The sequence below is a fragment of the Lonchura striata genome, chromosome 1 (assembly GCF_050655825.1).
Source record: "Lonchura striata isolate lonStrDom1 chromosome 1, ASM5065582v1, whole genome shotgun sequence".
Taxonomy (NCBI): domain Eukaryota; kingdom Metazoa; phylum Chordata; class Aves; order Passeriformes; family Estrildidae; genus Lonchura; species Lonchura striata.
The window spans coordinates 95,953,886-96,025,974 of record NC_140703.1 but is presented as its reverse complement, the minus strand read 5'-3'; the positions used below and the strand labels follow the sequence as shown (position 1 = coordinate 96,025,974).

The 72,089-nt window shown below is 36.5% G+C and overlaps 1 long non-coding RNA gene across 1 annotated transcript; it reads left to right on the top strand.

Moving 5' to 3' along the window:
• Positions 1-28,984: 28,984 nt before the first annotated feature.
• On the top strand, positions 28,985-55,428 carry LOC146768781 (uncharacterized). Its single transcript, XR_014956407.1, has 3 exons — positions 28,985-29,443; positions 36,724-36,847; positions 37,763-55,428. It is a non-coding gene; the product is annotated as an uncharacterized LOC146768781 (long non-coding RNA).
• The last annotated feature ends 16,661 nt before the right edge of the window (positions 55,429-72,089 follow it).

Here is a 72,089-nt window from a genome sequence, read left to right as displayed (position 1 = left end):
GTGTCAGGATGCTCAATAGCATTTTTTTCATAACTCTAAAGCCACCCAAAACTTTTAAACTTCTCCCTACACCCCTTCCTACTTCTGTCACTTTGTGTTATAAGCCATTAGAGAAACCATGGTCCTATGCATGGTGCATTACTAAGCATTACCAATATCTATTATTTAAACCCCTTAGCCAGTAGCTGCCAGAATTACAGCTTCATGCGCATCCATGATTGCAGAGGACCTGTGCAGTCCTACTGTTAGAAAAGGGAATGAAATAGGAGAGGATGCACTTCAGAATGTTCACAGGGACTCAGGGACTGAATTCTTCCTGTAACTCTACTGCCAAAGTTAGCCTTTCAACCTCTCTACATTTATTCTCAATTTCTAGTTTGTCTTCAAGGATTAAAGAGCAAAGCTTTCTGGTACAACCTTTATAATGTCTGCACATATAACTTCCTTAAACATATTTAACAATCATATAACTGATATCAAATTAGATTTTTAAATTATTATTTGTACTAGTAGTATTGTTCCATGTTCTAACCATTAAAGCTATGAACTCCAAATATAACTGCTAAAAATGCATTCTGTAAATATTTGCAATGTGTTGCCTTTCTGGAATGCTAAATTTTCACTGACAGGATCAGCCTAATCAAATACATATTTAGGGACAAAAGTAGCCTTGTTTTCAAAACAAAACTTAAAAATCTTTTATCAAAGACTACAGAATGCTCAACTGAAATAAATGTATAAGACAGTGAAAACAGAGATTGCTGGAAAGATTAAAGATATGCTAAAAGGTATCAGTATATCAGATTGTGTCTATAGGAGGCTGCTGAAAACTTCAATAAAAGAAATGACATATCAAGCTTTCATACATAAATGACTTAAGGTTTTCATTTACTCCCTTTCAAGTCATTCCACAATTGGATATTTTTTGTTTGCTTGTGTTTCTGTTCCTGATTATTCTGTTCCTGATTATTATTGTACACAGCACTCAGCCTTTTCAGGCCTAGTGTGCTGCTTAGATGAGTCTGCATAGACATATATTCTAGGTCTGACACTTAGAGGTTCCTTCTCTAAGATATTCATCATGTAATCATTTTCCTCCTCAAGAAGAAAAATAATTTTTTTCATTTAAGTTTTTAGAAATATATATCTGTATTACTTCATTACAAATGTCTCTGGCATGAACACAAATTATTTTAAATGATAATTTCTGTGGGTATAGATACTTGGACTAAAACACAGTGCTTCTTAGCTCCATCCATATCCATGGTTCAGATGAAACTCATAATGATAAGATTGTAACTTCTAATCATAAATAAGAATTCAGGCACCATTGTCAATCTAATATCATGGATTCAAAAATTCCTGGAGATATCAATTTTGTCCTACCTATGAAACTGTCCCCTCTGTCCCACAGAATACAGAGTTCTGTTCTCAAATATTTCTGTGTTCTAGATTGTCTCTCTCTAGTAAAGAAAAAAATAATTCTGTGATATGTTTTTTATGGTATTTTTACATAGGTAAAAGTGCATTTTTCAGCTTCTGTATTATTTTGACTAGAATTCAGCTGGGAATAACATTGAGAAATTAATAACAGAAATTTTCTAGTTTTAGTCTCTAGAATTCTGCTACTTTCTATCTAATTTGCTCCACTAATCCAATGCTGTACTATATAGAATATTTTCTGATCTCATACATATCAGAGGTCATGTCCCCTTCTCTTCATCACACAGAAATATGTTTAAGAGATGCTGGGACAGAAATGATTTCTGAAATTAGGAATTACTTTCTGTTTTTGAAATTGCTTTCCATTTCTCATTCTTACTCTTCCTTTCCCCTTTAAATAATTTCTCTTTGCTATTTATATCCCTCCATGATTTTAAATTGCTACATGTCCTTCTAGCAGTTATCACTTAGACAGATTTGACAAAATTTGGGACTCCTCTCTTGATGACCTCAAATTATTAAACTGTTTTTCCTAGTTTGTTAGTAACCTTGTCTCTCAAAGAATTGTATGTACTCTCAAAGGAAACTCCCTTAAGAGCTGTCTTCATTATTTTATCATGGTAGCTTTCAAAAAGGAATATGTACTCATAAGGCAAATGTTCTAATTTTGTAAGGTATCAAATATGAAGCCTTGAAGAAATTATTTACAAATTTAGTCTTTTTAGGAAAAAAAAATTACTTAGCAATCTTTATTAATTGACAAATCAATTAGTTATCTACCTGGGTTTCTTCCAAGAGAAGACAGCTTTTACTGTTTTCTATTTTGTTTTCCTGAAAATGTTTGAATGTTAACAGTGGTAGAAATTGAAACTACCTAAGCTTTCACAGTCCAGTGTCAAGATTTTAGAAATATTTCTAAATATTTTAGAAATATTTCACTACTAAAATGGCGAACCCCTTTTCTTTTATGGTCAGATAATTTTTCCGTATCAAAATTCCTAAATAGACCATATCTCTAGTGTGTCTACGATTCTAGTATAAAAACTGTTTCTAGTATATTACTTTTTAATTTATGTCAGGTTCCTCATTTTACCATAATATCACTGTTTTTATTTATTGCATACTTAGATAATCTTCAAGCTGTTCTCCTTAGTTTTCACGGCAGTATATCTAGTCTGAACAGAAGTTGATGTTACGCAAGCTTCAGATACATTTGAAATCTTAAATTCTAAATAATTGCTCAAGTAACATTATTTTCATCTTCAGTGATTTTTAGCATTTGATTCCCCAAACTCAAAATTTTAATTTTGAAGATATAACTTTTACAAGTGCATTTGCTCTCACAGTGTTATAATTTAACCCCAAACTTCATACAGACTCTCCACTCACTCTGTAGTGGTGAGATGCAGACAGAGGAAGAAGAGCAGAAGTGAGAAAATCTATGGGTTGAGATAAAGAGAATTTAATAGTGACTTTAAAGTGGAAGTCATGCCCACAAATAAAGCAAAACCAGGAATTCACTTGAGACTTTTGACTGGCAGGCAGGTGTTCAGCCATCCCCAGGAAAGATGCATCCTATCACGCGGAATGTTGATTTGGGAAGACATTGCTCTGAGCATCCCTCTCTTCCTCTTTGCAGCTTTATGTGCCGTGCATGATGCCATAAGGTGTTGGATACCTCTGGAGTCAGTTGGGACCAGCTGTCCCAGCTATGTCCTCTCCCAGCTCCTTGTGCACCCCCAGCCTGTTCGCTGGTGGGGTGGGGTGAGAGGCAGAAGACCTTGGCTGTGAGTAAGCCCTGCTGAGCAACAGGCAAAAAAACATCCCTCTGTTATCAACACTGTTTACAGCACAAATTCAAAACAGCTGTACTAGCTACTGTGAAGTAAATTGACTCTTCCAAGGAAATCAGAATATTTAGGCAAGGGCTATCAGTTTCTGTATTATAAAAAAGCTTCATTTTATCTGCTTAACCTTTTCAAAGGGATAATTATTTCCCCACTTTTTAACTGTTAATTTTGCATAATATCTGTTCTGTTGTAGATGAAAAATTATCTGACTCTCATTTCTTTCCCATCAATTATGTTATTTGTTTTCTGTATTTTTCTTTCCATCTCCTTTCTTCTTCCCATTCTCACATTGTGAATTCAACACTTAGAGTCAGTTTTAGTACCACTTTTTTTCCCCCATGGTGGATTTCGTTGCATACAAATCTGAAAGACTATTATATGTTTCAGCAGATTAAATATAAATACTTTGACTTTCAGAATTCCTTTGTATGCTTCTGGGAAGGACCCAGGGTCATGCTGTATAACCATCATGTGAGACTGTAATTGATCAGGGCAGAATGTTCTACTAATGTTGTATTTTTTACGTTACCTATGTTATAAATTATACTACATATTGGACCAAATATTCTCATCACTTTTCTTCTGTCCATACTGGTTTTCAATCATAATGATTGTAAATTCTCATCAACTCCAACAAGGTTTTAATGTTTTAATCTCCTTGAGGTTAAGACAGGTTAGACAATAGTTATGTCACTACTTTTTGATGACTGTAAAATAAGTTAAGACCAGATCAGGCTGTGGAAACCTCAGACAAGTGGTAAGACCCTCAGCAGTGAGTTCAACAGAAACTCTGTGGCCTTTCTTAGTAATGACAAAAGCTTATTTACTGGTCCAAATGCTCCTAATACAGGCACTGGTCCAGAACTAGAAATACTTTAGTGCTGGCAAAACATTTTATATACCTAGTTCTCAACCTGAGCATCCAAAAATTTAGCTTTATAAACACAAGAAAATTATTCATGAATATGTATAGGAAGTTCTAGAAAACAATTATATTAACTAAATACCGTTATTACATTTACATACCTATATTAACTAAATACCTTGCTTTTTGCAAATATTAGAATTGGCGCTTTTGTTGTAGTTTTGGTATTAAGAAGTAATAATTCACTATAATGTAGAAGTGGATGTAGTGTGGAGATAAATTACTTTTATTTTAGCCTACAGTAGGCGTTTCTCAGAAAGGCTAATATTGGTTAAATGTCTACTGAGCAGGTTAATGGGTGAATTTAAAAGAGAATGTGTGTGGAAAAGCAGAAGAGGTGAATCCCTGGGGGCAACATGGCTGAGAAAACTAATTGTCATACAGAGTCTATGGTATTAAGTTTTACAATATATATTACATAAAAATTACTACTTCAGCTAGTGAACCAACTAGCTAAAAGAAACTGCCAATATATATTTTGAAATCTGTTAAGCAAGACTTAGCTATTTGGTCACTACAATAAAGATGTAGTTTTGCACATGGCCTTCTTCTGTCAAAATTAATTGGTTTGGTTTTTAATGACAAAATCAATTGAAAAAGAGCTGTTCATAAGCCAACAGCAGCTAAGTAATCTTCACTATTATCTTCCAAATAAGAATTCCAGATGCCTAAAATTACATCCCTAAAACTATCACTATTTAAGTGATCTGATTTATAAAAACACTTCATCAACCCTCAATATCAGTAGAGTTCAAAGAACTAAGAGAACTATATTAACTAAAAACAGGATTCTGCCTTTTCATACATAACTTTAATTGTACTCCTTGCAGCAAATACAAATTTTCATTATTCTGTGCTGTATACTGGAAATATTTTGTGATCTTAGATCCAACAGTGCCAGTGGCTGCCATTCTAATGATATTTTTCATCCCAGTAGTGCCTCATAGTGTGGGATTGGTTTGGTTTGGTCTCTAATATAGCTGCCATGATCCTTTTGCTTGCTCGTGTGTAGGTACCAAATAACATCTTTCCTTTCATTTGCATGGATCTACCAGATGTAATAAATCAGCTCAGGCATTTTAGAATATAATGAAGCACACTAGATTAATTATGAAGAAATTTTCTTGTCGTCTATTGCCAAGTTTTGGTCGATAGGATTGACACTAAGAAGAGTAACATTGCTGCAGGGAGTCTTCAAGGCTAAAACACCCTCCTTCATGTTCATTAAGGTTCCGAGTTGTTTTTCCCTTTTCCTTCATGATAATTATATCTACATACCACAGAAACCCTTTTTGGAGTGTGTTTGCTCTCCCTGATTGGATTCAAATGAAAAGCTGTCTTTCTCTGTGGGCTGATTTCTTTTTCCTGTCTAATCGGAAGCATGGCCTGAATCCTAATTACAAGTTAGGGACTTAATGAATGAACTTTGAGAATATTAATTTAATGCTTGAAACACCAGCAAATAGAGTGAATGTTTTATTTAGGACTTGCTTCATGAAATCTTCTTTTAGCAGCATTAGAATTTAAAGTTTAAAATGAGAATGTGTTGAAAAACAACATCTATTCCTCAATGAGAGGAAATTAGTAAAGACATAAAAATGAGGAGGTGAATTAAAGGAGGAGAAACAAGAAAGGTAGCTGTAATTAAACATAGATTTTAAAATTAATGATCTCTCACATTTTAAGTCATTTTTACTTACAACAGTAAAATCAAAGGCACAAGAATATGTATTACTGTTGATTTTGCAGTCAGAATTCATTACTCAAGTGCATCTGAGTTTATGTTTGTTAAACAGTCCACTTATACCTGCAGTCTCAATTTCTGGTGAAAATTTTGTTTCCTCTTAGGGTATTGAATTACCTGAAAAATATGGTGCTTTGAACACTTTCTGAAGAAAATTCTATGTGTTCCTCTAGACTGGGTGTAAACCTTGAGTGAATACTCCCTCTAAGGCTTTCAAAATCTTTAATTGGGCTAAGGGTTTTCAATGGCCATATTGAGAGCTGAGATACTAAGGAGCAGTGGTTTTCTTAGCACTTCGGACAAAAGGCTTAATCTCCAGAGTTTCTTTCCTAACAAGAATTTCCCTATGCTGACATTCAACACCAAGTCTGTAAGCACAGGCCTTTTACTCTAATTTACTGCCCTTCTCACTGCATTGTTTTTGTTTTGGTTCTTTAATAGGATTCCAAAGAAAAGCCTTAGTTTACCTAAGTAAACAAAGTTTAAAATATTTTGATATAGCTCCTTTATCATTCTGCCCATTCTTTTAAACATTGTTTAGGAGCTTCTTTAGCCTTTTGTTTTTTTCATTGGATTTTTAAAGAGCAAGGTAAGAAAACAAAATTTCTTTTAAGGTGGTAGATTAAAAAGCACAAATAAATGAAATATGGTGCATTGGGACTTGGCTACCACCACCTTTAGAGTCTGAGCAGACACCAATTGGATTATCTGCTAGAGATTAGACAGAAGTTTTATAAATGCTCTTCATTAAGCATCCTCAGCAATTAGACCTGTTTTTAATCTTGGTCACCATGCTGTTTTCTCTTTTTTTTTAATTGTTGGTATCTTATGTTTTCTGGTTTGTTTTTGTTTGGTTGTTTGTTCTTTTTTTTTAAGGAAGAGTATAATAATGTGGCACATAGTAGAGAGATAAGATGGTTTCTTCGTACCTAGTCAAGGCACAAGCACCAAGAGAGGTCTATGTGGAATGATTAAAAAAGTTGAACTATATGAAAGTTCACCCTTGGAAAAGTAAGGAAAGGAAATATGTTTATTACTATAGAACTCAAACTCATTCATCAGTCAGTGGGTGTTAAGATAGACCAAAATTGCAGTTCTTTTCTACACAGAAACCTCAGTGCCCTGTGTTCCATTTAATTAATGGTGATCCATCTTTGCTATAAAAGAATAGGCAGGATTTTTATTTTTCTTTAATGGCTTTACTTGTAAATTTTATTCTACGGGCAAAAGGAAGAAAATAAGAAGAACTGTCAACTATTGTTCAAATATACGAAGACAAGCATTCCTCCAGCTATGCCCTTGAAATCCCATTGTGGAGTTTCACCCTTGAGTGGCTTAATTAAAACCATTGAGTTAGACTTCTATTGAAGTTTTTTCATACATTTCTGTCTTCTCTCCAATAAAATTATCCCATCCCTCTGAACACATTTAAACCCTTCATAGTGTTTTCTGTGACAAAGATGCCTTTGACCTTCTAACCAAATCAGGCAATTATTTCAAAATACAATGAATGCTTCCCTTCAACTTGAGTCCATAAATTTATAGGACTTACTGCAGATGGCACTTTAAATACAACTATAACTGAATTTGTTTTACCTGTATCCATCTGTATTTAATATGTCCCACTGTCTTGAGCCATCATGTATATCACCTTTCAGACAACACCAAATTTTTTTCTGGTTTTTTTTCTGTTTTTTTTTTCTCATTCTGCTTATCTAAGAAGAGCTTTTTGTTTTTGTATCCTCACTAAAAAATAATATACATTCTCTAGAGTCAATGTACCCTCCAAAATTGTTTTGTATTACACAAAATTGAAAATATTCTTTTATTACAATTTATTTAAATTGGAACACAATTCATGGTTATGCAAGTTAGGGAAATGAAAATAAAAGTTGAGTTAACAAAAAACTAATATGGCCCTTTTGAAGGGTGTTATGACTTGAAGTATCCACAAGTTCTTCTATAAAGCAGCTGTTGAGAAAACTAACCATAAAACTATCAGTGTTTACAAGAATTTTATTATACAAACCTAATGGTTCCCATGGTTTTAATGCACTGCAAAATAGTCATCCCTCTTCCTTATGAACACAAAGCACATCTCCCTAAAGGGACTTCTCTTCCTACAAGCTATCAATGCAATCAAAACTAGCGATGCATTTTATTACATTACTGCCTCTTGAAGAAACATGTTTTTATTGTAATATTTCATAAAGATTTCCTGCAGGCAATGTAAAAAATAACTATCTAATAAAATTTAGTAGTGTGTTCTTGCAAACCCGATTAAAAAATGTATAGTTGGCTAGCAAATATATATATACTTTAAACTCACCACTAAGAATTAATATCTTAGCCTCTACTAGTGAGCTTCTACCATCCTGCTTTTACCATGTGTCTCTCACATTCTCATTCGAAAAATATGTGCATTAATTTCTTGATGAAAGTCATAAAAAAAGCTTCAAAATCTAAAATAAGCTTGGCAAGTCTGCTGTAATGCATATATAAAATGTCTAAGCATAAAAATGTAATTTAACAATGTATTAATGTATAATTCACAACATTACAAAATTTGGTGATGAAAATCTCTATGAAGAGATAAAACTTTCTAAAACATAGAAGGTAATTTTTAATAATAAAAAACAATGGGAATATGAAGATGTTTATTTTAGCCTACTAAGATTTATCTCCCTTTGTGGTATCTAATCACAATAGAATAAAAGATTACTCCACAAGAAAATTAAAAACAGGAAACCAGTGCATCTAATGCTGTGTATACACTGGCAAATAGCAACGCTATTCAGTCCTACAAGTACAAGGAGATTTGTGCAGCAAAGAAATTGGTGCTGAGGACCTGGTATTCAAAATATGCAAATTTATATAGTTTTTTATTTCACAATATCTCTAGCCTAGCCTTGAGTTTGATTGTCTCTTAGTAGTTGGAGGGTATTAAGCACAATTCTGCAGTTCATCTTTCAATTTAGTTTAATCTGAAACACATCCAGTCTGCATGTTCTCAGGGTGCTTCACAAAGTCCTACAAGGGGGGAAAATTAGAACAGTAATTTCAAAAGTAACCTCTTAATTATTATGAAAACACTGATGCAGATGCATTCTGAATTTCTTAAAAGTGGAATTTTGGCTAAAGGGCTAGTTTAATAACATAACATGTAAGATAGTCTATTGGGTTTGCTTGGCAAAGACTTGGTAGTGGTGGGACCACAGGGGCAGGTTTTGTGAGAAGCTGCCAGAAGCTTCCCTCCTGTCTGACAGAGCCAATGCCAGCCAGCTCCAGGACAGATCTGCTGCTGGCTGAGGCAGAGCCCAGCCATGACAGGGGTAGCACCTCTGGGATAACAGATTTGAGAAGAGAACAGGAAAAAAATCAACTTTCTGTGGAATGGCTGTGGAAGGGGTATGAGTATGTGAGAGAAACAGCCCTGTAGCTAGTGAGATAGTGAAGGAAGAGGAAGAAGGTGCTCATCAGAGGAGAGATCCCCTAAAGCTCCTGGAGAACCCCAAGACAGAGCAGGTGGATGACCAAAGGAGGCCGTGACCTCTTGGGAAGCCTGTGCTTGGAACAGGCTCCTGAACCTGTGGCCCTATGGAGAGAGGATCCCACACTGGAGCAGGTTTGCTGACAACATCTATGATTCTTATGGGGAACCCAGTCTGTTCTGGAAGGAATGCACCCCATGGAAGGACCCATGCTGGAGCAGTTCATGAAGAACTGCTGCCTGTGGGGAGGACTCATGTTGGACAAGTTTGTGGAGGGCTATCTCCTGTGAAAGTGACCCCACTCTGCAGAGGGGAAGAGTGTGAGTAGGGATTCCTTCCCAACTTGATTGATAAGAAATTAAATTATTTCCTGCCAAGCTGAGTATGTTTTGCCCTTGACAGTAACTGGTGAGTGATCTCCTCTTGCCCTTATATCAACACACAGGCCTTTTTTTTAAATTTTCCCTTCCATGCCCAGTTGAGGTGAGTGATGCAGTAGCCTCGGTAGGCACCTGCTGTCCAGCCAACATCAACCCACCCTAGAAGAATAACTAGTTGTTTTAGTTTCTGTGAGTGTTTTACTGTTTGCATTTTTTCATTTTGTGTTTTAAAAAAAATGGGTTTTGTGATTACTTGAAGAAACTTTTTTCAAGGGAAGAGCATTTATCCAGCACAATAGCCTGGAATCTGTTCTTAAATACAAACTGGTTCCAATTGGCTCTGGACACTAAGTTTCCCAGCTGTCCTCCTAAGGATAATTGGGCAATTAGCCTTTGTCTCTCACACTAATTACCAGCTCACCCTACCTGGCTGATTCTCAAAGAAACCAGACAACTACAAGCAGAGAAAATAGGAAAATACAGCCTTTCATGAGCACCATATACTCACACACCATTTACTAATCTACCCTCTCCCAAACTATTTGTAATGAAGGCACAGACCAGAGGTCTTGACCAGAGGAGATAACTGGGCAGTCAACAATGACTACCTAATTAGATGTGACTTTCTGCCATATGAAAATACTAGTAGTTCCTGATCCTGCTCCAAGTCTGGGCAGGAGAAAATTCTGGTGGCATTGCCTGTGAGTGTGTGTTTAGTGGCAGTGATTCAAGAATACTAGAATATGAATCTGAAAACAGAAAATAAAATAGATGGGCGGAAAAAGCATAGTACATTGCATTTCGATATTTATCTACATCATTCCTAGTTAAGCTAAGAAAAGATGCTATAATGGCTGAGGAGTTAAAAAAAAAATAAAAACTAAGATCCTTTTTTCTCCTTGACTCCCTGCACTCACCCACTGAAGACATGGTTTGTGAATCCTTATAAACTGGTTACAACAACAAAAAAAGTCTGTCAGAAGTGCAGGTCCTTAGTAAAGATTTCTGACTTTAGTCCTTTTAATTCTTCAGTCCTAGAAAATGTTAACTATATTTTACTTAATGTCACTTGCTTTTAAAATATGGTTCCTGTAGCTCAACTGCATAGATAGCCTTTGTAATATCGCAATAAAACTTAGTTAATATTACAGAGATGTGCATGGGGACATTGCTCACAGCAGATACAAAGAAATATTGATAAATAGGTTGGCTAACCTTTGTTCTTTAGAAAAATTGAGTTCCTTCATGCTTTTCTTCCCATGGGGCTTTTATTGTATGCCTGCATTCCACAAGTGCCATGAAGAGTAAGTCAATTCACCTTAATTTTTTCTAATCTTCCAGAACCAAGAGACTTTTTATTTGTGCTTATTTTAAGGCTGTATTTTAGATCTTCAAAATGTTCCACTACATAACAGTGGTTCAATAGCATCATAAACCCCTGCTGAGTAAGGTTTGTTGCATGCTTCAACAAGTAGGACAGAGGAGAGGAACCCGCATGTAGAGTACCACAGAATTCATCAAGTGGCTACAGACAGAGTTCAGCTACCCTTGTGCTCCTTGAGGAATGCATTGCAGAAGTTGATGAGCTTTTCTATAAATTTTATAGACTGCTGAGGCAAGAGCGGAGAGAAGGGGTCAGCTTTTCTAATGTTCTTCATGCTGTTTTGCCACTGAGATTGCACTCAATTACTTGGTTTGCTCATTGTAAACCAGTGGGCTGAAACATGGGTGAGGTCACGGTTTGTAATAGTGTATGGATCAATGCTTGCCATTTAGAAACTAGGCAAATTGGGTTAAAAGACACTACAAAGTATGTGTCTGAAGAAAACAGATATTTTCTCTTTTTTCCTCTAATATCAATCGAGTGGATGGGTATTTTGGTTGGTTCTTGGGGTTTTTTTGGAAGCAACCAAAAAGAAATGGATTTGAGTAATATATATAATACTTCTGTTTAGCATAGATACAATTAATGTACCTGTGATACTGGATAATGGAGCTGTATGACTGAAATAACAGAACTTCTTTCAGCTGACATAATAGACTGCATAATAGACTGCTCTGGGTTTTATTTTGCTAGTTAAGTTTAGCCTTTACTTATTCAGAGAGATGTTCATATCTGAGTTGTCATTTTATACCCAAATGGAATTGCCATGTTTGTCAGTCCAGTGGGATCAGTATAGGTGGAGTTCATAGGTCTGTAAAAAGAGAATGAGGTTTAATGCTTAAAGGCATATTTTTTTGGGTGTGGATCCTCTGTATCCAAAAGCTTGGATGTTGCCACTGAGTTTGCAGCTGTTGGAGTTGAATCCTATAGGCTGCACTTGCAATTTTTTGGTACAAATATTATTGGTACAAATTCCAAAGCAGTGGACTATCTTGTGCATGAGACACACAGATTAAGACAAAATTAAGCAAGCACTGTACACATTTCTGTGCCTAAGTTTTAGCGCAGTTTTTGGCTACTTTGATAAGAGCTGAAATTATGTTTTCTACACAAATTGGACTGTTTATCAATCCCATGTCTTACTTTCTCAACTTTTAAGACTTTCTGGCTCAACTCATATCTTTAACTTCCTTTATTATTGTATCTACATTAATGTATATTTTCTTCACTTCCTCTCCCACTGAACTGTATTGTCTTCTCTTTCCTTTTTCAGCCCCAAAATTTACCACATTGTCTTCCATGACAAATATGATTCTCTCATGCTCTGAATATCTTTTTTCTGTACATAGTAACTTCCATTTTTAAAACCTATTTAATGGAAACAAATAAGAGAAAAAAGTATTCTGTAGGGCTATCCTAAACAGAACAAACACTAATTTTGCAACACTAGTGTCTAGATCCCAATCAGAAATTCTGATTTTCTACTCATATCAAAGTATTAAAGCAAAGCAAAACAAAACATACAAACAAAAACCCCACCTCTCGTATACATTAATTTTATTATGAGAATAGAATAGAATAGAATAGAATAGAAGAATAGAATACGTTTTAAAGGACCGAAGATTATCCAATACAATTCCTGGAAGTAAATAGATAACTTTTATGCTTTATATTTGAGCATTACAAACCACATTTGCTATGCTATTCTTCATGCTTTAGCCTTCCTATTTTCCATATTGAAAAGGGTTTCAGAATTTTCATAGTTTCTGTGATTCTGTATATTTCCCTTTTTAATCCCCTTTCATGTTTTGGTCTATCTTCTTAAAGATCACACACAGCATTAAAGGAAATATTATACTGTGCATTTATACCAGAGCAGTATGATATTTTCTATTTCTCTATTCCTTTTTTTACAACTCCTCATAATCTATTTCCATTTTGATTGCCATACAACAGTGAGCTGACATTTTCAGAGATCTGAGAACAGCATAATAACTGAGAACATACAGATTTACTCAGAATACATTTATTCAAGTGCACTTCTTAACAATGAGTTTTGTCTGCTCATTTTGCCACTCAGTATGAGATAATCTTCAGTTCACTTTAGACTTGACTATCCTAAATAATACTGTATCCTTTGTAAGAGATATGTTTTATTCACTCCTTCCAAGTAATTTGTCAGCATATTGAACTGAGCAGGCTTGTGTGCAGATTCCTCAAACCCCTATAAGGGGTAGTTGGCACAATGTTGTGTTCTTTGTGTTTCCCTTATGAGAAGGGAGCTACATCTGAAGATTAAAATCTGTGATAGAAAGGCTTGTTTATTATTATTCACATAAACTTCTCATCTACTGCTGCAATGTCATTCAGAGATGTTGTTAGCAACATGGACCTCCACAGAAATGAGATAATTAGAACTGTGCATAGGCAAGTTTCAATCTGTATGTTGAGAATATCCTATACCCCATGTGATTATTGTAAACCTGTGAGAAGATTCTATGCTAAGAAATGTCTTGAGTTGTGGAAAGCTGGCTGTTAATCTCTCCAAACCTACCCTGAAATTTCTGCCAATTTAATTATTCTAATCACCTATTTCTACATCAGGTAAAGTAAGATGAAAATCAGCCATTTTGTTTCTTCCTATAACTGATTATATAATATTTCATGCCTAAATGCTGCTCCCAAAATATAATGACAGAGATGGACAAATATTCATAATTATTTATGCAATTGCATCTTGCTTTGAAGCTTCTCAGAGAGCTTCTCCAACAGGTGATTTTTTTAAGTTTTGTTTTGCTATTTTGCTTTCATCAGTTTGCTTTAATCATTGGCTTTAATACAGTGAAAATGAAGCACTGTTCCAATATATCAAAGTAGCATTAGACTCAAAATTAACTGGTTTGCTTCTGGAACATTCCATAAATGCAAAGATCTGTGTTTTGGATATTTTCCAGGGTGAGGTGGGTAAGTATCAGTTCCCATTATATTTTGCCAAAAATTTCAACACCTCTAGGGTATATCTGGAGTATTGTGTTCAATTCTGGTCTCCTCAGCATAAGAAAAACAAGTTGCTACAGGAGTGGGTCCAGCAAAGGGTCATAGAGGTGACCAGGGGACCGGAGCACCTCTCTTGTGAGGAGAGACTGCAGGAGCTGGGCCTGTTAAGTCTAGAGGAGAGAAGACTGAGAGGGGATGTCATCAATACATATAAATACCAAGAAGATGGGTGTCAAGAGGATGGTGCCAGGCTCTTTTCAGCTGTGCCTAGTGACAGGACAAGGAGCAGTGGCCTTTAACTAAAACATAAGAAATTTCACCTCAATGTGAGGAAGAACTTCTTTTCATTGAGACTGGCAGAGGAACAGGCTGCCCAGGGGACTCATGGAGTTGCCCTCCTGGAGACATTCAAAACCCACCTGGACATGTACTGATGTCACCTGCTGTAGGTGACCCTGCCCTTATAGCAGTTTGGACTGGCTGATCTCCAGAGATCCCTTCCAACTCTTATGATTCCATGATTCTGTGATTCTGTGATTCTGTATTCAAAAGTTAGATTCAACATGCCTCACAATTTTTAAGCAAAGCATATCAGCAGCTCTAAAATTTGTCTTCTTTTTACTCATTTCAAACAAATCATTAAGTTCAACCAATATTCATAACTGTCTGAACTTAAAAATACTTTTTAAGGTAATAAGTTCTTTAATTGCATAAATTATTCTAATGCCTATTTCAGAGTTTATATACTCACAGGAGAAACATACTTTCTGGCAATTTATGTGTAGAAGCATACTTTTCAAATTACAAAATTGCACAGAATGACAGTTACTCATATTTCTCTCATTTCATCTACCAAACTGGTGAAAATCAAGGCCTGAGCCACTGGAATCAGTGAAGCTAGATTAGACTGCTATGATATCTTGTTAAATGAAAAAAAGAGTGAAGTTTTCCTTTTCATACTGCCTCAGATTTAGTTTTAGGTTAAAGTATTGCAACCCCTTTAGTCATAATAGGATGGTACAAGGCGTATTCATAGCAGAAACTTATCCAGCGAATCAATCAATGATCTGTTAAGGATAAATACTTTTTTAAATGCTGATAGCTTTGTGCAGATGTCCCCTTAGAAACACAGTGATGTGTGGCACTATTTTCCTCCTTCAAAGTTAATATTTTATCATTTTTCACATTTAGAGCAGTACATTATATCTTTGCAAACATTAATCCCTTTCCCTTACATCTGGCAGAACCAGCCCTCTCCAGTGAGCGTGGTATTGGTAGCATGCCACACTACAATATTCTGTGACTGTTCTACATGAGAGCAAAAGTGTGCAAACCTTGAATTTCACTTTTTCAGAACAGTTGAGAAAGATGAATGGAAATTATCTGAAAACCTGAGAATAAAAATAATGCATCAATGTTTGCTTTGCGCTGCTTCCTTTACTCTGACTTGTTTTTATCATCCTTTTGTTAGTTCAGAACAAAATGTGGTGTTTCCTTCAGGGTACTTTGATTACAGGAGAAATCAAGCATGAAAAAATGATTACAGTCTGATAAAATTATTGTTAAATGGGGGGGCGGGGGGGTCACTTAAATCATAACCCACTATTTCTTGGCACTTGAACTTTCTCATCCTGAAATGACATCTTGGCAGCAATACCTATTCTTAAGACCATCAAGATTGATACTAAAAACAATGGTCCTTGATTTCTGATATTGACATTTTGGAGTATTATTAAGAACACAGTGGAAAAATTACCTGAAATGGTAATTTCTGTTTCTAGTCCTGGTAAGACTATGGATGGATATTTCAAATGGGAAGAAAAAAAAGTAATCTAAAAATGAAGTGGGAAGAAAAACTACATGCTGAACAAGAGAAGGCATTTATAGGCCAAGAAACCTATGTATCATAATAAAAAAGGAAAGCTAATAGCCTTTCTAATCTGAAGAGCCATCAAAACTGAAAGGATTAAACCCCACAGATTACTTAATATCTGAGAAAAAAGCAACAAAAATGAAGTTTGGAAACATTACAGAAAAACAATTATTAAATGCTATATTTTCTCAGAATTTTATCACAGAAAATGTTACTTATAATGGGCCATTTACTGTGCTGATTATTTGCTATGGTATTAATTTCAAGATTACTTTATGGAATATTCTCATGTGGAAAATATGCTAATAATTTGTTCTTTGGAAATTTATAGGCCACATCATTAATCCACATTTTAAATTTCAGTCACTTTTGTTTGGAATTCTGTGTTCTATGGCAGCAATAGCCTGGCCTGAATATGTTGTTAAAGTGGCTAAAAGTGTGTCTTATAGGCAATATTGCATAGACTTTGGTTTAAATTGAATACTGCTCTTATCAAGTTTACATCACTCAGACTATGATTATTTATACTCAGTTTCTACATTTCAGGTAAAATATTATAAATGTTGTTCAGGAGAGGGATTTGAGAGCAGTACAAATATTATTGTCCATATTCAGTAATACACTAAACTGTTGATGGTCTTACCCTGTCATATTCTTTCACTTTCTTTGGGCTTTGGAAAGTGGAAGAGAAATTATTTTTGTTAGGTATGTTTTTTCCTAAATTTGACTGGCCTAACTATTTAAAATATGGGGTTGGCACATTTCTTCCAGAGGTTTAGCTATTTACCGCTATAGTACTTATTTTATATGTGGTAGATGATAATACATATAAGGAATTCATCTTTATTCATCTTTAGCTATTGATTAATTGAGATTATTGAGATGAACAGGTATCTTGAAGCCTCCATTGCCTTTTTTGTTTATGTTTAAAGCTGTCCAAGGTTATAAAGATTGCTTAGATGGGTCATTTTGCAGCACTCATCTTTCCTTCAATTCCACTGCTATGGAATTTTGTCTGAGGGACAGCCACATTTGTAAACTGTCTAGATGAATGCAATATGATACAGTATCAGATCATATCACTATATTTTTTTATTCTTGGGGTAAACACTTTTGTTTATCACAAAAGTAGCTGTTCTATTCACACCTCTTATTCATCTTTTTATTATTGCATTGTAATTTTTAGGTCTTAAAATGGAGGAACAACATTTCAATCAAAATATGATACTTTGCCATTCATTTATACTTTCCAAATGAGGCTTTTTGGGTTTTGTTTTGTTTTGTTTTTTGGGAATGCTAGCTCCACTTTTAAAACAAGCCTGTACATGTAAATAAGTAAATCTATTGGAAATCATAATGGTAGAGGACTTCACTGCTAGAGTTTTCGCTCTAATTTATATATCCCAGAAGCAGACTCAGACTATACAGAAAATATTAAACAGTTATTACCTCTGTTTTCACTTTAAAATATATATGTCTTATTAATATTTTAGATGTATATCATCTTACTGCATTCAAGTTTCTTCAAGACTTTGACCAAGTCTGCAAAGTTATACTTCCCAGTATATATTTGCATTTTACAAGCAGACACTAATAAAGGCGAAATATACACATTTAATTCTCAAATCATCTTATAATGATTTCTGTTTGGTGCATTAAAATGGAAAATGTGGATAGAATAAGGAAACGTAGTCTCCATTTATTGAAATTGTAAGTACAAAGAGTAAGTTATTGTTGTTGAAACAGGAGCATAAGATTTGAGAACTCTTTCATAAGCCTCATGCAGTTTTCCCCCCACATATTTTCTTTGTAGCACCAATTTAACATACAGAGTCATGCAGTCTATTTTGTCTGTTGTAATGAATCAAAATAGTCTGTTTTGTGTACCTGCAACACCTCAGTGTCCCAGGACCATATCTGGCATACATTATTAGTAATCTAGTAATTCTGTGAAATGGAGAATGAGCAAAAAACAAAAAGAAAAACCTTGATTCTTGAAAGTTGCCTGTGGTTGAGCATGGATGAGAGCAACAAAATATTACTTGTATCACAGAATCACAGAATCACAGAATGGTTGGGGTTGAAAGGGACTTTTGGAGATCATATAGTCCAACCCCCTTGCCCTCACTCTCAGAAGTCAATACATAGTGGCTCAACTATAAAGTAACCTTGTTACTGTAAACGTTTATTTTCAGTCAGCTGTCACATGACACATAAAAATCAATGGATCTGATGGATCACCAGGGGGAGTTTAAGAAGAATTAGATGACCAAGCAGAATAGGCTTATTTTTATTATATAAGGATATATAAATCAATAAATCACTAAAAGGTGCCATAACATATTTTACTCTCTGCCTACTTCCAAATTATTTTCTTACCTGGAACAATGCAATTAGGAAAAAAAAAAAAATCCAAACATTTTATACACACATTAGGAGAAAAAAATATACCAGTTTTACTGGCATTTCAGAAAAGCCTCTTAGAAAGAATGACAATATAGCACTTGTAGCAGCACATACAATTAGAATTGCTGAGCAGAATGACTTCATACTAATTTGAAAAATAAATTGATTTTTCTCTCTATGCTATTGTTCCAGCTGCTTTGAACAATTTTGTGATAATGGATTATTAATTACATTGATCTTGTATGTCAGTTGACATGAGGGGAATATTTGCATTTCTGAACAATTTATGTACAAAAGTGGTTACACAAAACTCACTTCTTCAGTACTGGAGAGACCACGAGCCTAATGCACAGAATAAAATAGAGAACTAGAGATAGGCAGCTCTTTAATATCATGTAGACTGCAGTTTACCCTAGGAAATAATATAAATCAACAACCTCTTCTCACACTGAAGGAAAGTTTTTTTTCTGTGTTAGCTTAAGTATTTCTTTCACCCAGGGGACTGTTCCATTAACCTATTATTTTGATTTTAGAGCAAACTGAACCACAAAACAAAATGAGATTCTATTTCATGTTCTCACAGAGCACTGATTGCTTCTTCAATAATCCACCATCTGTATCCAAAGTCCTATCTAATAGAACAAAACAAATTATATTCAAATATGTGTCAGATGTGTCTTTCTATGTATTCTGTATTTCACACCTGAAGGAGACTTATTTTTTATTGACCAAACTTTTTGGAGTGTCAGGGAGGAGAAATAAAAGCTTGATAAAAGGCAGAATATATTAACATGAGTGGCAAGTTTAACCAAAAAATATAAGCCACTGATAGCTAAGATTTGAGAGATTTTAATGAGAAACATTTAATACAAATGTCACTCTCATTTAGTTGCTAGAAGGAGAGCTGAAGCAATACTAAATTGTTAGAATTCATTTGAGTCTGAAAACTAATTTCAAGTAGAACTTCTTTGAATTTCTTTTTTGATCACTTTCCATGAACAGTTAATCTTATGTAGTCAAAGCTTATGAATATAGGACTTAGTTCTTCTCTCATTTACTTCAGTTTTCAGCCCTGTGATTTGCCTAGCTTTGTGCAAAATCCTCCTAGGTTAACAAAGGAGCAGTAGAAAAGAGAATCAAATTCTAAATTGAAATCATGTGTATGAAAGTTAAGCATTTACTTATTTACTTACAATTTGTGAAAACTTTTTAAAATATTAACTCACATAATTCGGTTATTTCCAAAGAATTCTTCTGATGAGGTGAATGAGAATTTCTTTTTGCCATTTTTTCTTCTTACTGTGTGCATTTTGCAGTAGAAGAGTAGAAGTTTGAATAAATGACTTAGAATGACTCTCATTCTAAAAGATCATGTACTTTTTGTGTCCCCCAACTGTCTCATGCACAAGTGTCATTTGATTGCTCATCACTGTTCAGATCTGTGGCTTCCCCCACTGTTTCCGCAGTAAGCAGAGCCTGGCTTCTTACTTCCCTGTCATTCCTTACACACAAATATTTCTTGTGGTGGGGCAGTGAGTGGATAAGAAGATATGTTTTAGCTTATCAGATCTATTCCACATTGCCTAACCTAAAATGTAATCCAGAAAAGGGAAAAAAAATGATCGGTACTTGAAAATCTTGTAGGCTGAAAGGAATCAGTGTCATTATGCAACTAAAAAAACCCCACCAAGACCTGAGAAATCAGATAATACCATCATCACTAAATATGATAGCTCTTTAATTTCCTCTGAAATTTCATGTATGAGAGAGGCATTTATCATCATTTTATGAGGAAGGAGTCCACAGAAAAAACTGGCACAGCCTTCCATGAAATTATACAACTCAATAGCTCCATAAACAGGTCTAGTGACAGGAGGCTATTATTTAGGGTAAGGAAGCCTGCTGAATGACACTCAGACTGGGGCATCACAGTGATTTGACATTCAAGAAAGCAATAGGTAGATAAGCCAAAAATGTCAAGGACAGCAATAGAAGCTGTGATGAAACTCCCACAGGACAATAAATAAGTTATGGTATGATACTACCTTTAAGGAAAGAACAGCCATTTTCCTAGTTAACAAGACCTTCACAAGATATCTGAGAGGAAGAATAATGTTAATGATGAGTTCAAAGCAGAGTTAGTGCATGAAGTGTATGTGAACAGCATTCACACAACTAATTTTCACTAAGAAAGGTGTGTATCAGAAAGCTTAAGTACACTGCTTTAAATCTATTCAGGTTACATATGTCCCACTTGGAACTTAGATGAGGTCTATAATGATGAGGAAGCTTCCCAGCAGTAGGGTTTTATTTCTCATAGGTAAGCAGAACCTTGGAGTACTGATATTATGCTGTAAACCACTGCAAGGTGCACCAATGCTGACATGATACCTGATATCTTCACTATGGTAAGAAGCTGTATATGTTTGCCTTGACATGTGTCATGATCTATGATCTAATTAAAAAAAAAAAAAAAAAGAATTCTAGAAAAAATTCTCACCAAGAAGAAAATAACCTTGTAATACTATTTGTCTGCTTTCTGCTAAGGATATTTATAGGGGAAAACACTGTATAGACAAACACTTCAGAACTCACTGTAAAGATGCAAGACAAAGAAATAACTAAGTTTTATTCTGAGGCTGAGACACATGGAGATGTCATGTGTGAAAATAAATAATTTCCAAAGTTGTTTCACATCTGAGAAAACTAAGATTCCAAAAGCATGAAGCTCAAAATTTCAGCTTAAACTTTGCAGGACTAAGCAGAGGAATCTACAAGCACTGATAGCAGTTTTTCTTCAATATAGTTTGACATTTATTGTCACAAGTTTAAATTTGTGTTAGGAGATATTTGGCAGAGGACATTTTATGTCCTTTATAGGATCCACCTCACAGTAGGATGCACTGGCATGATATCTGAAGCAGGGGTTAGAAAGATGACTAAAGACAGAAATATGCACATGCAAGATATAGTGGCTTCATCACTATACTCAGACTGAAATGTGTTAACACACCAAAATGATCAAGGATGCCTTAGGATGCCAGGCAGAAATCTTATCTTCCTTGACAGGGTTCTCATGCACTGGGAATACCACTACTGATTTTTCCTGAAGTTGTAGGTGTGTCTTCTCATCTTTAGCATATATAGATTAAAACAAACAGGTGATTATTCAATATTAGTGCATCATCAAATGTCAGGCCCACAGTTAGCAAGCGTTCTGGTGGTCAGGCATATTGTCTCATCTCAACATGGAAGTGTTAGGCAATCACAATGTGCCAGAGCAATCTCATGCCACAAACAGCTCACATCATCAACTTTCCTTTAAGGATATCAATGTATATAAAACTGCAACTTTCATGCACCTTCACAAATCTGATTACTTTTTGTCTTTTCAAAGAAACCCAAGACTTAATTGTTTTTGAGGGAGTTGATCTCAAAACATGATGCTACATTGTACATATAAATAGCTGCATCCTGACGTGTTCAAAAAGTTTCAGTTTACTACATCTGCATTTTACCATTGTTTTATATCTGTCACTTCAAGGCATTTCTCTCCAGATTGCTGCAGATTCACTGAGATGAGAATAGGACACTTAAAGAGTGGCAAGAAAAAGTACAGGTAGGGTTCTGGTTATGCTGCCGTTCTTATACATGGTGCTTGTCTGACTGATGTGCTTGCCAGAAATCATTTCCATATTTTGTTTCAGGAAAGACCACATCCTTGGAATCTTCACTCTTCAGAAAAATAGGTTATTGGAGCACTGCAAAAAAAAATGGTGACAGATGTCCTAAGGCAAAGAAATCTGAACTCCCAATATGGCTTACAAATGCACATGCACATTCCTAGTCCTAAGGATCCTCTTTTTCCCCCGAGTAAGGACATTGTGAATTATTCAGCAGGAATTCAATGGAATTGGATGACTATTCAGCCAGTGCCTTCTGGCTCTGCATTTGCACAGACTGATCCATTTCATTCAGTCACAAGTGGTCATGAGATGAAACCATTCCAGCAAGACTTCTAAACACATTTATGTATTGATCTTAATTTTTAACTCTAAATCCCCATTCAGCTTTTCAAAAATATGATACATATGTTAATACAATCTAGAGTAAAAGTTTCCAGTTGAGGCATATAAAAATTTTGTCTTGCCCTGCTCTAGACAGAGTTTCAAATCATACTGTCACAGTACGATCTAACAAATATTTTCCCAGAATTGCAAAAGAAATTCTTACATAAACACTAAAAATGTTACTCCCATCTCTGTATCTGTCTCAGTCCTTTCACTTCTAATATTTGGAACTCATGCAAAGACTGTCCAAGCAGTCTTCTCCAGCACTGAGGAGTGGACATTTAGTACTGAAATCAATATTTTAAAAGTGGAGAGAAAAGGAAAGTTGCCTTTAGATAATCACAAAGCACAGTATCAGCAGCAGCTGCCCAAACCAGAAATGGCTAATTACTTACTAACTGTTATGCTTTAGTGTGTAAAATAGTCCCTACACAAAACCATATTCAGTGGCAGAGGCAGGTCCAAATGCTTCTATAAATCAACTAAATTTCATGAATTGCTGGAATGTAAATGGGGAAGATGACATGAATTACAGTCTAACAAGGGTATTGAATCCTTAAATGAACTGTACACTCACATCTTTAATGCAGAAAGCTGAAACCAGGCATAATAAAAATAATTAAAATGAGGTTTTGAATACATTAATCTAGATGAAAAGTGCTTTAAAGAACAAGTGAAGCAGAAAAACAGACAGAATGTGTATGGCATTAACTTGTAGATATCCTTTGCTGCTGCTATTATCTGTTACCATTAGTAAGATGTAAAAAAGTAGAAGAAAAAACAGCTTTAAAATATTTTTATGACATTGAAAATCAAGAAAAAAACATGGAACTATTACCTTGTAACCAGTGATAACTGCATTCTGTCACAGGCTGAGTCATTCCTTAGAGAAACAGGTGAGGGAAGAAATAAAAGGACACAATGACCATAGGGATACTGACAAGCCATTAGACTTTCTAGAATATAACTACAAGGTACATACCTACAAGAGACTACAAGGAAAATGTAAAGTATCAGTGCAAACTTAGATCACAGAAAGGAATAGGGAGGGCTTTCTTAGTTGAGAAGCTCTAGTGTGAACAGAGATCCCTCTGGAACACTACTGTCTGCAGCACTGAAACCACCTACAGCAGGACAGGAAACAGCTGATGATGCCATTCAAGACCAGAAAGACCATCTAATGAGCCAAGAATCAATGCTGAACACTGCCAGGGTGGCTGGATTTCAGGTTTAGACTTAAATGTCTATCATCAAAAAATTGTCCTTTCAGTGAATCAGACATCCTTTAGATTCAGCCCTACTAATTTTCTGTGGTCTCAGGCTATATTTTAATTTCAAAGTAGTTCAGTTCTTTGCTGTCTCAGTGAAGAAACTTTTTTAAAGCAGTGTTATCGCAAAAGAACACACTATACAGTGCTCATAGGAAGCATATGTGTACATTGTGTACATATCTATATGCATTTGTTTATCTTAAATTTGCCCTCCCCAGAAGACAGAGGCAAGATTCCCCTTCTAAATTCATTCATTTGAACTTTCAGTTTGTATCTATGAATAGCTTAATCCTCAGCTGCTCTTAGTTTCTGTTCTTAGAATAGCTGGTAGCTAAATTATGAGAAAATCAGGATGTCAATATGTGTATTTCTTAGGAGCATTCAACCCAGACACGTGATTTCTAATTTAAGACCATCATGCTCCTAAAATAGAAACCTCCTCAAGCTCTGCCAGATCTGAATAAGTAAATTGTTCAATTCACTTTTTTCAAGGTTGACCTGAGTGAGTCAGATATTTTAAGAATATCAAGGAGGAAACAAAAGCTAAGACTATTCTTAAATCCCTTATGATACTACAGCACTGTATTTCAGATTTCTATAATTTTAAATCAGATCTTTCTTGAATATGCACTAAACTTACAATAATTTATTTTGCTTATAAACAAATATCTATATAAACATAATAGTATGACCAGCAGAGAAGTTGGCCTCACTATGAGGTGAGCTTTGAAATGAGAACAGGAGTCAGGACAGCCAGGATGTCTGCTCTCACACTGACAACAGGGGAGAAAGAGCTGGGGACTGAAGAGAAATTAAGTCAGGGAAACAGAAGGGGTTGGGAGCTAAAACCACCAGTCTGAAGCATCCACCAGATGGGAAAGAAGTGGGGTAGCTGCTGCTCTTAGAAGTATCTAGAGTGAGACTGGTGCTCTCTGTATATTATAGGACGAAAACAGAAAAGAAAATAAATTTTATATTTTTAATATATGTTACTGAAACACCTTTGTGTACTATTTTAGAAGTAGTGGTGGTAAAACAGTACAGCAACAAAGCAAAAGAGGCTATTTTTTAAATAAAGATGTAATCTCTCCTGCTCAACCAACTGGAAAAAAAAAGCAGATAAAAGATTTGACACACAGGGGGTTTCATAAAAGGTCTGCAAGTCCAAAAGATATCTTCTTTTTCCTTCTATATCAGCTATCTTAGTAAAAGATGCTGCCTTTCGCTACAAATTTTATCTTTTTAGTGCTGTTGCCGGAACATCCTTGAATATGTATGTTTGAGAATTTTCTTGTAAAAACATCAGTTCTACACAACAAATTTTAAATAGCAATATACCAATATGTCTGTTGTAAGGAATATGCCCAAAGATTTTTTTTTAAGTAGACATAATTGAGTTACAGATCTTTAAAATATCTTTTGTTTTTTGCCTGAGGTCTAATATTATTTTAGGTCTATAACTTTATTCCTGATTTACTTAGGATACTTTTTTTTTTTTTTATCTAGGAATATCAGACATTTTTAGAGTACATGTCGAAGTACAGCTCTTTAGCTCAATGTTTCATTACCAGTTGTATATGTTATCCTTTGCTATCCCAAGCTATAAGAGGCTCTGAAGCAATGCTGGGCAGAAGGAAGGAGGGTTACATATTGATTGTAAACAATTCAGTCAGCTTAATAACCAAGTTTCCTAGTTCATACTTACACATGCATTTGACAAAGTTTTAAAGGAGAGAAACATCTAGTTTCCTTCTAGCATTAACATAGTTAATGTTCACCTGTTTTTCTTAATCATAAGTTTAATTGCGTTGTAGGAAATGAACATTTTTTAGCATTTTGTGGTTTCCAGGCTATATACCTCCCCAGCTAAGCTAGACATTTGTTTGCACATGAAAACATTTAGCTGAAAGATATGCTAAAGTCTTCTGAATTGTTACTGCAAATTTACTGTTTTCAAAAGGAGCTGAAACCTAAAAATGCCAGTGGAAACCTTTTGGTACTTCTACTCTGGCAATTACTGCCATAAGAAAAGACAGATACATTTGTTTCTGCCTTCAGCTGCTGCTTGGAAATCTGTTTCTGTTTTTACTCACATATTTATAGATCTTTAGCAAGTCGTTACTCTGAGTTTCCATAGTGATAACTGAAATATGTATTAACACCAAACCTCAAGGCATATTTATGGCTGGCAAGGCTTCATAAATTACTTTTTTCAAGAGCAGCTTCTCAAAACATATTTGTTCAGTTCAGTTCCTCACTTGATTTGTGATAGATACTTTTGATATAGCTGTATTTATCTAGGAGAGAGATATTTTTCCCTCTGCAAGATTCAGCATGTTGATATTACTTCTCTTTTTTATCTATGCTATCAAAAGGTCTGAAGAGATGAAGCTGCTGAATTCAGAATGTTCTCTTTAAAATAAAATCACACTTTTAAATTTGCCTTACTTTCAATTAAACCTTCCTGAAATGGAGCACCATTAAAAGACAGTATTGAAAACCACAGATAACTTATATGTATTCATAATCATGTGTTTTTGAACAAAGAATCTATTTCTCTAGTTGCCATCAGATTAGGAAAGAATCACCCATTCATACCACCTTGCTAATTGGAAAAGCTGAGCTGCAGCTCATCAGGTATACTCAGAACATCTCGGGTATTTTTTTTGTGAAAATAAATTCTAGGCCAGGATTTCCCCATTCTGCTTATTTTTCCTGATATATTTATCTAAACATTGTATTCAGCTGCTCTGGGATGCCTTAATATCATGGAAAAAAAGAGAAAGCATCAAATCCAAAATATTTTTATTAGATTATATTATATTACACACACACAAAAAAAAAAAAAGTGCTTGAGTTTTTGGTTTGTTGTGTTTTTTGGGGAATTTTTTAGTAGATGTTTGAAAATCTGATACACTAACAGGCAATGTTTCCAGGAAATGTCTGAATGAATGAATGAATGAATGCCTGAACAAATTTCCTCTTCATTTCTGTTAATTGCTTCTGTGAAGACAGCTGAATTAGAGGTTATTGGATGAAAATCTTTCACTGTTTATTTCAAACATTCAGGTCTAGCCTCTGTACTAAGGAGAACTGTCATGCATACAAATAAAAGGTGACAAATAATGCCCAAAACAGTCCTAGAAAGGGACCTGAGCCTCACTTAGTGAAAGTGCCTATGTGGTCTCTATTTTACCTTGCTTGCAAGTAGGAATGTGCTTTAATTTCTTTATGTCTCCTGGGTCTGGTGGTCATTTACAGAAGGAAGTGCTTACATTCAACAAACTGCATTTTTGTTCAGCTGTTTTGGAAGTCTGATGCAGCATAAAGTAGTCTCTCATTAACTGCAGGTCTCTGTTGTGTGCCATAATCCTGTTCTCCCTTCTTACCCGCTGCAGTCATCACCCATATGCTCACATGGCAACAACTACAAGCACAAAACATCTTTCTTCAACTAGTATTGTGTCAGACCCATATCTCCAGGTTCCAACTGGTGGGCATCCTTTTTCATTACCCTTACCTTAAATAGCATTCTGTAGTAGCTTGACTTTTCATGGATATTAGCAGTTCAAATAGTTGGGGTTAAATTGTGTTTTTCTCTCCATAACAGTGGAGACTCCTGCACAAGGAGAGTGCCCTCTGCAGTCATTCTTTGCATCTTGTGCTGTTCTGGTCTTATCTCAGTCATCTCAGCTAGGACTGAAGGAGAAAACCCTCTCTTGATCTGTTCTACCATGCTAGCTCTCAAGGCCCAAAGCTCAGAGGCTTTAGCTGCAGAGCTGATTTGAGCTCAGGCTGTTTCCTTTGATCCTTGGCTATGTGATGCTGCTGATATGCCTCTGCCCAGACTGCATCATGCTGATCCTGACCCTGACCCAGTGTGAATAAGATGAAGCCAAGCCTAACACTCTTCAATATGCTTTCACAATTGAGACATAGCCAGAAGAAACTGAGATAGATGTTGCTTGTAGTTTATTGGGTCTGCGTGAGATAATGACTCTTATGTTCCCCTCCTAGAGCAGCAGCAGGCAGGAATATGGGATAGCTGTAACTCTCTAGAGACTGCAGGAGCTGCCCCTTGCTCTGCTGAGCTGGTCATGCTCTGTGCCTGGTGTGTGCACTGAGAGTCACAGATCTGCCCTAAGAATACAAAGACAAGCACAGTGAACCCTCACAGTCACCTTTGAAATTTATACAGAATAAAAAGTTAAATTTGTGTTGTCTAGCAAACATTAGCACTACCTCAGTGCTTTTCACCCATAATTGTTTGGAGTTTCACAAAGTAGGGTATAAATGAGATTACTGAGTGAAGCATGTTGCATAAGTTTTCCTTTAATCATGATTTGCTTCAGTCCAACCCACTCTCTGTGTCACTGTGAAGATTAATTTTTAGTACTTAAAATATGGACTTGAATGTACTCACACATAAGCAGTTGCTAAGGGGCAATGTGGTCCTGTACGTTAGCAATTCTGTGGAAACTGCCTGTTTGTAAACTTCTGCTTTCAATGAAAAAATGAGGTAACTTGTTATTTTCTCATTAAAGGATAAGCTACTTCAACTTTTTTTTCTGATTTCGTGCTTATAGCTTCCAGCCTGCACTTAACTTGTCATCCAGTAATTTCCTACTGAGTCATCAGTCTTCATAAATATTTTGATCCTCAAAACACCTGCTCCACTATTATCTAATAAAATGCAGACCTCTTTCTTGAAAGAAAAGATGGACCATTTCCTTTTTTTACCTTTCCTAAAAATAGACCTCTCCAGAGCTTTCCCTTTTGCTGTGCTCACTCAGAAGCAAAGGACATAAGATGTACTGGCATCCTGAAAATAGGAGTTCTCTTTATGGCCTGATGGAGACAGGATAATATAATAACTTACTATAAAATGCTGTGCACAAAATCTGTGTACTGGATGTTTCTGATAGTGTTGCCTTTTGTATTTGCTGCTAAAACAATGTTAATAACACACCAATGTGAGCTTTTGCCAAGTAGTCCTTTGCACGGTGCCCAGACTCCTGTATTCATTCTGCCACACCAGAGAGTAGGCTGGAGGAGGTCACAAGAAAGAGAGGGGCACAGCCAGGCCAGATCACCCAAACTGATCAAAGGAATATTCCACACTATATAGCATGATGTGCAGCCATTAAAAAAAAAAAAAAAAAAAAAAAAAAAAGTGGTCTGATCTTTCCTATGAAGCCATTGCTTGAGAACTGGCTGATCTGCTTGTACAAGGTGGTGAATGACAGTTTTGCATCACTTGATTTCGGTTTTGTCTACTTGGCTGGTAGGTTGTTTTTTGGTTTTGGTGGGTTTTTTTTCCTTTTCTCTTTCCTTCACTTAATAGGGTTTGACTGAAACCACAAGTTTCCCTGCTGTTGCTTTTCTGAACTTCTACCCCAACCCATTAGGAGGGGCGGTAACAAGTGTTTGAGTGTGTGCCTCAATGCTGTCTGGGGTCAACCAACCACAAAGGGACAATTGCTACTGTCTTTTAAACTAACGGAAGCATTGTTACTTCTTCTCCTATAAATGGTGCTAGGAAGGCAAAGCCAAAATATGAAAGCTCTTCACCATCTCCCTTTCCTGCTAAGAGTGGACAGATCACAAAGGTAAGTTAGAATAAGCATTCTTTCTCTCTACAATAATGTTGCCTCATTTAAATTCTTTTTTCCAAAAGGTTCCTGTCACCAGACACAGAAACAAGACTGAGTATTGACTGGAAATTTTAACATTCACCAAATCCTTTCACCAAAAATTTTAGTCTCATGTTTAAAAAGGAGCAGATTGCCACTAGACATCCATTTAATTTTTAGTCCTTAGCAGAGTCTAGTCAGCAGATTGACTACTTTCAGGCTAACTAGCCCAAGTCAGAGCATGAAAATATAAGACTTCCAACATTTCTAAGGCATGTAAATTACATAAAAGATGAAGTTTCTACTGAAAATAAGTTTTTTAAAACAAAGGAAGTTTGGCAAAAAATGCTTTATTGTGTATATGTTTTGCTGATCTGAAAAGGAGACTACTGATGCAAATTAAAGGGAGAAAATGTTGAAGCAGTGTATGGAATGGAATGGAATGGAATGGAATGGAATGGGCAATGTCAGTTGAAAGGGACCTACCATAACCATCCAATCCAACAGCCTAACCACTTCAGGACTAACCAAAAGTTAAGGCCTGTTACTGAGTGGAATGAGTCCAAATGCTTCCTAAATACTGACAGGCTCGAGGCATCAAACACTTCTCTAGGAGCTTGTTCCAGGATTTTGCCACATTCTGGGTAAATATATTATTCCCAATGTCCATTCTAAACCTCCCCTAGCACAATTTTGTGCCATTCCCACATCTTCTGTCACTGGATCCCAAGGAGAAGTGATGAGCACCTCTGTCCCCAGGAAACTGTACAGAGCATTAAGGTCAGCCTCAAACTCCTCTCAAAACTAGACAAACACAGTGACCCCAGCTGCTGCTCATAGGACATTCCTTGCAGCCCTTTCCACAGCTTTGTTGCCTTCCTCTGGGTGTAGTCAAGCACCTGCAAATCCTTAAATTGAGAGACCCAGAACTGCATGCAGTACTCCAGGTAAGGCAGCATCAATGCTCAATACTACAGGATATTCACCTCTTTTGGGAACTGGTGGTGGTGTGTTCGATGCACCCCAGGATGGGGCTTGTCTTTGTGGCTACCAGAGCACCCTGCTGACTCTGAGTCCTTCTGTGACCAGCAACCACAGCTTCCTTCTGCAGGGCTGCTGCCCAGTCACTCCTCTCCTCTCTACTTAGTCTGCATTTACTCTGTCCCAGCTTTAGAATGCTGCTCTTGTTAAATTTAATCCCACAAATCATTGCTCTAGTCTATCTAGATCCCTTTATGAATTTTCACAACTTATGTATATGTGAGTATAATTTATTAAAGTAACAGTTTGTTTATTTCAATCCAAAGGAAGTAGCAATTTCCAAATATAGGTCAGAAGAAAATGCTGCAGAGATGTAAATAGACATTCCTTTGTGCCTGACTCATCCCTAGGTAAAATTTTGCAATATTATCTTTTCATATTATTCAGGGAATCGGGAATAACCATTATCTATTACTAAAATAACATTCACCAAGCCATAACCAGAGGCATAATCTATATTATTTTTTGACAAACAAGTTGAAAATATATGTCCAACTGATGACAGAAGTCTCAGCAGCAATTTCTTCTCATGATATTTCAATACAGTAACCTGGGATGATGGAGAGTTTTATAATTAATGTCAGTTGTGCTGGACATACTCTGATAAGAAATGATGGGCTTGCCATTTACAAACATCAAATTTTACGAGCTGGAAATGAAATGCAGTCAAAACAGGCCAACAGACCAAAAAGTGATATAAGCTGTAATTTCATGATAGTTTATCTTCTGCTGGCAAAGCAAAAACTGTTCCCAGAGGAGCTGAATAATGCTGTGGGATTGGTTAGGAAAAGGCAAAAACATGGCAGCAATTATTACTTGGTTTAGAGTTACACATTCCTTGTTTGGAAAACAAAAAAAAAAAATAAATAAAGTTTTAGCTTAATCTTTCTGCTGTAACTGGAGAATGTATTCACCAAATTTTCCCAACAGAAAATTTCACAGAGTTTTTGCAGAAAAATGATGTAAAAAGAGTCAACAGAGGATGCGGTAGCAACCTCTTGACAGTGAACAGAAGAAAAGCTATGACAAAGGCCTTTAGATATTTTCAGCATTAAGTGTTATGGGGTTTTTGTATTTACAATAAAGTAACAGGCTTCCTGTTGCCACATTGTTCACTGAAACTCGTGAAAAGACTGTTTCTTCTGTCCAGAAGGGGGGGGGGGGGGGGGGGGGGAAGGCAATATGATATCCCACATCCAAAGTGTTTCATAAAAATAAAACATAAAGGAAAAATTCGGGAATGTTATTAAGAATTATGAAATCACTAAGAAAAATGAGGATGATGCATAAAAATTTGTACCATGATGTTTGCAACCTAAATGTTATGAAATGCAGTATTTTAGTTTCAGCTGAAGTGCAGCATTAAAAATGTCTTTCTCCAAGGTCAATACATTTTGAATCTGTCATCAGAGTTTTTATGAAGATGAATGTTTTCACCTTACAAGAAAATTCACAGAGATAGAAATAACATTGCAAAAAAAGGTGAGCAAAAAGGGCCAGATCTTCTCACTAAGTGCTTTTTTCAGCACTATTGCTCTGCTGCCTTTGAGTGCTGTTTGTAATTTGAAATTCAGAGGCTTCTAGAAAGGTGTTAAAGCCATCCTGGTTGCTTTGAAATTAGTTATTTAGCTCCTGGTCCCTGCAGAAATGTAGCACGATCTCTGAACACAGGTTTTGCCATACTCCTTCATTTTTCCTTTACTTTTAAAGAAATTCAGTGTTGATGAAAACACTCCTAAATGAAATAGTTAATTTCACATGCCAAAAGTAGCTTTAAAAGTAAATTTTCTAAATATACTTAAACTTGCAATTTGGGAATCTTCATCTTATTCCTAACAACCTGATATAATGAATATCTTCATATCTATGTTTTGAAACCAAAGCATCACACATCTTAATTTCTGTTACTTATACAGACCATATATTTTAGGCACATTTCATATCTTGGGCAAATAATCTACTTTTCTACTATGTAAATCATAGTACTACAAACCCAGATCTTTAAAGGAGATTATCAGTAAGTCATAAAAGTAAATGCAAAAAATAAAGTAAACCAAAAAGAAATATAACAAAATAAAGTTTGCCATGCAAAAAGAGATAATTTCCCTAATACCATAAAATCACTTAGATATTCTGCAGGCAATAGAGTAAGAGGTGGGAATTATCAAGGCTTTTTTGAAATCTTAAGCTGTTGGCACTGAAAGAGAGGATATCAGGAAACACCTAGAAAATTATATGTCATATCCTATTAATCTACTGAGCCATATCCTAGCCTAATGTGGTGGTTGATCCTTGTTGAATGTCAGGTACACACCCAAGCTACTCTGCCACTCTCCTCCACAGGCAGACAGGGAAGAAAAAATATAATTAACACAATATAGGTTGATATAAGAGCATGGAGCAATTGCTTACCAGTTACAGTCATGGGCAAAACAGATTGCACTTGGGGACATTTAATTTATTGCCAATCAAATCAGATAAGGAAAATGAAATCTCAAAGACCGCTTCCTCCCAAACCCACCCTTCTTCCTGGGTGCAACTTAACACCAGATTTTCTCTGCCTCCTCCCCTCCAGCAACTCAGGGGTATGGGGAATGGAGGCTGCATTCCTCCCCAGGGAGAGATTCCTCACACTCTTTCCCTGCTTCAGCCTGGAGTCTCTCCATGAACTTTTCCAATGTGAGTCCTTCACATGGGCTGCAGTTCTCCTTGAACTGCTCCAGTGTGGGTCCTCAAGGGTCACAGACACTGCCAGGTGCCTGCTCCAGCACAGGCTTCCCTGTGGTCACAGGATTCCCTTTGGGAATCCAGCAGCTGGGGCATGAGGTCTCCTCTACTCCAGTGATGATCTCCATGAGCTCCAGAGGCACAGCTCCTCCACCACGGTCTGACTGCACCACAGGCTTCAGGGGAATCTCAGTCCCAGATCTGGAGAACCTCTTCCCCTTCTTCTTCACTGGCCATGGTCTCTGCAGGGCTGTGTGTCACACATTCTCTGTCCTTCTGGATGCAGCTTCTGTTGCCCAGTTTCTCTTTCCCCTTCTTAAATCTGTTTTCCCAGAGGCACTGCCACCATTGCTGATAGACTTGGCCTTGGCCAGTGGCAGATCCACCTTGGAGCTGGCTGACATTGTCTCTGTCAGACAAGGATGAAGCTGCTGGAAGTTCCTCACTGCTTCCCTTGAGTAGCAAAACCTTGCCACACAAATCCAATACACATAACAATGAAGAATGTGAAAAGTATACCCTATAAACAATTTATATTATAAATATGGATTTCCATTAAGTTCAAGAGGTATTTGGACTAAAGCTAAATATTATGATTTTTTTTTATTTGAAATTGTTTCAGCAATAGAATCAAATAGAATTTACTGCTAATGCATTAAAATTCTACAAAAGGCAACTGTGGAAGCAGCAGAGCTTGTTCAAAAAAGGTTAAGACAAATTAATGAGCAACGGGTTCTTAAGAGTACAATAAAAATCTGCACAAACATATAATCTCTAACATCCTTAACAAAGCTTGGAAAGTTCTACAAGAATGAAGTAACTCTGCTCTTTAACTGTTGTAGACCCATTTTCAGAAACAAAATTGATCTGACTCAGTAAAGCACTTTTTTTGGTTTTATGGCCAACAAACTCTGACATGCTGCTTACAAATTTTGTTGTATATTAGATCAATTTAGTCAAGTAATAGTTCTGGATTACTATGCTCCTAAAAGCACAACTAGCTTTTAAGATCATGAAACAACTATTTCAAATATAATTCTGAAAGACACAAAATGAATGTAGCCAAGTGTTGAAATCTAAAAAAATAAAAAAAAAAACTCAAAAAACAACAACAGAAAGCTAAATAAATTACAATTGGAAACTGATTATATTGATTGATGTGAACATTTACTCAATATAATAAGAAGCAAAGTGAATATTCCTCAAAAATCAGACAGCATAAAATAACTGTGCTGACTGAATAGAAGGAATTTCCAGGCACTGTGTCCTGCACGTGAGAAAACTCCTGCTTTGCTTGAGTCTTTCAGATCAAATTTTTTCTAAACTAAGATATACTGTACTGTCCCATCTTTTGACATTTAGATTACTTGCCTTCCTTAAGAACCTAAACTACAGTTTCACTGTCTATAAAATATAATTTTATTTTTATGAGATAAGCATGCATCTACCATACTGCAAATAAATATGACTTTTATCCCTTAGAATTTTATTTGCCTGCATTACTTACTGGAGTTGTTTAAACTGTTAGATCTTTGTTCTGGTAAAATTTTTTTTATCATTACTGGTCTTTCAAAGTTTGCCATCCATTTGGGTAATTTTTCTCATGATCATTCATTCCTTTGAAAATCTGCAGCACAACTGGACTACACAAGGAGACTTGTGGCAAAACATGTCATTAGTACACAATAATATTTATAGGCAAAGGAGTGCTCATTACAGAAGAGTTAAACAGAAAGTTTGCTTAAGAGTGTAGGTGACAACCATTACATTGAGGTTATCCTTTATTAGTGATATATATTCTTTTCCTGACTTCCTGGGGGAAAATACTGTCTCTTGTCTAAGTAAACATATACTAAATGTCATGCTAAATCAGTTCATTTAGATTTGTTTCAATAACCTATGTGCTTATTACCAAGCTGTGGCATTCACTTCATCTATCTTGTCTTCCATTTAGATGCTTAGGGTACAAATATTTCATCACCTGCAACTGGATTTATTAGATTAGATAGGGGTATATACATCAAGGAAATGATTTAGCCCATTTTTAGAGTCAGAGGAGACAAACTGAAATTTCAAAGATTTGCTCATTCCATTATTACTCCTAGAGGAAGCAGGTAAAATGAATTCCATCCTTAATTTTAGACTTTTGCATCTGACTTGGTAACACTAAATTCTCTAACCTGAATGTAACGTCTCACTGCAACTGAGTCTTGCCCTGGGTTTATATCCAGGCAGAGATTTTATTGTTTTTACAAATTGTAATTGAACTCTAAAAATAAGTCCAAGGAGGATGAGCTAGAGCCTCTTACAACTAATTCTGCAACTAACATTTAATCTATATATACCAACAGAGAGGAATTTGCTTTCAGCCACTACAAGAAACTTAAACAGCATTATATTTTTTTACATAAAAGTGGAACACAGCTGAATAACTGATTTTTTTTTTTTTTTTTTTTAACTTTCATAAGTACTGCAACATAATTCTATGCTATCATGTATTCTGAAAAACTGCCAGAGTGGAGAAGTGGATAATTCAGGAGCATGTTGAAAGCATACTTCTGAGCATATTAGTTGGCTTAAAATATTGAAGAGTACACTATACAAAAAACACAAACCAAGGAAAGAAGGACCTTAATTCCCCTGGGATTTGTTTCCTTGTGAAATATGCAATAAAAGGTACTTTCAAACCCTGAAGCAGTGCTAAGATCATGAGCACTTGTTGAGATTATTACTACAAACTGGAGCAGACTAAACCAGAAAAGGGTAGTTTCATGTAGCCCAGTAAATATGGTATTGCTTCTGCTAACAGAAGGCTGAAGGCATTTTTCTGGCTCTCTGAGGCCTCAGGACTGGGTCTTGTCAGGCTTGCTTAGTCCAGCAAGCCTATCTTAGGCTTGCCTGGAGGGTGCTTGTTTTATCTCTAACATCAGTTTTGTAATGACAAGGTGGCTGTCACCCAATTATTTTTAGACTTGCTTCGCTTTGTGTTATTGGAACATGCAAAGCCTATTATTGCAATAATTTTGATACATTTCTGAAAGTACTAGAGAGTGCTAACATATAGTTGCTCTATACAGAATGAACTGCTGATGACCCTGGAATACAGATGGGGCACAGGAGTGCAAGGATGCAATGCAAGCAAAGGCCCAAAAAGTTTGAATAAAAGCACAAGAGTTATCATCAAATCAACAATGAACAATTACTGAATATTAAATAATGCCTCCTTGGGAGCTTTGTAGGTACCTAAAATCAGTTTTAGGTGTGACAAAGAAAACAAAGAGCAAGTACTTTTACTTTCTATGTAATGGCTGTAATCTGCAATACGTTTGGATATAACATGGAATCAAAGACCAGTAAAGAAAAAAATCAAGGTATAAACTTGATAAACTGTATAAACAGTGCTAGAACATATATTAATGATATCCATGAGTGGATTCCAGTGTGAAGAAGAAGTAATTAAGTAATTATGACCATCATATTTCTCTCAGCAAGAAGAAGGAAGAAATCCCTCACTTCTAAAATCATACTTCTCCACTGAGGGATATGGGAAACTATGATGTTTTTAACCCTCTCATCCAGACCAAAGCCATCAACTTAAGATTCAGAGAAAGGGTAAGAATATGAAAGAAAATTTTGATATATATTGCATTTTGTTTTTAGATTTTGAGAAGACATAGAAGGCTCAGTAAATAGCCACTTTAATATGTTTTCTCAATGTTTCTTAATACTTGAGGTATTTTATAGTGATGTGTATAAGCAGGGAATTAAATGATAGTAAAGATGTGTCATTTTCACAGCTGGCTGCATCACCATTGTCATTTTTAGGCTGTAATGTCCTATGCTGGATTAACATCTTAGATGCAAGTAATTTGTTAGCCATTATTTTGAATAATAATGAGTTTTTGCTTTGGGAATTATTTTTCCCATACCACATACTTATTCCTATTTATTCCTTTTTGCAAGTTATTTCTTCCTACTAAGCCAGTTTTTATGCTGGTCATCCTTTTATCATTTATTTAATGAAAAACTTTTGTAATAAACTAATTTAAGGGTAAATATTTGGCCTGGAAAAATATTATTGCTTTCTTGCTTTGAATAACTAGAGAATATTTTGGGAAAAGGTTACATATTGTAGCTTCAATTTAAGGAAACAAAATAATTATTTGCAATGGATAAGGACTGAGAAAGGAAAATTATATAAAAATAGGCTTTGACATTTTTTGTGAAATTGAACTGATGCATTTAAAAAAAACAGAAAAGTATGATATGTTATGAGAGGCATTATCAAAAAGAATTTAAAAAAATATTTAAAGTACTTTCTTTTCTTTTTTTTCTTTTCTTTCTTTCTTCTCTTCTCTTCTCTTCTCTTCTCTTCTCTTCTCTTCTCTTCTCTCTCTTCTCTTCTCTTCTCTTCTCTTCTCTTCTCTTCTCTTCTCTTCTCTTCTCTTCTCTTTTTCCTTTCTCCTCTTTCCTTTTTCTTCCTTTCTTTTTTATTTTCTCTTCTTTTCTCACTGCAAAAATTAACAGTGAAGCACTGGACCTGACATGGTATTTGGCAACAGAAGTTGCTGATTGAAGTTCCATTTTGGGTGGCATCCTGGAGCTCTGAAGAGCTGAAACTGGTGCTGATACCAAAACGTATCAATAAAGCTCTTTTACATAGTGCATCCTAGAAGCTAAAGCCATGAGCTTCTGGATGAAAGGAATAACCTTTCTCTACCTTGAAAAGAAATACATTAGCATGATTAAATTTTTGTGAGAATGTGTAATAAAGAGCTATTTCTTCTCTCAAGGCAGCCCATCAATGATACACCTATCCCTTCTACAGTGCCACAAGAATATGTACATTTGTATAGTTAAGGAAGTTTGTGGAGGTTTAGAAACCCAAAAACAAACATAAATAGCTAGGATGGAATTACCTTTTTGCAGGGATAGGAGTGTAGCAACTGAAGTCAGGACCAGAAATCTCAAAATGCCATTTCAGAGTTAGACCCTCACACAAAAGGGTGAATCAACTAGAAACAATCCAATAAGGTTCTGTTTTCAGGCAAGACCTCACTAGGGACAAAAGGTCTGCACTGGTTCTTTAGTCCGACCTGGTCTGTGATTTTCCTTTATTACTTTTCCCTCAAAGTCTAACATGACTCACAAGTACGTTTCACAGGCTGAGTTCATGGCAGCTCATTAACCCTCGATCAATCACTCTTTCCCAACCCATTTTGGCCTTTGCCAAGCCCATGATATCCACACTTAACTGTTGGGTGATTTTCTTCAAGCATTACACTGGGCTTAGAGAATAAAAAATTTTAGAAAATCAGTTTTTAATTGGATTCAATGCAGGTTTCATTTAGGGGACAAAGCAGAGCCTTAGAAAATAATCAGTCACAGTTACATTGTAGACAATAGAGAACATCAATAGAAATTTCTGAAATTAGATCTTCTATATTGATACAAATGTATTTAGCAGATGATTTAACATTACCAGCACTTGCAAAACATGCCTGGCCATTCCATATGTGAATATCCACCATCAGAGGAACGCCATCTACAAGGACTTCTCTGCAAAGATTTCTCTTCACAACTACAGAGAATACAAAAGTGATAAGTTCCAATTCAGTGTTTCAAATTTAGAAGTTTAAATTTTGGCAAATGAAGCTCATTGAACTAGTTTCCAGAAGGTGAGTCAGACATATAAGTGCTCCTAACTGAAAAGTACAAAAAAAAAATATCCAAGACACAAATCAGGTACTATCTGGGACACAGAATTTCATGTAGGGAGCTCCTGTGGTGGAGGTACATGGAAAAGGTCTGGCTTCACTGCCTCAAATATCTCTTTTCTGGTGAATCACAGGAACAAAAGTTTGGGATCGTGAGACTTATTGCCGAGTTTATTTTGGGATGTCGCATTACTTGACACACTTGCAGTCATGTGTGGGTAATAATACCATTGTAGAAGCTTTCAGCTGACAGTCAGTGTGCCACATTTCATTTGCTTCTATAAATTCTTAAATTATATCCTCATTTCTTTCTCTTCTTCTGTTACTTTAATATGTGATACTAAATTCTACTATTGATTTCTAAAAAATTTGTATTTATTTCTAAATAACTACTGTCTAAAATTCCATGGTAGTCAGCAGCAAGAGTAATCAATACTTAACTGACCTGGATTATAGAGTAACACCGATCATATTATTGATTAGTAGTGACAGTGATTACTGAGTGAAAAATACTACAAATGTAGCCCATAGAGTACTAGAGTAATTCTCCCTGAAGAAACATTTAAAGTTACCTTTTTTTCAGAGTTTCAAATACATTCTTACATACTTCTAGTTCAAAGAATCTATTTATCAATAACTTAATTTCAAAATATTCTAGTATATTAATGGCTTTGACCACTGTCCACCTTGATCGTTTAGATCTACCTAGACTGAACAAGTCATGAAGAATTGAAAAGTAAAAGTAATGAAAATAAAGATTATAATTCTTCCAAATAATAAATAGAGGAGACCATAAGAGAAAAAGATGTGTTAGTCATGCTCTCAAACAAAAAAAATTGGCTTGCAAAACACAAAATGTAGCATTCTCCTACCAGGTAACATCTATTTCAGCAAGAACAACTTGAATATCCGGACACAGTTATTCGGTGAAGCACAGTCCACAGAGCTAGTGGTGAGTCTCTGAGTTTGGTACTGTTGGCATGGTGACTGTATTTCCAGCAACATAGTTAGAAGTCTGTTGTCATCTTTATTTATTCCTGCTTTCATTTGATCTTCTTGAAAATTCTTTTCCTGAATAAAGATTTTTTTTCCTTTTTTAAGGATATATATCATAGTTCAGTTGATGTACTCCTCATTTACCTTGATAAGAGTTTATTTTCCTCAGAGGGGTGACAAAAAGTACTGCACATGCTCTGAGTTTAGTATCCCCTTCTTACCTTGTTCTGCAAGGCAGTTCAGGACCCTCACAAACCCAAGAATTATTATCCTGCTTGTTTTTACACATTGGAGTCAAGTTTTCATCTTTACTGCAGTCAAAATGAGGCTTCATGTCATTACTCCTAACTGGGTCCTGCAAAGAAAGCTTTTTCTGAAAGGACTGCATCTATATTGCCCACCTCTTTTTCCCTGCAGCCTCACACGTGGATCTAAATGGACTCTTCAGTGCGCAGAGGAAGTATGTAGAAGTCATTTAAAAGAAGCTGTGATAAAGGGAGAAGAGAGGAGCCTATACAAGGGCAGCATTTACAAACAGGAGAGTTCAACAGTGATACTTAATGGGGTAATATAATGCTATTTTTAAAAAATCAGATACAACTGTACAAGAAGATGAGATGATCTCTTTCAGGAAGCCTGTTGGTATATTACTATAGAAGATCTCCTGTAGATAGAATAAAGAGGTTAAAGTAATCTTCAGATGCTACCTACCTTTCCTTCTGCTAAAGAAAGAAACCAGACAGACAGATGTGGGATTTAGAGAAATCCATATTTCTGATTGCATATTTCTGATTGCTATTTCATAATTGTAGGGTATTTCAGCTGTTTTGTGTTCAGCAATATATGTCTTATAACTCTAGTCCTACTAAAGACAAAATGTAATTATCTCCATCTATCTAGTCAAAGTTATTTATGAAACTCTGCAAAGAGTGTATCTTGTCTGATTACACCTGTCCAATAAAATTCTCCTAAAAGCTCTTCAGCAACACAGTGATTTTAAAATGGGTCTGTGTTTGACCTGCATTTAGACCTGTGTCATAAACAGTTTTCTGACATATGCTTGAAGGTGTCAGGTAATAGTGATTTGCATGTCCCAGGCAGAGTTGTCTGAAAGGGTCATGTCCACAGCTCTGTAAGGAAAGTGGTACTACATCAGTTGGGAGGGAAATATGCTGTGCACATCATGTAATCCTTTGTTCTTGCATTTTGAAATTCAGCACCTTCGGAAAACTTTTTTCACTGAGTCTGTCTTCTTCATCTAATAGAATGGCATGCAAAAGAAGAAGGGAAAAAAAAAAAAAAGATGAAAATTTTGTTTCAATTACCCCAAGTAATCCTATTCCAAAACTAATTAATCCCATTCTTCCAAAGTTGCATCTAAAGCTCACATTTAGTTGCAAGGATTTTGTGCTTTGTCTGCAATCAGTTGTTAAAAGGTAATCCAAAATGGATAAAACAAAAAAAGACCAAGATAGGATTCCTGCTTCAGAGAATCTGAAGCACCTGACTGCAGCTCCAGACATCAGCACAGTTTGTTTTCAGGAGTTCTGGGTTCAGTGGGGCAAATTTCAGTGAGCCTTTGCCCAGGCCTGAGGGCAGAGATGCTTCCTCCTGCCACTGTCAGTGAGGCTGAGGTGTTTCCATTCTTCTCTATCCTATCTAATATTTCTGACTGAAGTGGCATGGTAAGACTAATTAAGTCAGCAAGACTGCATTAATTTCATGTTTCCTAATTGCCATTTTAACAATCCATGTCTGGCAATTGAGTGCCCCACCAAGATGCAAGAAATACAAGCAGTTAAATAAAGGACATTTCTTCCAGACACATAATGATACTCTCACATGTATCTCTGGAATTGTATAAAATATTAGAATATAAAGGTGGTAAGGTTTAGAAGAGGTCCTTATGTCAAAGCACTATGAAGACATTCCAGTTCATCATTAATATTTTCAAATCAAATTCCAAATAGGCTTAGTTATCTTGCCAGAGAGTTTATTGTTTGAATACAAAGCCCCAAATATTTTAATACCATTGAACACACACACAAAATAAACTTACTCATCATTATAGTTTTGTAGTATTACATTTGTTTCTTGAGATGCAGAATTCCAGAATTGAATAGTATAGAATGCCATTATGTTTCCAGAAAGCTTATATCCTTAATATTAAGACCAAAATTCAATAAATTTGCCTGCATTCAAATACAAAAAAACTTAAATTACCTGCATTCAATATCAATTGTGGTTCTGCCAAAATTCAAAATCGTAAATAAATCAAAAATATCAATGTCATATTTTTATCAGAGGTACTGATATGGGTTACTCCTTTGATTTCCAAATGGCATATATTAACATTCTAGTTTTGAAATAATTTTAAACTTGGTTTGAATAAGTTTCTTTAACATATTCAGCAGTATGGCAAATGCAGCTACTGTTACACTTTTACAGAGAGAATGTAAAATTAAGTCATCTGCTCACCACGTGCAGGAAGAGTAAAGAGTGAGAGAATTCAAAATAGAGGGATTTACAGATGGAAAGAGACATTTTGTTCTTTCTCAAAATGGTTTTATTTTCATGTTTTTCTTCTGCTTTTATTTACTTGCAAAAAAAAAAAAAAAAAAAAAAGAGGCTAATCCTTAACTGAAATTCATTTTGTAAACCTATATATCAAATAGTATGCCCAGAATGCAGAGAATGGGATAGTCAGTCACTGTGATGTAGGGTTGAAAACTGTTCTCCATTTTATTTTGTGTACTTAAAAGGTCTGTGTGCAGCTGTTCAAGCTACAATCCTAGGTGAACAGAATTTTCTGTACTTCTTAACTGTTATAGTTCCTACGAGCGAAGTTTGTCAGGATTGTAGCTACTATTAAGGAATCCAAAACAGATTTTCCTGTTTCAAAATGACCATGTGGACTGAAGAAGTGTCTCCAAGATAACTGAAGACAAATTAATACCAAGAGATTCTTGATAAATAAAAGTGCATTTCACAATTTAAGTAAATTCCAAAATATAACATTTTTTTTCTGTATATGTGAAAATATTGAAAATACACAAAACCAAAAAGATTTCAAAAGTTAACAGCTGCCTGGTAGTCTGAACAATTTAATGAAAATGTAGAAAAAATTGGATCCTAGACCATTCACCAAAAAAGTGATATCCCAATCTAGCAAATGTGTTCTCTTGTTCTGGGGTTTTCCAGGAAATAATATCGTGAAACAGAAAAAGAAAATAGACTGCAAGTGCCTACTGTGCTTTATAAATCATTATATTAAAAGGAAGGAAAAACTAAAACCACAAGCACATGGAACACAAAAGTTATTTCAGTTACTGTTTCTGCTGGGACCAAATTTCACAGAGTTGTGTTAAAAAAAAGGGTTACTTTAAACTCTAATTGCAGAGTCTGCTAAGGATCTTGGTTCTTAATTCAGTCCTGTTTGTAACAATAACCTACAGGATCTGGAAAACAGTAATGAATTATCAAGACCTGCCCCCAGATTGTCCCATTTTTATGGGGCGAAGTCTTCATGTGGGAAAGGGAGCAGAAATAATTATGTTCTTTCAGGAAACAAAGCCCTAAAATTTGCATTTTACATGCATGACAGGGAAAGTAACAAGTAGTTTCATGGTGTTTTAATAAATGATAATAAAGCTCAGTTCCTCCAAAAAGTGGGAGCCAGTCCTTCCTCACTGGTGGGTGCATGCTTTTAAAGCAGACCAAGTGCCCAGGGTAGCACAGGAGGCAGAAAACACAAACCACAGAAGCGATGAGGTCACTAAACATCTTCCAGGTGATGCTATTCTGCTTTCAAAGGGACGATTCCTCTGCAGGAGCTCCCCAGACCACCTGACTTTGCTCTTTCCCTGTCCCTCTTTCTCCCCAGCACAAAGAGCAGCACAAGATTTATGCTTTGAAGTAATGAATGAACCTGAAGGATGCTCTTGTCAAGCCATGTAAAAATTAATTAGGTCAAGGACTCAGGTGGCTGCAGGGTGACTGTTACACTGACATTTTTAAGCAGCCTGTCTGTGGCACAGCAGCCCTCCCAATTGTGCCATCCCAAAGATCAGCGTTATGGGACGTGTTCATCAAATCACTAAACATAATCATATTTCCTTTTATAACTGTCATGGCTTCTTTGCTACATGCTCACTCCCCTCTCTTTTTCTTCTGCATTGTATTTATTATTATTATTTTGCTTACAAGAAATGAAAGGTTTCTGAAATGCCAAAGGTTTTTTTCCTTGGTACAACAGCTCCCCCTTATGTTCTCTTTTTTCCTTCATTTCCTGATGGAGAGGAAAAAAAGTGTAAGTTATACTTAAAATTTGATGAACGGTCTTTCTTTGGCCATTCTTCTGTGTTGTGAATATGCACATACCAAGGCTCAAACTGGTAAGAATACTTCGTAGATACTTTAAATCTATCTGACAAATAGACTTTATCAAGAGTACCAAACAATTACAATATGTTTAAAAAGACTATAAATATGACCTAAGCTGGTTTCCAGTGACCAGACTTCTGTGATGCTTTTCAGGTTTCAAATATCTATGGTTCAATGGCAGAGACTGACTTACAGATATTTTATTTATTTATTGTCTTGTTCCATCTCTGAGCAGGTAAGGAGATGTGAGCAGATCTGCTGTTCTGACATCTTTTAGAAGACTGTGAGTAGAAAAGTGCTGAATAAAAATACCCCTACCAAGCCAACCTGAACCCCAGGAGAAAACATAACAGCTCCTGAGGTCTTTGAGTAATGGTGATTTTGCACTGCAGAGTAATAAAAACAAGACAAGCCATGCAGGAATGGGACATGGATTAAGGAAAAATTTTAAAGAGGAAGAGAGACAAAACAGTGGATATGAGAAGGGAATGAATATTTAATTCAATCAATAGGCTTTAAAAACAAGTAAATCATTGCCATTTCCCAGGTCAACCTCCTGCACAGTGTACTCCCCAGATGTGAAGGAGATGTATTCCTTCTCCTCAGATACAGAACTCACAAATATTGTGGTTATAGTTGTCCTCAAACAAATACTGGTCTTTCAAAACCTGTATTTGTGCAAGCTCAGTGTAGTGACATCTAATCTCCTATTTCAGGGTGAGAAGTCTTTTTACCCCCTGGATTGTTACAAAATCCAGCTAGTGTTTGGCCATTCACTTTGAAGGCTGTTTCAAGGACCACTGAACATGAGTAAATACTTATAGCAGGCTAATGGTCAAAGTTTAAAATAACCACAGCACTTAGCAATTAATTAGCATTCTTGTTAAATAAACCTTAGTACAGATCTCTAAAGCTTGTTGGACCTAAAGGATCTCATTTTACATTAATTTAGTTCAATAAAGTTTTAATCTTTTTTGCATTTATTTTTCAAGTGGGTTATGAGAAAAACAAAGTCTTAGGAGAAGTCTCTCAAATTTAAAGCAATCATTTAAAAATATGTGAAAACCATATTATCTTCACTAGAAGTAAGGGTTTATGAATTATGGCCAAAATTTACTGTATATTTTTGTAGCTGCTTTAAGAAACCTCAATTTGGGAACATTTTAATTACTAGGTAGACAGGACCCTAAAGACTAGAACATTTTTATTTAAAAAACTTGTTTTTCATTGCGGAAAATATAACATATTTGATCAAGAGCTCTACAAGCTCCTCAACTGCCAGTCAAACCAACTATTTTTTTTGCAAACTACTGCCATCATATATGCTGACATTTTCATTATGTCAATGTTGTCAGATCATGTGATGTCAGTATGACATTTTAACATTAAACTGAACAAAAAATGCATGTGAGTGTTCAGACAGGTACATGAAAGTCTCTGAAGCTAAATTTCTGACCATTATGCATCTTCAAATGTAAAATCTCAAAAAAATAGAATTTAAATATGTATATTTATACACAGACACAAAAATCTCAGTCATTATAGGGTAAGTACAACACTAAAATCAAAAGTAAAAACAACAACAAAAAAAGCCTTGACATGCAGATGAAATTATGTGTTTAAAGGATGCGAAGGTCAAAAGAAATATTCTTGATGGTGGGCACAACCAGGTTTTCAGCATTTGGTAGCACCCTACTGGAATAGTCTTTGGTTATGGTCCTTCTGAGCTTTGAAAGAGCAAAAAAAGGGAAGGCAACTGCATTCAAAGGGACATCAGTTCTAATGAGGTGAGGGGAAATTCACATTTCTGTGAGGAAGTGTCTGACTGCAATGAGGGGCATATAGCTGATGTTTTCCAGGCTCCCTCAGAGCAAGAGTACTGCCAGTTCTGCTAACCCATGAGCAGTGTGGTACAGAAAGAGCACGGTGCATGGTGGTAGGGCAGAAGGGCAGATGGCTGCACCCAGGACAAGCTTCTACAACAAATTGGATTGTCTCTTGCATCTCTCCAAGTGAGGAATGTACTGCAAAGTGAGAGCTTAAATTTAGAGCTCAGTTCAAATCAATAAAAAAGACACAGATATTTGTAACCATATTACTGAGGTGGTTAGAAAGCTGTGATGAAAAAAGATAAATATTGTTAGTTACATTATAGCAGTGAACAAAAACTAAATCCTCTATACACTGAGCTACACTGGGTTTCCTGGGTGGTATTTCTGTGTCAGCCAGGTCTCAGCTTTCACCTGGGGACAAGCACACTTCTCAGCTCGTGTTTACATCTTTGGGTTCCTCACCCGCTTGGCTGCATGTTTAATCAGCTCACACATTCCAGTTGCACAGGAGGCCAGTTCTCCCAAAGCCTCACACTGCATCTGTCAGGCTGTGAGGTGAGAGTCTGCTCCCTGCACAGCGGGACCAGGCTGGGACACCCTGCGGCAGGCAGGGCCCCAGTGCCTCCTGATGTGCATAAAATCTATATATATGTGATCTATATATATATGTGTGGTATATATGATTTTTTACCTATACAGGCATATACATCCTATATATGTATGCAGCATGCAGCTACAGGGACAATTGTGACCAGGGAGGCCACAATGGCAACAGGGAAAGCAGACGAGACAAGTCTCTGTTGTTTATCAGTTGTTTATTCCCCCTGTGCTGGTGGGAGCAGGGAGCAGAGGCCCGAGAGCCTGGGCAAAGCCCAGAGAGCCAGAGCTGAGAGCAGAGCCAGGGCTGTGGGCTTTTATCAGGTGTCCCATGGGAGGAGACTTAAAAATCAGATTACAGCCTCCTCAGAACGGGAAGGCTCCACAATATATGTGTGTGTTTGTGTACATGAATCATGTGTGTGTGTGCATGCATTTTCCTCTTGGGAGCACATGCTTGGTCTTGATGCAGGCTGAACCTGGGGACACAGGGCTGCCACACTTCCTCTGCCATGCTACTGCCTTCAGCATCTCCATGTCAGTATTTCCCTGTTTGCATCCTCAAAGCCCTACCAGAGGAATCACATTCCTATTTAGTGGAGGGAACTTCTGTTTTATGGTGTGAGCCCTTGAAGATCCACCATCTCTCCTTTCCCAGACAGATTTTGTATTTCTTTTCTTTGTATTTTTTTGGAGTTGCTTCAACCTCAATATGCACTTTCATACTGAGCTCATCTGGAAGAATGAAATAAAAAATTACTAGCTTTACACTTCCTTTGTAGAGAGATACATCTTCTTTTCTTGTCTTACATATTGTGATAGAAAAAAAGCCATTTTTTCCATCAGGATGTGAAAATGCGACACAGGCAGAATAAGATCCAACATTCCAAGATGGACATATTAACAATAGATAAGACTATTCACTTCTTCATTCAGTGCTTAATTTAGCAGATAGTTATAATCTTGCAGTAAAGCAGTTAACTTTGTTGAGGTTCAACAAGGAAAATATTTTCCTTTTTTTTAAAGAATTACTCTGGTTTTTTGACTTTGAAGTAAACTTTGAAATGGTCTTTATATCAGTCTGAATTTTCTACAGTGTGAAAAATATTTGCTGAATTTACAGCCAGCTGCAGTCACCACAAATGCTAATGCTGACACCTGATGGAAGTGACTCTCAGACCACCAAAGAAAATCCAATACACCAGCACTGATTGCAGCTCCAAATTTAGAACAGTGTTCTGGCCATACATATCACTGAGCAAAGTATTGCAAGAATTTGTAGGGCAGGCTGTGGACAACTCCAAGATTCAAGAGAACCTGGCAATTTTAGAATGTGAACGATTGAGAGAAAATTAAGCATAAATTGATTAACATCTTCCCCCTCAAACAGATTCTCAGGAAAACAATAATCATAAAGTAGCTTTCATTAAAATTTGATTTCACAATAATTTTGACCTCTCGAAACTGAGTTTTAGTAACATGGAATCAGTTCTTGCAATAGTGCAAGTTTCTGTGCCACCATCAGTAAATACTGGTGAGGGCATTTACAGGGACTGACATCAGCAGATAGACTGTGTCTGCATCAGCAAGCAGGAAAAACAGAGCAAGAACTAATCTGGAGAGCAAGAACTAATCTGGAGAGCAGAAGCTTCCATACCACCTGCACTGCTGGGGCTTAACTTCACATAATTCCTAGTGTGCTTCTGTAGGCGGAATACCTGAAGGCTGCCAAGCCCCACATTTTGAGATTATACAATTGAAACCCCAAGCCCTTTCCTTTCTGCAAAATCATGGCAAGCACGAGTGATAACAAGATTTATTTCAAAACAATTCTGCTGACTCAAACTACAGTGCTATTTAACCAAATTAAATTACCTGATTAGAGATTTGAACAGAAAAGATTAAAAAAAAAAAGAAGATATTATTCTGTCTCCTTCTGCCACTGAAGTAAACTGTAGGCTGACTGTCTTAATTTATGAACTTTAACCAGATGTCTAAAATTCATCCTGTAAGTATCCTTCCTGAGCTCTCTAAAGGACTCTCTTTTCAATCAGGATGAAAACATTTTCTTTTTACTCCTGTCTCCTTTTTTTTCATCTTATTGATTTATTTGTTACCATCATAGCCTGCAACTTCTGGACAATACTTGTCACACATATAAATGAGCCTAAAACATAAGCAAGGTTTTATCTCTCTTTACACTGTAGATACATTAATACTCTTAAATCTGACTATGGACACCTGCATTAGCTGTCAGCTGGAAGCTTTTTCATCTTCAGAAAAGCACATTATGTTAGGTTTTCTTCAAATCTGATATCAGCAAAATCCCTCTAAACTTCCTTTTCACTGAATGTAGTATTCTCCAAATCCCACTTCAGACAATATCCAGGATGAGCTTACAGACTGAAACTTTAGACAGCTGGCTCCTACTGTTGCTAATGCTACTGCTGAAATAAAGGTGCTATTATTATCTGATAGACTTTCTGCAGTGCAGTTCCTTTACTTTGAGTAAAGTTTGAGTTTGAGTTTTATTGTGCATGTTCATGTGGAGGTCAAAGGAGCACAAAGCTCTCACTTCTAGCTCTCCAACACATCATTTCTTCAGGCAGCTGAGTGGGATGAAAGGCAGCAAGGGAATGTCTGTATTGTGCGATTCCAATTTCCAGCATTGCATTGTATACATTATAAGAAAACTAACAATTACTGGTGCATTTAAATAAGAACCTTTCTGCTGATAAAACCTTGAGTATTTTCTGAAGGTTGGACTCCGGGTACCACCCATGAAAAATGGGCAACTACAAGGAAAGGAGCAAGACAAAGCAGGACACACTGAAAAGCAGTGTAAGGGGCATTGAGGCTCTCCTGCATGTTTCATGCAGGTGCAGGCTTCTCTCTCCATCTCACAGTAGGTGAGCATGCTGTGCAACTACTAAACTCCCAATAAACAAGCATGAATGGTAGCTACAAAAGTGCAGAAATCAGGATATGAACAAGTACTTAAAAACACTCCAGTGGAAATAAGATCAGAATTAACATTAACAGCATTAATATTAAACTTTGTATAACCATGTAGTGGGCTGACCCTGACAGGATGCCAGATGCCCACCCAAGCCACTCTATCACTCCCCTCCTCAGCTGGACAAGGGGAGAGAAAATATAACAAAAGGCTTGTGCATCGAGAAAAGGACAGGGAAAAGTCACTCACCAGTTACTGTCATGGGTAAAACAGACTTGGGCAAATTAGTTTAAATTGTTACCCATCAATCATCAAAGAGTAGGGGAATGAAAAATAAACTCAAATTTAAAACACATTCCCCTCACTCCTCCATCCTCCCTTGGCTTAAGTTTTCTTCCGATTTTCTCTAAGTCCCTCTCCACAGCACCATGGGAGTATAAAGAATAGTGTCTGTGCTCAGCTTATCACATGTTGTGTCCTCTTGTCCTTCCTCCTCTGGGGGATGACTCCTCACACTCTTCCCAGTGGAGTCCTTCCCATGGGAGTCAGTTTGCCAAGAACGTCTCTAAAGTGAGTCCTTCCCATGGGACACAGTTCCTTCACGAACTGCTCGAACACGAGCCCTTTCATAGGGTGCAATCCTTCAGGAGCACATGGCTCCAGCAGCCCAGTGAGGACACAGCTTCTGCCAGCAAACCTGCTCCAGCTTGGACTCATTTTTTCACGTGATCACATCTCCAGCATGGGCTTCCCACTGGGACACAGATTCTTTTGGGCATCCAGCTGCTCCAGCATGAGGGTCCTCCAGGTCTCCACATGGACCTTCATGGGCTTTAGGTGAACAGCCTGCCTCACCACAGTCTTCACTGTCACCAACGGGCTCTGTCTTGGCCAGCAGCGGGTCCAAATCAGAGCCAGCTGGCTTTGACTCTGTTGGACATGGGCAAAGCTCCTGGCAGCCTCTCACAAAAGCCACTCCTCTGGCCTCCCTGCTACCAAAACCTGGCCACACAAACTATTAAAAGACAATAATTTTGGGGTGTATTATAAGTTGTTTCTGGATGCCTATTAACAATTTAAGAATACATAGATAGTTACACAGCAAAAACACAATGTCCAAATGGTTTCAAATTTTAAACGTCTGAAGAAGAAAAATAACTGTTACTGTCTTAACCTAGGAATTAAGAAAAAGGAAAGGAAGCAGACTAGTAGAAATGATAAATATTTTGCTCCACACAGATAAATTACTCAGCAGCAGCTGTAGCAAGACAATTATCAGACAGATGTCTCTAGGAGCTTCCTGAACTCTCACTTGCAGTTAAGTTTGGCAGACCCAATAAAAATGAGGTACAGCCAATGTGCAGCTCTTTACCCTGAGAGAGTAAGAAAAAACAGTAAGAAAAGACATAGTTGATTAATATAATTGTCTCATACCTCATTAGACAGCTAACCCTTGCTGTGCATTAAAGACTTTTTCCCTAGTCTGTTCTGGTACCACATCAGAGAATTACTTTCTAAATATAATGCAGTGTATAAACAAAGTTAGCTTCAGTTTTTATTGCTTGCCCCAAGGTCCGTGTTCAGTGTTTCTCAACACAATAACAGGGAGCTATGGGGCTTTACCTCTGCCTCTCTTTACACCACTTTCTCCTCTAGACATACAAGTTAGGAATACATCCAGAATAAAGGAAGCGCTGAATTTAAAATTAAATATCCTTTTTAGCTTCTGGATAAAAGAGGAAACATTCAGTCTCAATAAAATTTGGACTATGAACATTGTCTGCCTTTGGAATAAATTATACACAAACACTGTACAGGCCTGGCAAATGCATACTTTGGCTCATGATGTGGAACAAGGCCATATGTTAACATGAAAGAAGGGACTACAACTGGGATAACTCAGAGCATTGCTGGCTACTCCCAGCAAAATCATTTCTATCAGCTCAACCTTTCCAAAAAACTGCAGAAGTTAGGTTTTGCTGAGAAAACTAATTTCACTGACGTCAATGATTTTTTGCAATATGACAGTTAGTTTACAAGAGAGGAAGCTGAGTAATCAGTGGATCTTGTCTAAAATAAGAAACTATACATTTGAAATATATCTTGAACTAATGTTTTTTAGATTTGGAATACTTAAGGATTTTCATAATCTGCACTGGTTTATAACTTTTCCTTCAAATTTAGCTGAATACTGAACATCAAAAAATCAGTTTCATTTGTACAGATGCAAAAGTCTTCTGAAAAGAAGTATGCTGAATTTGCATAATAAGGTTTTTTATTTCTCCATACTTTTCTTGGAAGGATTTTTTTATCAGCATAAGAAAATACTTATTTAAAAAGTGAGAAGAAGCTCCATATCTGAGTCCTCCAATATTCTAGCTAAGTTTCCTTTTAGCAGTGCAGTAGAAACTGATACATCAAGGGACTTTACCTTTGATAATCAGATAAATACGTCTTTTGTTGTTTTAAATTCAAGGAGATTTTAGTGAAAGTCTGATTTCTTCCCAGAGAAAAAATAAGCATATTGGACATATATGTTTCTGTACTGGCGAACTTCCTAAAAAGTGGTCAAATAGACTTAATATTTTAAATTTTTTATCATTTATATACAGCTGTCTGAAATAGCCAATGCTAATTCCCTATGGCTCAGGGCTCTCTAGCAAACACAAGCCTTTCAGTCTTGTCAAGGAGGTTGCTGCAACTTCTTTTCATTTGGGAACTGTAGACAGTCTAACCTACCACAAAAGAACATGCAGAATATTACTCAGGAAAGTTTTTAAACCTCTTCATGGAATTAAAATTTCCCTCAGACTGGTTAATTGCATTATTTACAATGAAAGTAACGTGGGGGTTGATTTACAGAAATCAGGCCATGTTATGTTGTTTTCCAACAAATGTCAGCTTCTTAACAGGTTTATTGAAAGGAAGAAAAATAATCTAAATCCATATATTTCTAGAACATGTTATTATTTCAGGTTAAATATATAACAGTAAATAATAAAGGCATGTTTTTATTAGAGACAGCGGACACAAACAGAAGTAAGAGAAACGCCTTTTTAAACAGTAGAAAGACTCTTACTGTAAAGAGTGGTCAAATACAGGTTGAGCTGGGAGATTGTGGAGCCTCCAATTTTGCGACTGAAGTCAAACCCCACCTGGACACAGCCCTGAGCAACCTGCTCCAGCAGACCCTGCTCTGAGCAGGGAGGGGAAGTAGAGACCTCCAGAAGTGCCTGCCAGCCCCAGCCATCCCTTCAAAGTTAGCAACAGTCAAGTCACGATCCAGTAGAAACAATTAACAATGAAATCAGCTTTTCTTTAATGTGCAGTAGAATTCACCACAAATAATAGAAATAGTTATTGCATGCTTAAAATGAAATTTAATAATATACTTTAAAATACATAACAAATATACATGTAACAAGAGAAAATTAAAAGATAAAATAATTCAATATTAATTTTAAAAATGTATGCTGGTGTGCTTTTGCAGTTTTTTAGGATTATCTATAAATCCTTTTTAAACATTTGCAGCCAAAACAAAACAAAACAAAAAAGGAAATAAGTAAAAAAAAAAAAAAAAAGAAAAAGAAAATGAGAAGAAAATGACATTTTAAGCCTCCCATGTAAAATTTAATTGACCCTAAGACATTCAAGACTAAGTATCACTGCACCAGGCCTGCTGTCAACTTTGATTTTTACTTTGAATCACACTCCACAACCTAACCATTCTAGTGGCCTAAATCTTCATTTATTCCTTGAGGTGTGTAGTGGAAGGACAAGTGGTAAGAGTAGGTTTGGTGGCTTCTGGAAAATTATATCTGACTCAATATTACAAGAAATTTGGTGGAACAACTAAATCATTTGGAGGAGTTGCATGCTTTAGCACTGCAGATGAGAGCAAAGTCTTCTTCTTCAGAAAAAAATCAAAGCTATTGACTTATAAATTAAAGCACTTGAATTGGCATATTCTTTCCAGCTACCAAATGGCTTTGTCTTTTGGAGTTGGCTGGTAGACTTCTCTCTCCATTATATTTTTACAGGTTTTTTTTATCAAACAGGTCAGCAGAATAGTCCTTAGGTATAATTGTTCTCATGCCCCTCAGATGGTACCCAGAGGTCAGTTTTCAAATATTCAATTTCATTTCATCTCCTTCAGAACTTGGGTTGTATTTATTTGAAAGTGAAGATGACAAACTGGAATTTAAAATTTCCAGTCTTTTGGGGTTTTTTTTCCTCACCCCTTCATCCCTCACGCCAAACCAAGGGACTTCTGCAGTTTCTTTCATATCTTCAAAAATCTTCAGCAATTATGCTTTACACCAGATTTTTGAGACTAAGGTAAACATCTAGAAGACAACTAATATTTGGCATCCCTGGGAGACAGCTGATCAGACACAAAAAGTTCAGCTTGCCTCTATGTGTGCCAAGCTTTATTAGATCAGAGGAGACCAATGAAGCCTTGAAATTTGACTCTGTTAATAGGTCTGTGCTATGCCATTTAGGCATTCCTTACAGTTCTAGCTGTCACCACCTGTCACTGAAAAGGAATAATATTTGACAAAACTCCTTACTGTGGCCATCTTGATAGTGCAGAAATTAGGAAGTGATTCTTGTAGCCTTTTGCATTATATATTAATTAAAACACTCATATTTAATATTAATTATAAATTTAAGATTTAGCTGTGTATATATTTAGTTATACAAAGCACAGAATTCTACTCTCTTTTGGAGAAATCTAATAGGGCAAAAGAATGAACTGCACCACTTCCACATCCAAAGTTTTGCCATATGTTCCAGTTAAAGTGATATCCAAAGGCAAGATTTAGTTCATTAAGGTTCTTATTCTCTTGCTTCTCAGGAGGTATTTCCTTACTCTTCTGTCCTGGATCTGTGAAAGAATTTATGCATTTTGAATTTCTTGGCATCTTACTTGGATAGAGGGTTTCTTTTATGACCCACCTCCTGTTGATTTCCAAATGCTATAGTAATTGGTTCATATTTCCTTTTCATTATTTGAATCAATTTTACCAACAACCAAAAATAAAAATAAGAACTATTTTGAATTTGTTATTTTCTTCTTTCTGAGGCCCTGAAGTTCTTTCTGAAATATACATTGCTTCTTTGTCTTATACTCTTATATTTGGCCTAGGTAGATACTTCAGAGCCTAAATATTCGAATTTTAAAATGCATGTGTATGATAAAGAAAAGAAATCTAATAAGTTTGCTTTTAGTTTTCCTAGTATCAAGCCTGAATAATAAATATTTTTGTCCTATGCAAGATCTTTCACAAATACAAATGTGTATGTCAGGAGACAAACACATTAGAATACTTTAAAAAGTGAGATATTTGAGTAAAATGTACCAAAAAATTGCCTTGATAATGCTATTGTAGAGGGTATGAAAATGACAGTAATACACATTTGAATAGCACTGAAAGCACAAAAACTAGTCACCTAAATTCTTGTTTCTCATTACTGCTTACTGCATTTTTCTCTCCTATAGAGGAAAGGTAACCATGAAAGAGAAAGGACTGTTTGACAGGTCTCCACAGCCCCTGTTTTGCTGGTTTGGAAACAGAAGGTAGCTGCTGTAAAAATAAAGTTCAATAGAGCCCCTTATGGCTCCCAGCTCTCATCAGCGTGCTCGGTTTGTGGGGGTGAGCTGGGGCTCCCCGGGCTCCTGTCAGCCCAGCTGTGCTCTGCTGAGCCCCGCCAGTGCACATCTGTGTGCAGCTGGCAGGCTCGGCTTCCACTCAGATCCTTTGTGCACCTCCTGCAGGGAACAAGGTTTCCTGAAAATAATCTGATCAGACAGAGCAAGTAACTCCTGCATGAATCAAATCTCCTTATATTATCACACACTCAAGAAAGATCGAAGGGAGCGAGCTGCACCTTTCAGCATGTGGAGCTGAGATGTTTGATCACGGGATATAGTCATGAAAAGGAGCAGCTTTGCCCAGCTTAATTCTAGTCTTGAGATAGTATCAGGCACTATTTGGTGTTTGCAACAGTAAACTTGCAGAAACTGAGGAAAAAAAGAAACTGAAAGATTCTGAGGGCTATTTTGGTTTGAAGCAGATGTTCTTTTTAAAAGAAATTTCTTAGTATTTTATGACCTCTAGTGGACAGGGTTACATGTGCAGGTCTTCCAAATGAAAATATATATTCTGCACCTATTTGCAGGAAAAACTGCAATGCAACGTTATCAAATTATGACCCTTCTCCTCTTTACTTTACAAACTAATCCCCAACTCCAAAATTAATATGCCATCTTCTAATTGTGAACCTACTTAAACTGAAAACAGAGCACAATTTTTTCTTTATAAATGTCTGCAAGCTATCAAGAAAAATTCCTATGGCAGAATTATTAGCATATTTAATAACAAAACCAATTCAAACACATTAGAATAATTTAAAAATTATGCTCGCCCGAGTTTTTCAAAACTGTAATGCTGCAAAACACCATGTTAAAATTTTTTAAATGGATTTTTCTTTACCAGGGTAAACTATGCTATTTTCTAAGGAAGTCCACCTTTAAAAACATAGCCATCAGGTACATTGTCATAATGTCATGCACATTTTACTCTCATTTTAGCACTAGCTGGACTGTAAATATTCATGTCCACATGACAGGTGTATAAATTATACAATCTCCCACAAATTCTTTGATTAGAAATTACAGATCTTTCCTTACATACCCGGTCTATGATGACTTCCCCTTTTCCCTACTCTCCTTGACTCCTTTTCCTTCTTGCTCTCCTATTCCTCAAATCTCTATCTCTTTCCAGATGCAGAAAGTATTTTTCCTTCACCTGTGCTTCAGCAAAGATATACCCTGAGGACCTTGGGTTGAGTATCAGAAAATCATCTTCTCTTACTTCATTATTTTACCATAATAATTATTTTATTGTTTGATCATTCAGGGTGAAAATAATTATTAAGTTCCCATGGCTTATATAAGAAGGTCACTTTTCTGACTGGGAGTTTAATTTGTTTCTTTATTAAAACAGCCTGTTGTAGTTGGCAAAGAGTGATGATAATTATTGGTTTTAAAATTAACTAGGAATTGTAACTCTGAAAAAAGAGAATACCATTCACTTTTGACAGTAAAATTATCAGTAGCAGTAAAATAATCAGTATACCTAATTCCCTCAAATTATCACTGCATTCCCTTAAGAAAGAAAAATGGGATGGAACAGAAGAGCAGATCAGAAATGGCTGCACATTCTTTACAGAAGCAATATCATCATTGTGGAAGCAATGGTCAGTGTACAGAAAGCAATAAATGGTAAAGACTTCATAGTTGGTGAAGTCTGATCCTGACTGGCTTACTCATCATGCAATTAATTAAATCAGCACACTCCTGAGCACTTCCATCTCATTCAGCCATGGTTATCCCCCTCTCAGATGTCTCAAGTCTTCTGGCCTTTTCTGCCAAAAATAATAATAATTTGAATATAATTATCTCTGATCCACTGCTTCACGGCAGATTTTCTATCATACCATGAAAGAGCATTCAGAACATAAGCTCCCCTGATAGGCAAGAATCCAAGTTATTTCAAGAAGAATTAGAAAGATGTTTTGATCCAGACTTCCAGTGAGCCATGCAGGGATGTCTAATTGTCTTTAATTCATTCATTAAGACATCAGCACATTGCACAAAAAGAGTACAAATTTAAAAGGTGAACCTTGCAAAGCTTTGAGTCACAGAACTGCTCTTGTTGCTTCTGGAAGTTGGGAAGAAGAGTTGTTACAGCCTCCTTCTGCCCTCTGGGTGCATAAGCAGGAGCTTCATGTGAAACAAATGCTTGTGTCTCTCCCACGCACTCAGTGCTTTGTACTGCCCTCACCTTGGCTTTTGCTAAGCTGTTTCAAAGTTGAGAGGTTTTTCACTTTGGATGTAACACTAATGCAAGCAGTTCCTTTGCCAACACAGAAATTTCCTGTGACACTGAACTCTTTAACTGTCTCTATATTTTTTTTTTCCACCAACAATAACTCACTCTGTCCTTCCATTAAGATATCTCCATATGCACTCAATTTGTCCAAACATTCTTTAGAGAATATTTAATGTTAAAAAGTCACTAAAACTAGCATCACACAGTAAAATTAATTTACCTTAGTGACAGTCTCAGGTGGAGATGAAGCACAGCAGCATAACATTCAAATTTACTTCATTAGCAGTTGTGTGAACATATTATAGTCTAACTAATATTCTGCTCTTCCATTTATTATCTCCATAGTTACAGAAATAAATTTGCTGCATAGAACTCATCTTTTACATCTCATACTTTACAAACCTGAAGCAAGAATTTTAGTAGTCATTTTATATACATATATATATTGCATTCATCACTGCCTAAGGCTTACCTACCCTCCTGTGTAAGGAGCTCATTCTACCATCTGGTGTAGGTAGTTCATTCAGTGGTCACTTTTTGAACCATATTAGTTATTATTTGTTTATTTCATCATTATTCTTTATTTCTGTATACCATATTGTGGTATTTCTCTTCCTTTGCCACAATGAATACTGGCTTTATACCTGCTGAGTCAGGCTACCTAGATAACCTGGTTGTCCTGTACTGGGAATAGAAAGATAGCATGAATCACTACCAACATCTGCTCGTTACAATATGGTAAAATCCTTCTTGAGAAAATGTGTGTCCTGGTGTTAGAAATGGATTTGGGGGGGTAGTCAAGCCCTTGTCTTTTGCCCAGGCAGCAGGCAATAGCTTTACTGAGTCAGCCAGCACCCGAAAACTCACTCCCATTCACGAGTTCTTTAACAAAGTCTGATTCGATCTACTAAAGAATGAATTGTTTATTTAATAGACAGAAAACTAGCAGGCATAAGTCTAATACAACACAGGAATAAAGAAAAAAGGAGAGAAACTACTAGTAGATATATACAGCATGAGGTTAAAGGTACCTGTTTATGTTACAGCTAGTGAAGAAATAGAAATAACTTGGGATTCAGAATATCTTACCATCCAATTGTTGGTGCAGCATACATTTCTCTCCTTTCCCTCAATACCCAGAAAATTAGCCATGAAACCTGTGTCAAGGCTCTGGGGAGAAGTCTCCCACACTTTCAGGGTGTGTGTGTGTAGAGGGTTTCTGCCTCTCTGATTACTCATGTGTATTTTACAGTTTGTAAAACAGTGTATCTCACTCAAGAATATTTCCTTTATCTCTTCCCACATCTGCTCTCCAGACTAAGATGTTGATTCTTAGCTGAGGCCTGAACCCCTTTGGTGCCAGAGATGACCCCTTGCTGGGCCTTTTAGACCTCAGGTTATCCCTTTATGCACCAAATGAGCATAAATGTACCTGTATGTGGTAGAGAGGAGCAGGGGACAGATGTCCTGACACACCTGGCCAGCCTCAGAGAAAATCACTGGATGGATACCAGATATCTTCATTCCCTATCTGACAGGAGACAACAGTAGGGGCATAACTCATATTTCTGGGCTGGTTTGTTAACAAAGGTAGGATCATTACCTCCTCTTGAGAAGACTTAGGGAAACTGTGTTTGCAATAATGCATCTTATGTATGATCTGTTATCAGCTGTGAGGTTAGGACAGCTGAGCAAAACCCAGTGCACTCTGTGCAACCTAAACAAAAACTCACAGGCTGATCTGTGTATCCCTGCTGAAGTTAACCAGATACTGAAACAAGCTAAAAAATGCAGGAAGTAAGAATGAAAGAGAAAGACCATTTATTTCAACACAGTAATTATTCCAGTAATAAACAAATAAATAAACTCATGCATACTTTTTATGATAAGGCAAACAAGCTTAAAACATCCTATCTACCCTTCTATGAACTGTTCAGAATTACTTTGGTGGTTATATTGAACACAATGAACTTTAAGCTGTGATATTTGCCTGTGTCATGACTGAGCACTTACACCTTATAAATTTTAATCAAATATTTTGGAGACATCGAGGTCCAACAGATAAACCACCAGACCAAGACTCAGAATTCAGCTCCACCCCTCATCCCTCCTTTACTAGTCTTAAACAATGTCCATCATTTTTCTCTCTCTTATCTTCTCTGCTCCTAAAAAAGGCACATCTACCTTTTTAGAAATGCATCTATATCTTTTCTTTAGAAGAGAGTCAGAAAAAGCTAAATTTTATATGCTAAGTATAAATTGATAGCAATTATTGTATGACCTTCCAACAGTAGCTCCAGTAAAAGGCTGCACTAGTACATCAAAGATTTAATTAATTTCTTTGCCAAAGGATAAAGATATCCTGTCGCACAAAAATATGTGGCTCTATCCAGGAAGAGGGTCCAGAAGTTTTATTTGCCACATGCCCCTCCTATAAAACTTAAACTGAGAAGAAAAGATGAATAATTAGAACTTTGAAGGGGCATAAGAGGGCTGAATTGTCTTTAAAAAAAAACCCAACCAACCAAAAAACCCACAAACATACCACTAATACCCAGATACAGAAAAGTAAAAACAAAGTTATTTTACAAAAAGTCTATTTCTGATACTATTTACTACATAATACCTGTAGAATAATCATGGTTGATGTAGAGACATCCAAGGACAGGGTTTTGAAAGGACAAGAAAACCATAAGCAACACATCAATTCTAAAGTACTGCAACTTTATAGCAGTGCTGAACTAGAAATGAGTACAAGCAGCTTAAGAACAGCAATAATGCAAACTCAGAATGTGACAGCACTTCTGAGGACAGCCATGAGAAATGGATTGTGTTTATGCATTTGAAAGGCATTACCAGGGACTGCTTTTGGAGTTGCACAGTGCCACCAGGCCACCTTTGCCTTTGTCTGATCATACACAGAGTGTAGGAGCCATTGCTCTTAAATACACTTAAGAGCAGCCACTTAAGTACTCCATAACTGAACTATTGATGGAACTACTGATGCTGAATGACAAGATGCAAACGTCCTTTGCACTGCCTGTGGAAGACCTCACAAAAATCTAATGAATCACATTACAGACAGTGCAGGTTTCTGAAGACATTAAAATAATAAATGTTCCCTGGTTAATCTAATCACAAGGAGCAGATGGCACAAGAGAATATTCACTACTACAGCAGTCTGTGAAAAACAAGATTTTGCTTAAAGGAAAGGCAGAAGTTACTCTAATAGATGCAAGGTGTGACATCATGAGCAAATTTTATTCTATCTAGTTTCGATGTCAGCATGGGAGAAATATCACTTTCAGTGCACAATTTTTCTAAGTTGTTTCAAATGCATGCTGAAATGAGACAGAGAAAGTGCACCCTGAAAGTGTATTTTTCTTAAAGAGATACTAAAGGAGTCTTGGGTAAGTTGCTCAAACACACAAGTCTACATGCAAGATATCTGAATCTAAGTAAATTCCACTCCATGAGATTGCATTTTGAAAAAAAGCTGTTCTAAACCAAGCTAAGAGTGCCAAGTAAAGTGCAATCAAAGTAAACAAACAAAATCCTAAAACCAAACTAAAACAATCAAATAAACAGAACCCAACCAAACAAACCAAACAAAACACCCAAACAAACCAAGGGAATATAACAGATTCACTGTTCTGGTTTATGAAACTCTGCTGTAAGAGCTAAATGCTGGAAAATGTCTAAGGGGAGGAACTGTATGAGGACAATAAATTAGCACTTTTCAATACACTGCTTGTGCATTAGGCAGGTTTTCTGAAGGATAGTCAGGTGACAAATGGAAACAAAAGACAAATTTTGAAAAATGTACAGTTATAATACACTCTGCTCAGGTAACAGGATATCTACGAGTGCTGCAATAGAACCAAAATAATTAAGCAATATGATAATGTTACTTTATGGCAAATAAGGTATCTTTCTTTTAGTGAGAACCTTCCTTTGCTTGTCATTCAGGAGCATCACCTTTATAAATGGACAAAAGGTAACGGGTCCATGAGACATTATGTCACTGGTGATGTTTGGCCACTCTGCTGTATCTTCCCAGGGCCAGCAGTAGCACAGCACTGAGTGTACTGAAGGATTAGTGTCTGCCACCCCAGCAGAGCAGCAAAAGGCAGGACCCAGGAGCACTTAAAATAATCCAGAGTAAGCAGCTTCCTCTAACTGAGAGAAGAAAAGGAAGTATCAGAGGCTATACATAGAGAAAAAAAGGAAGTATCAGAGGCTGTACATAGATGAGCAAGTGTGGGTCTAACCAGAAAGAGGGTCTAGAAACAAAAAAGAGCACAAATACAAAGATTGTTTTATGATCTCTTTTATGAAGTAGCTGATGAGTTACAAGCAATAATGTAACTAAATCCAAAGCTTTCATAAATAAAAGCAGATTCATTGTGTCCATGGATAAGCAAAGCTAAAATTAGAACTATTAGAACATGGGTAGGATTGTAAGAAATCTGAACTGATATTTATGAACCACAGCAAGAACTGATTGCTCAACATGGGTGTAAGCAGTAACAGGGTGAACAAAGTCTGTGTCTAATATGAACAACACAAGAAGAAGAGGGTATACTGGTTAGATAAAACAGCACAGATAAAGAACTATGCAGCAGACTATATCCCCTACATGCCTAGTAAACTCAGTCGTCCCAGATGTAACTAACTATTGCAAATAAACTTTACTAAAACAGGTTGTCAACATGAAATGGACAAATCTTCATGGTGGTCAGAGAGAGAATTCTGAAAATTCTGGGCAGTATAAAGAAAGAATCTGAAGGAGAAATCAACTATCCAATTCAGTATGCATCATGGATGCATCATGCATCAGTATGTCATGGATAGTCCATGACACCAGCAATTTTCCTGAAGAAGAAATGGTTTGGGGTTTTTTTCCAGCATAGATTTGCCTTTTGCTTTCACCAAGAGCACAGCTCTTTGAAGCAACATGTAATAATGAATCCTGCAGAACAAACACCCATGGATATTTTCAACATGCAAACAACAGCCTGAAAAAGAGATGACCTTGAACTCAGGTCTCCTGGATGACCTGTTAAACAGTACTTTTTTTTTAAAGAGAGCTTGACATCATCATCATCATGATCATCATCATCATCATCATCAGTTCAGAATGTTCAGGACAGAGGAGTGAAAACAGGCCACAACTCTGTCTAGAAGTGCTTAAAACAATCAAACAATTACTAATTATATTTTATTTCTGGCAGGGGTGTATTTGTCCCAGAGAAGAGTGGGGTTTTAGCCTGTAGCTGGTAATTGGAACCTGTTTTCGTTGTCTCACACTGAACAAGTCTCTTTTAGGAGCGTGCAACAGCTTGCTAAGGTTTCTGCAACCTCCCTGAGGGAATTCACAATACTGCTCAAGATAATTAATATTATCTTCTCCCTTCAAGTCACAGCTCTTGGAAAAACATTTTGCTTTGTCTTTTTTGGAGTCTAGCCAATAAACAGCAAAAGAGATACAGGGGAAGAAAGGGGATGAGTGTCTGTACCACTCTAACAGGCTTGGCATAGGCTCAGAATGGCAATAACCTCAGATATGAGCTTTTCTCTACAAAAAGTAGGGTTTCCCACCCCTACTCACCAGATCAAATAAAAAATCATGGATTGGTAAAGGCAGCTGAACTGTCCTTTCTTACAACTGACCACAATTCATGATAGCACAAGGTGGACAGACAGATGTTCAAGCTCTAAATCTCTTAAGACATGGGCCACAGAGTTCACTGATGCCCCTGATCTTTTGTTCAGTCTTAACAGAATCTGGCCATGCATCAGCTGGGTACTACAGGAGCTCCATGTACTTGCTGTTCACCTTAACTAGTTTCTGTTTCCTGCTGGCAGCTCAGTCCTTTAAATTTGCATAAATGAAAGTGCTTGCTGTCTGAGTGATGCCTTTATAAGAAGCTGCTTCTCCTATCTTCACAAGATGCTTACCTTGAGAAGCTGGTATGGGCTGGGAGGAATGCTGACAATTATACAGGAAATCAAAAGTTTCTTGACTAACAGGGAAAATTTCCTGACACAGGAAAATTTAGAGATTCAAACTCTTCAGTCCTTTGTACCTTTGGTACAGAACTTCTGAAGGTTTCCTTTTAGGCTTCCTTGTACCCTATGTTCTACAGATGAACAATCTTGATGTTTTCAGATAGAAAAAGTTATGATCCTTCAGTATAAAACTGACTAAATTATTTTGTCAGCTACCATCTTTTGTGTAACTATCCTGGTAGAAAAATTCCATGTCCCTGATACTTCTTTCAGCAGATGGTTTTGTGTTCCAGTAATATTAAACTTTCATACTAGATAATAATCTATGGTGGCAAAAATAGATATAATAAGCTCAAGTGGAAAAACCTTTGAAATAGCAATAATTTTGGGGGCAGGATGGGACATATGACAACTGCCGTAGATGAATCCATTTGGCCTTACCATTGCAACTGCTGAAAGGCACTTTATATTATGGCTAGGGTCCTCCAAGAGCACTCAGCATAAACAAATCTGTTTAAATTAACATCTCTGTTTGCTTCCAACTTCTGAGATTACCTACCCTATGGATTATGCTGCTAGCCCCAATAAAGTTGCTCTTCCCAGAATGCATTTACCTTTCCCTTACATCACCCCCATTGACAAGAGCACTGTAGTATCTAAGCTGGAGAATTGCTTCAAGATTGGTGAGAGGTTTCAGAGTTCATGCCTGAAACACCCAGAGCAGTTCTCTCTTGGCTGACCCAGACATACAGACACCCTGGCAAGTCACAGCTCCCCCAGCAGCAGGGGCAGCTTACTGAGCTGTGAGGCTGTGTGATGTATTAGGATGCTCCATTGTCTTCTCACCTGCTGAAAAAATAAAACACTTTGTAGAAAGAAATAGCAAAATTTTTGTTGCCAAGTCACTGTACACAGTAAGTCTGAAAATGATGCATAATTCTGAAACTTTGAAGTTCATATTTATTAAAAAAAAAAAGAGAGACAAACAAAATGTATGCCTCATGATAAATGATATGTAGTTTAGTGGAGATAAATAACCAGCCAACTATTCTATGAAACACTGTGACATTTTGGGGCTTTTTTGTTAAACACATAATCAAGATAAAAAAGGTGTCCCTGGTTGAAGTTCTGTCCTTCCCAGCTTTGGAATGTCCTTCCAAAGGTAAATGAAGCATTCCAGATACAGCTCCCTCAGGTGTTGTATCAAAATTTGCAGAAAGTTTTTTAATGAGTTTAGAATAAAATAGCTATCAGAATTGGAAATATATTTTCCTTCATTTTAATGCATTTTTTTCAGAAACTGCATCTAGATAGAATATTCCAATCCAACTCCAACAACCATGTTACCAGAAGTCCAAAAGATCTTTTTAAAAATAAGACTAATACAATTATCTGAAATCACTTTATAGAAGAAACTGAAAGAACAAATATACTCCAAGAGAAATTTCTGAAAACACAAATGCTAAAAACGTTATTTAGATAAACCCGTTAACTTTTTTTCTTTATCACTAACTTAAGTTCTGCAGAAGTTTACAGCTTTTTATAATGTATTAGAATTTTTGGTTGTTTTCCTGGTTGCTTGGTTGACTGGCTGGGGTATTTTGTTGTTTTGTTTTGGGCTTTTGTTTGTTTGTTTGTTTTTTTGTTGATAAGTTGCTATGTTTGGTTTTGATTTTTTTGTTTGTTTGTTTTCTGGATAGGTTATAATAATCCCAAGTTCTTTTGTAATTTTTTTGTGATATTTTGTGAACCTTTTTAGTACCTGTGTTTCTACTTAACTTGCTTTTCTTGGTGCATTTTTTCTTGCCTTCACACAATAGTATGCATTGTTCTAGTATCAAACCATGTCTGGCCCCTGAAGAATTTTTGCAATACTCAGACTTTCCTCCTTTAACACTTGTTTAACTCCTGATATTCATATCCGACTCACTATTCTGCATGTGTGATGTCTTTGGGTTTTTTGTCTTTTCTATAGTGCTAATAAATTATATCCATGCCTAGTCTAAACATAATTTCTTGGAGATAGATTTTAAAAAGCTACACTTATCACTTACTTGTGAATCTTCAATTTTACAGAACTGATTTCCCCTTCTCAAGGTATTTTGAGACTAAGGACATGGTTTTTAACTGATTTTCAGATACTGAAGACTCAAAAGTCTTGCCAAAGCCACTAGAAGCTGTGGGGATTCAACAACTCTGTCAGTCTCTGAAAAAAAGGTTTCTTGGCAACGTCTCAGTTCATCACTTATAAGATCTGGTACTTTGTCACAAATAAAAGCTGCTTAATAGCCATTTTAAGCCACTGATCAATCACTTTTCACCTTGCAATTTTCTACTCTTTTTCCATTTAATACTTTCCTCTTCAGCCACACCATTTATCTTCATTCCTCATTCCAGCCACAGGTCTGGCCTCTGGACACCACAGGAGAAGCATCTCTGCCAAGACTGAGAGAACTCATTACTAAATCTTTAATCTTGATTTCCTCTTCTCCTCCCTTCCCCTGGCTGTCGTGGCTGACACTTCCTGCAAAACAAACTGCTCTACCATGTTAGTAAAAAAAAACATTCTGAGCTGACACTAGTATTTGAGCTTACTGTGGAGATGGCAGGGAGAGTTTTTCTCTGATACTAAGAAAAACAAAGTGTGCTTGCAATAGAACTAGTTTTTTGATATCCTAAGTTACATCACACTTCACTATTTTAACCTCTGCAACTCACAAAACACTCCTTAACTAATTACTAAAAAATATGGTATTTGCAAGGCTTACTGTGTATTTTTCAATTCATTTTTTAATTAACTAATTTCTTTAGGATTCTTAACAGCTTTATCTGTGCTCCAGCTGGATGCATATTCATTTTTATAAACCTCCATGGAGATCCAAAGTGTTTGGTATTGTACAAATAGGCAAAAAACCTCTTGGACATGTTTCTATGCTGCTTGATTTTCTTTTATTGTGCGAAAATATTTTCATACAATTGCCAAAAGATGCTTAAAAAAAGATAGCATTGCTCTCTAATTCAGTCTTAGGCTGCCTATTTCTTTGATGTTTGCTGCTTCTTTCTCTGAGCCTTCCCGCAGGAAAGCAGAAAAACCCTTGAGTGTGCAGCAGGGATGTAACCCAGAACCCTGTGAAGCCCAGCTAGGCACAGGACTCCAGCCCTGCTTTAGGTGACGGAGAAGGACCAGGATTCCCTATTTCTGTGACAGACAGGCAGAGAGGAGGGATGCAGGAGGTGGAGCCGTGAAGGTTTCCCTGGCCGTGTACCAGACCCCGAGCCGGTCCCGGCAGAGGGTGCTGCCGCTCCGGGCGCCGCCGGCTCCAGCCGCGCAGCGCCGGCTCGTCCTGCTGAGGAACACCCCTCCCAAAAGCCGCAAGAAACCTCACGTATTCGATATAAGATTGTATTTTCTGTAATCAACCCGGTTACAGAAAATAGAGACGCCCGGGTGCCTCTGTGGTCCAGTTCTACAGATGTGATCCCAGCAATTCAGTGTAGGCACTAAAATAAAGTATTTGTGAATGTACGGTGGGTTTAAAGCTCAAAATAAATTAGTTTTATAGACAAGCATGAGTTTTACCAAAAGTTAAATAATTTACTGCAAAAAGTTAACACTATTGTAACAACAAAAATTAGGGGTGGGGAGGTTACAGGTGCTTTTAACAAGATCTCTAATTGCAGGTCAGCATTCCTCAGAAGATACAGAGGAGCTGAGATAAAAAGATGAAAAACATCTACCAATTACTCATCAAGCTGCTGTTAGAGGTAGAAAGACATCAAATCCTCCTAAATCCAACACCAAGAAGGCTGACAAAATACTCAGACAAATACTTATAACTCAGAGACCTTTAATTTCAATAAGCTTGGGCCAAAAAATAGTGCCAGTCAGATGGGATTTTTCAGCTCTGTATTCTCTCATTTCTTAAGAGGAGCACAAAAATTATTTACAGGACTATGTCAGACCTAAAGTCCATCTAGCCCAGAATAATTTTTCCAGATGAATAGAAGCAGATGACACAACATTAAAGATATTAAACCACAGAAATTACAGTCTGACATTTTGCCACTTTCAACTCTATTTTTCAGCAGCCAGCTGTTCAAGGAATTCTCAGTGTGCAAGTAGACTATGTTATTAGTCACTGATTATTCTCAGCAAAATTTTCTAACTCTTTTAAAGCTGTTTCTGGACTACACAACATCCTGTGGCACTAAGTTCAATCAGATAATTATCTGTCAAAAGAAAAACTAGTTCCTTTGTTTATGTTAAATCCACTGCCAAGTATGTTAATATTGAACTCTAGTTACCAGAACAGCAAATACCTCTCTTATAATCAATAGGAAGAAAGATGTCTCAACTATTTTGCTTGCTTACACAACTTCTGACTCACAAGTAGTTTTATCACATTTGTTGACTCTGGATATCAAACAGCAGATCCAAATCTCTTTTCATTTTACTCATACCACTGTCAACATCATGTTGACCTAAATCATTGGATTTTAAGAAAACCCCTGTAGTATAATAATGAAGAGATTATTAGTCTATTTATGTATTGGGAGAATTGCTTTTCTTTTATTTTTGTCTTGCCATAAAGTAGCCAGTGTTAACTATTGAGAGAAAGAGCATAACAGAGTAGATGGCTTTTGTTTTGTTTCTCCAAGATCTTTCCTTTTCCATATTCTGATTTTTTTTTTCTTGAAACTCCATATATTAAGATCTTGACTTCTCATGGATAAAATATGCAATTGACAGCAAGAAGAATGCTACAGCCTTAATTAGTCACTCTCTGCAGCCTCTTTGACTTTCATTCTAGTATCAAAGCAAAAGCAGTAACTATGTCCAAAAAAGAAGTAACATGAAAATATTGGTGTCTCTCAGACACTCTTAATTAATACTTTAATATTTCTCTACTATTACACAACTTTTACATTATGCCATGTAATTCAGAGAATTTTCCCTGTCTCTTTTATGGTGTTATTCTTTTCAGTGCCTGTCACCACCACCACAAAACTTCTTCTTCACTTTTCCTACTTCTGTATTTACAGACAAATTCAAATAGTGGAGACAAAGCACTGTTGTAGCTTGTTACCAAAATAAATCATCATCAATACTTTAGAATTGCCTCAAATTCTCGGCTGAAGAAACCTTACACTCACGTAAGCAGATACTTCTCTGTAGCAGTTGTGCAGTACAAGTGAATCAAAGAAGGATATTGAAGATTATTTCAATAATTAATTCACTGGAGAAACTCATTTTCATCTGGGGACAGTAGCAAAGGTTCTCCAAAAGGAAGAAAATAAGTTGGTTTTTCCTTTACAAATTCCTGTTGACGCAGCACAAATTTGCAATTAGACTACAAAAGAAATAAATATGATTTTAAGGACCAGCTATATATGTGTTATATTGATTTCAAGACTATAAAGGCAAGTCAAAATTCCCATGCTCTCCAAAATTACTAAAAAAAGGTATTGATTTGTTTAGCCTGTAACAGGGTTTGCTGGGACAAAAGCATTGCCATATTTGCTATGACAAGACTAGAGTTCCTGATTATGCAGGATGGATTATGGGGAAAACTATGCAAATGTAAAGTCCTTGTTGTGAAACTCCAGGCAATTCAGTTGGTGGTAGTTTTCCTTACAAAACAAAAGGTTATATTCAGAGTTGTGTAACTTGGGTGGGGCTATAATGAAATATTCATCCAGATGATACACTTGGTATTCAGTGGCTTAAATTATTCCGAGGAAGTGTGTCCATGTCCATGTTGGCTGAAAGAGCAAAATAAGTTCAGTCTTGGCTCTCTGCAAAAGGGGTGTGCTGGCTGGTGAGTACCCAGGTGCAAGGGATGGAAAGCTGTAACGGGATCACAGGGTTCAGCTGTGCTCTCCTGTATCTTTACAGACTGTTACTCAGTGTTCTCCAGCTCAGTGGATCCTACCACAGCTACACAGGAGCAGGGTATTGTACTTGCTATTGTACTGAACAGCCAGTGCAATGCCCTTTCCCCATTCCTGTGTGACAAGTTCCCCAAAATGAGAAACCACCGTAACAAAAAACCCCCTTCCATAGTCAGCAGATGAAAATTCCCCTGAAATTTACATCATGGTGATTTTTGTCTGATACCAGTCTTTTACTGGGTCCTCTTCTTCCTCTTCCTGCATGTCTGACAGATGCTTGGCCTTTGGAACCACTCAGATCTCACACATCAAAACAGATCCTCTTTCAGCATGTGCTGTCAACACAGTTTTGGAGCAGAGACTTGCTGCTTCACTTACTTCAGAACCATAAGTGCAGGGGACCAGCATGCACAGCCTGAATCCTCACTGACCACACAGCTGGGGAAGAATTTAATAGTCATCTGTGCATGGGAGCACTATTTGAAACTCTATGTTTTGTTAAAAATATTTAATTTGTGAAAAACAAAAAGGAAAAAAAAAGAAAAAGACAGAAGGATGCATCTGGGCTGATGGAAATTATTATTCACAGATTTGGGACTACAGCAGAAGTAGTGGATAATCGTGAGAAGCTGAAACATTTCACTTGCAGTTTCTGCATTTTGGTTTTTTTATTCCATTTATTTTTTAAAATTTTGTTTTAAAAGAATTCAGGACAAAATACAGTCTGGGCTAACTGAAAATATTTATTTTTATTTTGGTGCACTCTTTCAACAAATAGCGTTCCATCAGCTCTGTGTGGTATATTTGGCTTGTAGGAGGTGGTAGGGTTTTAAACAGTGTTTCTTAACTCCATGACAGCACTCAGTATTTTCATTAACTTTTTGATAGTAATGGATGAATGATATTAGTCAATTGTTGCATGAGAAAATTTACTTTTAAATGAACAAACGCTATGATTTTTTCACTCAGTTTCATTCAGCAGTAAATATAAACTTTATGAGCACATCTGAAAAATGTTTCTATAGTTTTCAATTAAATGTTGTGCATTTGGCCAGTCTTCACTAGAATACTTTCTAAAAACATTTTGTGAGAATAAAAATATATTTAAAAAAAAAAAGGGGATGACGTTTTGCCTATATTGCTAAATGTGGGATTTTTTTTTCTTAATATTTATTCCCATTATATTTGTAAAAGCATTTTTTTGCAACTGGTGATTTTGGAGAATGTCACTTCTATTCACTGCAAAAACTTTCAAAATAATCCTTTTGGCAACAGAGCAAAGTGCTATCAGAAGTAGAGGATCACTGTATCATATTACAAATGCTCCCTTCTACTAAGCTTTTTACTGTTGGGAAAAAGAAACACTCACAAATTGTCAGGAAAGATACAGAAACACATTTGATATACCCAGAAGAACTAAGAAGCTAAGGCTGCTTCATGGCTTCCAGCCATATGGAAAGCCAATCCAGACTCCCTGCTTTGGGTGAGCTTTTGAAAGCATTTAATTCCAGTTACTGCTAAGTCGTTCCTTTCATACAGGTTCATAGGATCATAGAAAATGCTAACATGGAAGGGACCCTTCAGGATCACTGAGTACAGAAGGAGGCTGTGAGAAAGAGTTTTCAAAGCTTTGCTGCTGTCCAAAAGGATTACATCTACTGGCTTCCCTTGATCAGCCAGGTGGGTTACCCTGTTGTAGAAGGAAGTCAGGTTTGACAAGCAGAACCTTCCTCCCATGAATCCTTGTTGGCTGTGACTGATGGCTGTGTTGTCCTCCAGGTTTTTTTCAATATTTCTCAGAATAGTCTTTTCCATGCTTTTACCAGGCACTAAAAATGACACTGCCAGGCCTGTAGTTTCTAGGGTCATCCTTCTTGCCTTTCTTGAAAATCAGAACAACCCTTTTCCAGTAGCTGAGGCCTCTTTGGATTCCCAAGGCAGTTCAAAAACCTTCAGGAGAAGTTCTGCGATGACATCAACTAGCTTTTTGAGGATTCTTGCATGAATCCCATCAGGCCTTATAGATTTGTAGGGATCCAGCTGGAGCAGCAGATCCTGCACAAGTTCAGGGTCAAGGGGTTGTTGATCATTCTTGCAGACATACAGAGTTGTGACATACGGAGTTTTCTCCTTTGACAACAAAGGAGCTTGATGGAGTTGATGTAGGTTCTGGTACTGATTACAAGAAAATATGGTACCCTGAATCTACTCCAGCCACTGGCAGCATCATAACTGATGTTCATAGCATGACAGAATTGCTACAAATAATTATCAAAGCACTGCTAATAGCAGGCAGCAAAGGTCATCTAAGAGTCATTTCTAAGTAGCTTTTTTAGCTGTTATTCTGTGTAAGAAATATAAAGAGTATAGCATTCACTGTAAATTTGGATAAGAATACACTGAAGGGATGAAATAAGATTCATACCTTTTAGATAGTAAGCTCAGGCATTTTAAGCATTAATAGGATTAAATTTAGTTAAATAAGGGCTACATAATAACACAGAACCAAGGTGAAATTTATAATACTTTTAAACTTTTTGAGGCTTTATCCTCTCTCCTTCAGCTTGTTTT